This window comes from Benincasa hispida, chromosome 11, assembly GCF_027475165.1.
Source record: "Benincasa hispida cultivar pf3 chromosome 11, pf3_genome.v1.1, whole genome shotgun sequence".
Classification (NCBI taxonomy): domain Eukaryota; kingdom Viridiplantae; phylum Streptophyta; class Magnoliopsida; order Cucurbitales; family Cucurbitaceae; genus Benincasa; species Benincasa hispida.
Genome location: NC_143488.1, coordinates 51,241,105 through 51,313,193, shown reverse-complemented (window position 1 = coordinate 51,313,193; position 72,089 = coordinate 51,241,105). Strand labels below are relative to the sequence as shown.

Genomic DNA, 72,089 nt, shown 5'->3' with positions numbered 1-72,089 from the left:
TCTTTGGATAAACATGCTTATCTAGGAAACCTAGAGTTTGGGGTTTACACGGCACATGTGCTAGCGACTAATCCAAAGAAGTTGGAACCGCGTTCGAAGGTTTGCCTCTTTGTAGGCTACCCCTAAGGAAACGAGAGGTGGATATTTCTATGATTCGAGTGAGAACAAAGTGTTTGTTTCTACACATGCTATCTTCTTGGAAGAAGACCACATGAGGGATCATAAGCCACGAAGTAAGCTCGTTTTGTGTGAGATCTCTAGTGAGACTGAGACTGTTGAGGGTTCAACATGAGTTGTTGAACAGGCCGATAGATCAAAAAGAGTTGTTGAGGTCGGAACGTCTAGTCAACCAGCTCAAGAGTTGAGACTGTCTCGACGTAGTGAGAGGGTTATGAACCCGCTGGATCGCTACATGGGCTTGACTGAAGCCCAAAACGTCATTACGAATGATGGGGTCGAGGATCGTTGTCTTTTAAGAAAGCAATGAAGGATGTTGACAAAGATGAATGGGTTAAAGCCATGAACCAGGAATTGGAGTCTATGTACTTCAATAACGTTTAGGAGCTTGTTAATCCACCTGATGGGGTAAGACCTATTGAGTGTAAGTGGATCTATAAGCGAAAGAGAGGTCTAGATGGAAAGGTGCAAACCTTTAAGGCTCGACTCGTGGCAAAGGGTTATACTCAGGTTGAGGGAGTTGGCTGTGAGGAAACTTTCTCACCTGTTGTCATGCTCAAGTCTATCAGAATTCTCCTGTCCATAGCCACGTTTTATGATTATAAAATATGGAAAATGGACATCAAGACTTCCTTTCTTAATGGTAATCTTGAGGAGACCATCTATGTGACTCAACCAAAGGGGTTCATAGTTCCAGATCAAGAGCAAAGAGTTTGCAAGCTTAATAAGTCCATTTATAGGCTGAAATAAGCATCTAGATCATGGAACATTAGATTTGACACCGTTGTCAAGTCATTTGGCTTTGATCAGAACATTGATGAGCCTTGTGTTTACAAGAAGATCATCAACAACTCAGTAGCTTTCCTGGTACTGTATGTGGATGATATCCTACTCTTTGGGAATGATGTAGGGTATCTGACTGACATTAAGAAATGGCTAGGTGCCCAGTTCCAAATGAAAGATTTGGGTGAGGGCACAGTATATTCTAGGGATCTAGATCATTCGAGATCGTAAGAAAAAACGATTAGCCCTGTCTTAAGTATCCTACATTGATCAAATGTTGATCAGATACAGGATGCAGGGTTCCAAGATGGGTTTGTTACCTTTCAGGCATGGAATCGTTTTGTCTAAGGATCAATGTTCTAAGACACCTCAAGAGGTTGAGGAAATGAGACAGATTCCCTATGCTTTTGCTATAGAAAGCTTGATTTATGCAATGTTGTGTACCAGACCTGACATTTGCTATGTAGTAGGGATTGTCAGTCGATATCAGTCCAATCCAGGATTTGTTCACTGGACGACGGTCAAGACGATCCTAAGTATCTTTAGAGAACGAGGGACTACATGCTCGTGTATGAAGATAAGGATTTGATCCTTATAGGATACACAGACTCTAACTTTCAGACCGATAGAGATTCTCGAAAATCGACATCGGGGTCAGTTTTCACTTTGATAGTCACGAAGATCGCATCGGAGTACAACATTGTTGATCCCTTTACAAAGGCCCTCACGGCTAAAGTTTTTGAATGTCACCTGGAGAATTTGGGTCTGGGAGACATGCGACATCTTGTCTAGGGCAAGTGGGAGATGATACTGAGGTATGCCCTAGTTTATTGTATATTGTACATATTTTATATTGTATTGTACATTAGTCTCCCGAGTCATTAGGACAAGTGGGAGATTGTTGGGATTGGTGTTCTAATTCTCTCGGAATCTTGTTGTTTTTAATGATACACATTGTTTGATGAATAAAATAAATGTTATTTCATTCTCGCATTTACTCATATCCAATAAACAAAGTTCCTTGGTTATCTTATGTGAACTTAAGCATTTATATGTGATATACAAGTGGATCATGCCTTAAATGATAACCTAAATAAGTCTGTAGTATAAGAATTAAGGTTGAATACCCGATCCTGGTAACACTACAGATACGACCTGCTTTGTAGAGGTTTGCAAGTATTGTAAACTACTACAGATGGTAGATCCTGACCATTCATGTGGAGACTTGCGAGCGAGGGTGTCCTATACAAAGAGTTTGTATAAGACCGGACCACGAGATGACTAGACTCTATATATAACGTCGTTGATACTGGAGACTTACATCTCACTTAAACGACCATAAGTGTCACGACCTCAATCCTAAGTGTTTTGGGAACTCTTGCCTTTAAGGACGGTTCTTTAATTAGTATGGGTGAGAATGGCCAGATTGCCAACTCAACATGCCTACCTTTTTGGGGACTTGTGTTATCTGGGAGCTGGGAACTCAATCCAGAAGATGGAATTCACTCCTTTCCCGAAGTAGGGATAAGTAGAGAGATTGCTCCTTTAAGGGCTGATTTCAGGGCTTGAACATAGTGGCCACAACTTCTCTTTGGAAGAGAGGTCTTAGTCATAGTAGGACTATGACTTATGTTCATTAAAGGGATTAGTGGTACTAAAGAAGTTGGATGTAACTACAGGGGCATAATGGTTATTAGCCGAGCTGTACTTACAAGCAATTTGTGAAGGGTTGTCACACTGTTGGTTGGTTAAGATGGACACATAATATATCTGTGGTAAGAAGAGTTTAACTGTCGATCTTTAGTGGAGTGTCTGGCAATTAACGGATGGTGGATCCCATGACTAAAGAGTTTAGTCAGTTATTCACGTACCGTTGGAGCTTCGAGCTACAGGTCCATAAGGTCCCCTTGGTAGCTCAATGGATTCAGTTGAGGACCAGTTCTTGGCGCTGATTTGAAATGTTCAAATTGACAATAGGTAATTCGATTATATATGATATGATCCAGTATAATGTATAAGATATATCTAGTGGAGGATTAATGTAAATGAGATTTACATTAAGTACCATGGAATAGAAAAAGAGCTATGGTTTATATGTTTCATGAGATGAAATATTAAAATTATAGGTTATAAATATAGTATGATAAGTTGGTTATCATTTATATTTATAATAATATTAATTATTGGATAATTAAATATTTTTCTCTAATAACCAATTGAGTGGGACGTTATTGATGGTTTCATGGTAACCGTGAGATAAAAGGAAAATAGTTTTCCTAACTTTAGTAAGTTTTTACAAGGTTGAAAATTTTTGTTTTTGAGATTTTTCTCTCTCGGAAAATAATCTCACAGAAGTTAAGCGATGAGGTTCATTCTTCTCCCACTTGAAGCGAGCTAAACGATTGTGTAGTGTTTGTAGGCGACAGACACGCAACTAAACAATGAGCTAAACGATCGCTTAGCTTTTGCTAGACGATCGCTTAGCTTTTGCTAGACGATCGCTTAGCTTTTGCTAGACGATCGCTTAGCTTTTGCTAAACGATCAAGCATCGACCTATACGATAGGTTCAACCTTCTCCCATTTGCTCAATCGTTTACAAGATTGTTGATTACTTCGTCTTCTGCTTCAAACCAAGTTCACACAGAGCCCACCCTCTGGATTCTCACACCAAGAATACCAAGGTAGGTGTCATACTCAACTCGAAACCGTTGAGTTTCTGTTGAGGTCGTTCGTGCTGTTGGGGTGTTCGTGACCAAGACGATCGCTAAGTTCGAGTGCGCGGTGTTCGTGTAGTGTAGCGGTCGTGTTGGACGAACGTTCGAGGTTGCTGTATTCGAGCGTTCGTGATCAAGGAGCTTGACGATGAGTCTAGAAATGTGTGTAGAGTTTCTTCTTGATTATTTGTATTATCATGCTGTAATTTCTGTAATGAATGCATAACCGTATGTTTCTGTTTATGACTATAATTGTAAAGTTCATATATGATTGTAATTTGGAATGATCTTTTTGTTGCTCATGGAAATCCTTCTGCACGATTTCCTTCACTTTTATTTTTCCGTGCATTATGTCCATGGTTGACTAGCTCACTATTTTAACACCTATTTCCCTGTTCGAGTGGATGTCCGGGTTCCGAATATGGCCAACTTTTCTAGAAAAGGTGGCTCAATTTATTTTCGAGAATATGAAGCACGGGGACTAATCCACAAAGGTGCAAATATCCAATGGCACGTGAATTCTCAAAATCGGAGCAGACATGAACATTTGATTGCTGACAGAGATCTATCCTTTCACAAATCCTGCCAAATCTCTAGTTTGTAGTCATACTACCTATTATCTCGGCATGAGAATATTTTGATCATAAAATCATATAGTCCCTATCGGTTTGGTCGACAGTTCAGATTTTACCAAGATATTCCTAATGATATAAGGAAATTCCACCTACTCCACCTTTTACAACATGATATATCATTTTAGGGTCTACACCAGATGTCGATCACTGTATCAAGTGTTTATATGAACCTGCACGTTGGATCCGTGCAACCACATTACTCCCAAGAAATGGTAGTTGACAAAATATGGGAGTTATTTTAAGGATAACATACTGATAACGGGCACAAATACTCGTTATTACATTGCTAAGTTATTAAACAATGCTGGCTTGCGTTGATAAAATATGTTAGATTGCGACCAAAAAGCATTAAGTTTATAACATTACGGTCGAATGCGTTCATCGTATAGAAACAGTTGAATTTTGTATTTTTATGCAGAATATACGTTGACGCAAGGCGGAAAGAGCGATCACAAGAAATAAATGGTCAAGCGTAGCATTACCGCAAGGTTTTGCGGTGATTTGTGTTTGCAAACTTCTGCTCAAGAAGGATTGCCGCATAGAGCCGGCGCAACTTGGTGGGTGCAACTGAGTGAAAGGCATAATTAATCACGATGGGACAAAAAGCTGATGAACGTCGAATCCGAATTAAGTTGATAGCCGCTAACGATAACAAGTACATTCAGCTTTTCGATGACAAATATTCGGCGCATCAGTCAGAGAATTAAAGCCATCCCATCTATGCAATCATAAGAGGGAAGTTGCCTTTCACTTCAGAAGCTCTATAAATACCGAAGGCAGCCTTCAGAAAAGGAGTTCGAAGAGTTAGAGAATTTTTCCTTGGATAGTTTAGCCTTGTTCTTAGATTTTCTTTTATTTTAAGACGAAAGTGAGAGAAGACTTGGGTAGATGCGCCCACTTGGGCGGAAGTGAGAGAATTTTTCCTTGGATAGTTTATCCTTTTATTTTGTGCCGATAGATCGTTCTAGTGAGCTCGGGAGACTGTTGAAAGCTTCAAGACCAGAGAGAGGGCCAACTTCTGCGAAAGCAGGAATATCTTTTGAACCGAATAGAGTTGCTAGTGTAAAAGCCTTGGGCAGCAAGGGATTGTTACCAGGCTCTCTACCTTTATCTTCCATTGTTATTGTATATTCAAATGATTTTATAGAAATGAAATTTACTTCTCTATATCTGTTCACTCTCTGTTTATCACGCACGAGTAGCTAAATCTGTTGAATAGGTTGAGAAGCATTTAGCTAGGACAACTGGGGATCTTTATTCTATGCGATTATCTTGTATTATGTATGCTTCATTCGTCCATTAGAGATACTCGAGAGGGTAGTTTAAGTACAGGATCTAGGCTTGGAAAAGTTAGGTTAGAATCTAGGCTCGGGAGAGTCAGATTAGAACGCATAATTAAGAGATAGGAGCTTAGGAATAAGCACTATTTGCTATTAACGCATCACATGCATCATAGAGATAGGATATGATTGTGTGCGGTCACCTTGCCTTTGTGCATCTTGCATCATCGCATAGGAAAAAAAGTAGAGATTTAGGAATAAGCTCTATGGACACTTTTGCATTCAACACATGCATCCTAGACTTAGGAGCACCGCATTCGCATTGGAAAATGGCTTGTTGTGCATGGGTGTAGCATGATCGTATAGTCTGATGCATTCCCAAGTAACGCTAGCTAAAGACCTTCTCAACCCATTCATCCGCATACTCAATGCATCTATCACATTATCAAACTTTCCTCAAATCCATCGCATTTGTTTATTTTTCATTACCGCAATCAACAAAACCAAACAATTATTGAGTTACCGGTTATCGCAAAGTCTTCTGAGAAATTACCACTGCATATTGTTTTCCAAGTCCCTAAGTTCGACCCTGGACTTACCAGGAAACTTAGTGAGGTTTACACTTGGATTCCACTGAGAAAACTTGATTGCTCAACGCAATTCCATCACTACATTTCCTCCATAATTTCACATCATAAAATAACGCATCAAGTTTTTGGCGTCGTTGCCAGGGACTTCGACAAAATAGTGTGCTAACGGTAATTTTTTTGATTTCTTCTTTGGCGAATTACGACCTAGAGATTGAGAGAACATTTCGACGCAAACTAAAAGACAACCGCCAATAACAAGAGAGGACACCAAGAATGGCAGAACAACTGGAAGCAAGGGCCGCAAACGCGAACAATATAATGGCCATCCCCATCCTTATAGTCGCCCAACCTCTATGATTTCTTTCCAAGAATTATGAGACCAACATTAGATGGATCAAGGTTTGAAATGAAGCCAATAATGTTGCAGATGATCCAGGTTGATGGGCAGTTTGAAGGGAGGCGTGGCGAAGACCCCCACACCCACCTCCGGAGCTTCATAGAAATCTGTAACACTTTTGTGTTCCCGAATATCTCCACCGAGGAAGTTCGACTCAAGTTGTTCCCATTTTCCTTATGCGATCAGGCAAGGAAATAGGCATATTCTCTTAAACCGGGGGAGATAGCCTCTTGTGAACAAGTCATTGAAAAGTTTATGAACAAGAAGGATTGCAGCATAGAGCCAGCGCAACTTGGTGGGCGCATCTGGGTGAAAGGCATAATTAATCACGATGGGATAGAAAGCTGATGACGGCCGAATCCGAATTAAGTTGACAGCCGCTAACGATATCAAGTACACTCAGGTTTTTGGTGACAAATATTTGGTGCATCAATCAGAGAATTAAAGCCATCCCATCTGTGCAATCATAAGAGGGAAGCCGCCTTTCACCTCAAAAGCTCTATAAATACCGAAGGCAGCCTTTAGAAAAGGAGTTCGAAGAGTTAGAGAATTTTTCCTTGGATAGTTTAGCCTTGTTCTTAGATTTTCTTTTATTTTAAGGTGGAAGCAAGAGAAGGAATTTGTGTCGATAGATTGTTCCGGTGAGCTCGAGAGAGTGGCGGAAGCTTCAAAACTAGAGAGAGCCAACTCCTGCGGAAGTAGGAATATCTTTTGAACTGAATAGAATTGCCAATGTAAAAGCCTTGGGCAACAAGGGATTGCTATCAGGCTCTCTACCTTTATCTTCCATTGTTATTGTGTATTTAAACGCTTTTATAGAAATGGAATTTACTGCTCTATATCTGTTCACTCCCTGTTTTTCACGCATGAGTAGCTAAATCTGTTGAATGGGCTGAGAAGTATTTAGCTAGCACAACTGGGGATCTTCATTTTATGCGATTATCTTGTATTATGTATGCTTCATTCGTCCATTAGAGATACTCAGGAGGGTAGTCTAAGTACAAGATCTAGGCTTGGAAAAGTCAAGTTAGAATCTAGGCTCGGGAGAGTTAGATTAGAACGCATAATCAAGAGATAGAAGCTTAGGAATAAGCATTGTTTGCTATTAACACATCGCATGCATCCTAGAGATAGGATATGATTGTGTGCGGTCACCTTGCCTTTGTGCATCTTGCATCATTGCATAAGAAAAAAGTAGAGACTTAGGAATAAGCTCTATGGACACTTTTGCATTCAATACATATGTCCTAGACTTAGAAGCACCACATTTGCATTGGAAAATGGCTTGCTGTACATGGGTGTAACATGATTGCGTAGGCTGATGCATTCCCAAGTAACGCTACCTAAAGACCTTCTCAACCTGTTCATCCGCATACTCAGTACATCTATCACACAATCAAACTTTCCTCAATTCCGCTCCATTTGTTTATTTTTCATTACCGCAATAAAAAAAAACCAAACAACATATTGTTTTCCAAGTCCCTAAGTTCGACTCTAGATTTACTAGGAAACTCAGTGGGGTTTACACTTGGATTCCACTGAGAAAACTTGATTGCTCAACGCAATTCCATCACCGCATTTCTTCCATAATTTCACATAATAAAATAACGCATCACATACATCAGCTAGTGAGCTGCAGTATCCTACCCCCTCGCATCGTAAGCTACCCAATAATAAAGTAAGTAACCAAGGTGGCAAACAAGTCCATTTAATCGAAGAGGTAACTCTCACCCGTCAGAAAGATGTTTCTGCCCACGAGGAAGAAATTCATAGTAGCAACAACAACCATCACTGGAAAAGACCTTCAAAGAAGGCGAAGACGTTCGGTGATGATTTTTTGGAAGGAGTTCCAAGTGCCTCGACAATTTCCAGTGGCTCTATAATATTGGTACGTCTATTTTCCCTTTATGTTCTCTTCATTTGCCTCTTTAGAAACTAATTTTTTTTGTAGTCACCCTTGAGCACTCATTTTCAGGAACTTGTTGAGCAGAGAAGCGAAGAATCCTTAATAGGAGCTCATGCTTTGGATTCATCCATCGAGAAGGCTGTTACTTATAAATCGCCGCCAGTTGAAACAATCACACAACCATCTCAGCCCCTTAACATTTCTAAAGATATCGGCGTGGAAAATAGAAGGTAAACGTCGAGAATGCTGAAACTTTAAACTATTCTTTCGAAGAAGTTGGTTGTTCTGAAATACCTCAAATGAGAAAAACGATGCTTCCTCTTGGCCCTCTCAAGATTAAGTGGTTTCAAACTTCTATCGACAAGCAACCTTATCTATGTGGGAGGACATTCAAGACAAGATTGCATGCACTCCTTTTGAGTGCATACCCAGCCTTAAACCGAAAATAACAACAATATTCACTAGTATTTCGAAGATTTACTAAAACAATTTGGCTCCTCTTCAAGAGTTTGTGAATAGTTATCTTAAGAGGGTAGATAATTTTGACGTGGTACAATCTTCGTACTCCGTACTGTTAGCTTTTTGGCCCTTAATCTCAAATTAATTAATTTTAATTAATTAATTAATCAATGTTTTTGATGATAACAAACTCAAATTTTAATTACTGAAAATCTTAGTGTTTTAATATGTCCATAATGTAGAGCTCAGAATAACGATTCCAACACCTCTTGAATCACTCAAATCGGAGCTAAAACGAAGACGATATGACCGAAACAAGTCTATAGAGAAAATACCGTGGTGGATGACGTGGCATAACCAGACCATTTGCATGTAGACATGTGGCAGCATATTGGTCGAATGGTAGATCATTAAGAGATTAACATATGATGGACTTTTGATTTTTGGATTGATTTAAAATAAAAATAAAAATTGAAATTAAAAAGAAATTTAAAAGAAAAATAAATTTAATATTATTTTATGTTTGTGTCTAACGACTAGTTTTTTTTACACATGGTATGTTTTTTTTTTATTTTTGGATTGACTTTAAAGAGAATGAATTTAAAAAGAAAATGACTTAAAAGGAAAATGAATTTAATATTAGTTTATGTTTGTGTCTGGCTAGTTTTTGACACATGGTATGTTTTTTTTTTTTTGGATTAATTTTAAAAAGAAAATGAATTTCAAAAGAAAAGAAATTTAATATTATATTTTGTTTGTATCTAACGACTAGTTTAGTTTAAAATCTCCACCATTGATTTTTCTTTTCCAAAATCCAATGGTCCAAATTAATTGTGGTTTCTAAAAAATTTTCTATCTCTATATAAACCATCTTCCTCTCCAATTTTTAAACCAACAAAATTTTACATTTCATAATCCTCAAAAACTCAAACGTTCAATTATTGTGCTCTCTAAGTTCCCAATTTTTTTATTTTCATCTTATTCTTGAGAGAGTGTTATTGTATTGTGAGGATAAACTTGTTGAGTGCTTAAACTTGTAAATCCACTCTAGTGAGAGTTGTATTGTGTTCTTCAAAAATTTCAACATTTGTAATGGCTTGATCCTAAACCGTGGAAAGGATCGGGTTTACTCTTGAACCCATAAAAGGGGTGGTGGTGTAACGGTTGGGCTCTAATCCGTGAAAATAATCGGAAAGATTTTATTCAAATTCCCAAGAGGCGCTTGGGGAGTGGAATAGGTCGAGTTTGACCGAACCATTATAAAAATTTCGGTGTCTTCTTCTCTAACTCTTTCCTTTTTATTTTTGCAATTAATTTAAGCAATTTATTATATGTTTTAGTTTGTTCTTATTTATTTGCTAAAATTTGATAGAATTAAATTATCACATTTTTGTCATCTTATTTGTTGCATAAATTGAAATTTTCTTATTATTTATAAAAAGTATATTAATTAGTTTAATTGGGTTAATTTAGAAAAAAATGTTTAATTAAACCCCATTCACCCCCTCTTGGGTTGCTAATCAATCCAACAATTGGTATCAGAGCAGGTTGCTCTTCTTGAAATATTTATTTCTTGATAAACTTAATTGTTTTTGAGCTATGGCAACTTTAGGTTTTATCCCTTTTACCGATAGTCAATCTATTACAAAGCCTTCTTTCTTTAATGGTACTAATTATAGTTATTGGAAAAATAGAATGAGATTTTTCTTGCTTTCTATTGATTATGATTTATGAGATATTTTTGAGAAAGGTTATAAAATTCCAACAAAAGATGTTGATGGTGTTAGCACTATAAAACCTAAGGAAGAATGATCAATAAATGAAAATAAAGCATGCTCTATAAATGCCAAAGCTATTAATTGGTTATTTTGTGCTTTGAATGAAGTTGAGTATAATAGAGTGTCTATTTGCAAAACCGCTAAAGAGATATGGGATAAATTAGAAATTACTCATGAAGGAACTAGTCAAGTAAAAGAAACAAAGATTGACATGTTAGTTCATCAATATGAAATGTTTAAAATTGATGAAAATGAAGCTATTTCCGATATGTTTATTAGATTTACTAACATTGTCAATGCTTTAGAAGGACTTGGGAAAAAGTACTCAAATCTTGAGAAAATAAAGAAGCTATTATGGTCTTTGCCTAAACAATGGGAGCCTAAAGTCACCGTCATTCAAGAGGCAAATGATCTCAAATCTTTCGCCATTGATGAACTCGTGGGCTCATTGTTGACGCATGAGACAAAGATCAAGAAAAACATGGAGGATGAGAAGAAAAAGAAAGAAAAGAGTATAGTTTTAAAGACCTTGATGAAGATGATGTTGCCTATCTTTCATGTAAGTATAAGAACTTCATCAAGAGAAAGAAGCAATTCAAGAAGCATCTCTCCAACCAAAAAGAGTCAAAAGGTGAAAAGAGCAAAAAGGATGAGATAATATGCTATGAATGCAAGAAGCTGGGTCATATTAGAACCGATTGTCCTTTTCTCAAATCATCCAAGAAATCTAAGAATAAAGCAATGAAAGCTACTTGGGATGATAGCGATGAAAGCGAAAGTGAGAGTGATAATGAAGAAGTAGCCAATTTTTGCTTCATGGCTCATAGTGACAAAGAGGATGAAAAAAATGATGAGGTAACTCTAGAACCTCTTTCTTATAATGAATTGTTCGAAGCTTTTGAAAATATGCAAAATGATTTAGAAAAACTCAGTTCTAAGTATGTTGTGCTTAAAAAGAAATACAATGTTTTATCTAGTAAAAATAAGCCTTTACTTGAAGAAATTGCTTGCTTAAAAGAGAATGAGCATGATGCCATGCATATTGATGAAATGAATATCTCTTGTGACAAGCATGCTTTTGATTGTGATGAGAAAAATGCCTTGCTTGACAAAGTTAAATTTCTTGAGCATGATAGTTGTGAAAAGATAATTTGATTAAATTACTCAAAGAAAAGGAATTTAGTTCTTTGCAAGAACTTGATAAGGCTAAAGAATCTATTAAAAAGTTGACAATACGTGCTCAAAGATTAGACAAGATAATTGAAGTAGGCAAGCCTTCTGGTGATAAAAGAGGTTTAGGCTATATTAATGAATGTTCTACTCCTTCAAGTTCTAAAACTATCTTTGTTAAATCATCTCATAATATGCCTAAGCTTAATATGCCTAAGGTTGTGTCTAAGCATGTTAAATCTAACTTTGTACCTATATGTCATTATTGTGGTGTTGAAGGCCATATTAGACCTAAGTGTTTTAAATTGAAATATGCTCATACTACTTCTCCAAGAAGAAATTTTTCTCAAAGGGCACATGCTCCAAGGAATAATTTCTCCAAGAAAAGTAGAGTGCATAAATTTGTTGTAAGAGATAAATTTTTGCATAATGTTGTTTGTTTCTCATGTGGCAAGTTTGGACATACAACTTATTCTTGTTACTTGTCTAAATCCAATGCCTTAAATGTCTATGCAAAAATGAAATGGATTCCCAAGTTTGTCAATGCTAACCATCTAGGACCCAAACAAGTGTGGGTACCAAAGAATCAAACTTGAACATTTGTGTTTGTAGGTTTGTTTGAAAGCCTCTAAGAAAAACAAGTGGTACTTGGATAGTGGTTGCTCGAGGCACATGACGGGAGACCCATCCAAGTTTGTCTCTCTCTCCAAAAAGGATGAAGGTCTTGTAACCTTTAGTGACAACAAGAAAGGTAAAATAATTGGTAAAGGTAGTATAGGTAATGAATCTTCTATTTTAATTGAAAAATGTACCTTTGGTTGATGGTTTGAAGCATGATTTACTTAGTATTAGTTAATTATGTGATAAAGGCTTTAGAGTTGTGTTTGATAAAAAGAATTGCATTATTGAAAATGCTAGTGATAGAAAAGTTATATTTGTTGGAAATAGAGATGAAAATGTTTATACTATTGATTTGAATGATTGTCCTATTAATGATAAATGTTTATCGACTTTGCATAATGATTCTTGGTTATGGCATAGAAGACTAGGATATGCTAGCATGCACTTAATTTCAAATATTTCCAAGAATTCTTTGGTTAGAGGTCTTCCCAAATTTAAATTTGAAAAAGATAAAGTTTGTGATGCTTGTCAAATGGGTAAGCAAACTAAGTCCTCATTCAAATCTAAAAATGTAATCTCTACAACTAGACCCCTTCAACTATTGCACATGGACTTATTTGGCCCTTCTAGAATTGCTAGTTTTGGAGGGAACTACTATGCCTTTGTGATAGTTGATGATTTTTCAAAATTTACTTGGGTTTTGATGCTAAAACATACGGATGATGTGATAGTTGATGATTTTTCAAAATTTACTTGGGTTTTGATGCTAAAACATACGGATGATGCTTTGAAAAGCTTTTCTAGTTTTGCAAAAAGAGTTCAAAATGAAAAAGGTTTTTTGATTTCTAAAATTAGGAGTGATCATGGAGGAGAATTTGATAGCAATGCTTTTGAAACTTTTTGTGAAGAAAATGGTTTTTCTCATAATTTCTCCGCTCCAAGAACTCCTTAACAAAATGGTGTAGTTAAAAGGAAAAACCGTACTTTGCAAGAATTTGCTAGATCAATGTTGCATGAGTATGGTTTACCTACATACTTTTGGGCGGAAGCCATTAACACTACTTGTTATGTTTTAAATAGAGTTTTAATTAGACCCTTCTTTGGATAAAACTCGTTATGAACTTTGGCATAACAAAATTCCAAATATTGGGTATTTCAAAGTTTTTGGTTGCAAATGTTTTATTTTGAATAACAAAGAAAAATTTGGAAAATTTGATTTAAAGACGGATGTTGGTATTTTCCTTGGCTATTCCTCTACTAGTAAAGCTTTTAGAGTTTTCAATAAAAGAACTTTAATAATTGAGGAATCTATGCATGTAGTATTTGATGAATCTTGCAATGTTATTTCTAATGAGCCTATTTATAGTGATAATTTAGAAGGAAATTTTGGAGATTTACTTGTTAATGACAAAGGCAAGGAAATTGTTTCAAGTAAGCAAGAGGTGAGCTTAAACAAAAAGAACGAAGTTGGTTCTTCATCCATGCCTAAAGAGTGGAGGTATGCTCCTTCCCATCCCAAACAATTAATTCTTGGTAATCCCAAACAAGGTGTGAAAACTCGTTCCTCTCTTAGTATGTTCAATAATCTTGCTTTTGTTTCTCAAATTGAACCAAAAAGTTTTAAAGATGCCGAAAATGATGAATTTTGGATTTTAGCTATGCAAGAAGAATTAAATCAATTTGAAAGGAATAAAGTTTGGGAGTTAGTCCTTATGCCCTCTCGTGCTTCTATAATTGGAACTAAATGGGTCTTTAGAAATAAAATGGATGAAAATGGAAATATCATCAGAAATAAAGATAGACTTGTAGCTCAAGGTTATTGTCAAGAAGAAGGAATAGATTATGAAGAAACTTTTGCACCCGTTGCTAGATTAGAAGCTATTAGAATGATGCTTGCTTTTGCTTCTTATAAGAATTTCATTTTATATCAAACGGATGTGAAAAGTGCATTTTTAAATGGTTATATCATGGAGGAAGTTTATATAGAACAACCTCCGGGGTTTGAAAGTTTTGATTTTCCTAGTCATGTCTATAAGTTGAAAAAGGCTCTTTATGATTAAAACAAGCTCCAAGAGCTTGGTATGATAGACTTAGTAATTTCTTGCTTGAGAATGGATTTAAAATGGTTAAAATTGATACTACTCTTTTTATTAAGACTAAAGAAAATGATATGCTTTTAGTACAAATATATGTGGATGATATTATTTTTGGTTCTACTAATTCATCTTTGTGTGAAGAATTTTCTAAGTGCATGCATAGTGAATTTGAGATGAGTATGATGGGAGAACTTAGCTTCTTCCTTGGACTCCAAATCAAACAACTCAAGGATGGTATTTTCTTAAGTCAAGAAAAATACACAAGAGATTTGCTCAAAAGGTTCAAATTCAATGAAGGTAAAATTGCAAAAACTCCTATGAGCACATCCACTAAGCTTGAAAAGGATGAAAAAGGTAAGTGTGTGGATATAAAAACTTATAGAGGTATGATTGGATCTTTACTTTATTTAACCACTAGTAGACCCGATATTATGTTTAGTGTATGTCTTTGTGCGAGATTTCAATCTTGTCCCAAGGAATCACATTTACTGCCGTTAAAAGAATTTTTAAATATTTGCTTGGTACTATTGATTTAGGCCTATGGTATTCTAGAAATGTTGACTTTAATTTGGTAGGATATTCCGATGCGGATTTTGCGGGTAGTTTACTTGACCGTAAGAGTACTAGTGGGATTTGTCAATTTCTTGGTAGTTCCTTAGTTTCTTGGTTTAGTAAAAAGTAAAATTCGGTTGCCTTATCCACTATCGAAGCGGAATATATTGCAGTTGCTAGTTGTTGTGCTCAAATTCTTTGGATGAAACAAACTCTTTGTGATTTTGGATTATAGTTTGATAATGTGCCTATATTTTGTGATAATACTAGTGCTATTAATTTGACTAAAAATCCTATACATCATTCTAGGACTAAGCATATTGATATTAGGCATCACTTTATAGAGGGCAATTGCAAAATGATAATATTACTCTTGAATTTATAGGCTCTAATAATCAATTAGCGGATATTTTTACCAAGCCTTTGAATGAAGAAAACTTTTGCAAAAAATAGGCTTGAGCTCGGTATTATTCGTTGGGATGCCTCTTGATTTTATAATTTTACTTGTTAAATCTTTTAGAAGGCATTTTGATAGGGGGAGATATGGAAAGCATGTTAATATTCTTAGGGAGAGTTGTTCTAAATTTATGTTCATATTTTTAAGGGAAACATTTATGTAGTTCTAAATTTTTCTTAATTATTCTTTTTAATGATTCCAGAGGGGGAGAAGTTTAAGAAAAATATGCTATAAATTTGTTATGATTTTGATTGTATTAATTAGGCGGAGAATTTATTTTTTGAGTGAATTTCAAGAATGATCTTTATGGTGATATGTTGAATTTTAATTATGTGCTACATATGTCTACATATATTTCAAACTATTTTTCTTGAATGGTTTGTCATCATAAAAAAGGGGGAGATTGTTGACTTTTTGGCCCTTAATCTCAAATTAATTAATTTTAATTAATTAATTAATCAATGTTTTGATGATAACAAACTCAATTTTTAATAATTTAAAATCTTAGTGTTTTAATATGTTCATAGCGTAGAGCTCGGAACAACGATTCCAACACCTCTTGAATCACTCAAATTGGAGCTAAAACGAAGACGATATGACTGAAACAAGTCTATAGAGAAAATACTATGGTAGATGACATGGCATAACCAGACCATTTGCATGTAGACATGTGGCAGCATATTGGTTGAATGGTGGATCATTAAGAGATTAACATATGATGAACTTTTGATTTAAAAATAATAATAAAATTAAAAATAAATTTAAAGGAAAATAAATTTAATATTATTTTATGTTTATGTCTAACGGCTAGTTTTTTTTACACATGATATGTTTTTTAATTTTTGGATTGACTTTAAAGAGAATGAATTTAAAAAGAAAATGAATTAAAAGGAAAATGAATTTAATATTAGTTTATGTTTGTGTCTAACGGCTAGTTTTTGACACATGGTATATTTTTTTTATTTTTTGGATTAATTTTAAAAAGAAAATGAATTTCAAAAGAAAAGAAATTTAATATTATATTTTGTTTGTAGCTAATGACTAGTTTAGTTTAAACACCATTGATTTTTCTTTTCCAAAATCCAATGATCCAAATTAATTGTGGTTTCTAAAAATTTTTCCATCTCTATATAAACCTCTGCTAACCCATTTGCAACAGCGTTGTACATGGATGACTTATACTGCTCGAACTTGAATTTCATACAAGCTATCCATTAAGCCATTTAGGAATTGTCTCCCATTATCTGTCACAATTCGATGGGGGATACCGTACCAGTAGATGATGTGAGTATGGAAAAGTCCACCACATTTTCCTTTTTAGCTTCTCTTAAGGCAATGGCCTCAGCCTACTGATGCGTAGTTTTATGATGTGGAATTGTGGATGATATGCGATGATGAAATTGCATTGAGCATTCAAGTTTTCTCAGTGAAATCCAAGTGTAAACCCCACTGAGTTTCCTGGTAAGTCCAGGGTTGAACTCAGGGACTTGGGAAAATAGGTTGCGGTGGTAATTTTTAGGAAAACTCTGCGGTAACCAAATAAATCAATAGTTGTTGAGGTTGTTGTTTGCGGCAATGAAAAATAAACAAATGCGGCGAAGTTTGAAAAGAGTTGAATAAACGGAAGATGCAATGAGTATGTGGTGAACGGGTTGAGAAAAGTTTCGGCTAACACTTCCTAGGATGTGTTCATGCTATGTGATCATGCAACATGCATACAACAGTAAACCACCTCTCGGTGCGAATGCCACGACTTCTAAGGCTAAAACACACGCGATATATGCGATAAGTCTATAGGACCTACACATAAGCCTCTATTCTTATTTATGCGATGACAAAATGACACACACACAAATAAGGTGACAACATAATATCATTCCTATTTCTAGGATGCATGCGATGCAGGTTGGCAAACAGAGCTTATCTCTAAATCCCTATCTCTTGTTTATGCAGTTCTAATCTTGCTCTCTTGAGTCTAGATTCTAACCTAGCTCTCTCGAGTCTTAGGTTCTTTCTTTAGACTCTCTCTCGAGTAGCTCTAAAGGGGTGTTGGGCACAACATAACACAAGGTAATCGCAAGCAATGGACATCCTAGGTCATGTTAGCTTAGTTCTTCTCAACCCATTCGACAAGTTTAGCTACTCATTCGTGCTAAGAGAGTGAACAGATGTAGAATAAGAACTTCCATTGTATAAATGTAAAGATGAAGTACAAAATAACAATGCAAGGATAGAATAAAGAGCCTGGTAGCAATCTCTTGCTGCCCAGGCTTTTACACTGTTTTTCTACTCGTGTTCAAAAGATAATCTCGCTCTCGCGAGAGTCGGCCCGCTCTCTGCTTCTACGCCTCAAGGTTCTCTTTTGAGTTTCCTTGAGCAATCTCTGGCGTCTTTACTCTTCTCTTGCTCCACCTTAAAATAAAAAGGAAAAACTATGGACAAAGACGTGCTGAGCTAACTGATCCAAAATTATGAATTTTCGAACTCCTTTTCTGAAGGATGCCTTTGGTATTTATAGGGTTTCAGGGTAAAGACACTTCTCTCTTATGATTGCTCAGATGAGATGACTTTAATTCCTTGACTGATGCGCCGAATATTTATCACCGAAAAGCTGAATGTACTTATTATCGTTAGTGGCTGTCAGCTTAATTCAGATTCGACTGTCATCAGCTTTTTGTCCCATCACGATTAATTATGCCTTTCATCCAGATGTGCCCACCAAGTTGCGCCGACCAAGTTGCGGCAATCCTTCTTGAGCAAATGTTTACGAACACAATCATCGCAAAGCCTTGCGGTAATGCTGCACTCGACCAATGATTTCCTATGATCGCAATTTTCGTCTTGCTTCAACACATATTCTGCATAAAAATACAAAAATCAACTGTTCCTCTTCGATGAATGCATGCAACCGCAATGTAATAAACTTAATACTTTTTGGACGTAAAATAACACATTTTATCAATGCAAGCCAACGTTGTTTAAGAACTTAGCACTATGATAACGTGCATTTTTGCCCATTATCACCTACCATGGAAAGTAATCAGTGGTTGCAAGAATGTAAGAAAGTCCTACTGAAAACTTAGGTGTTACAAGACCAACAAGATCAAGTCCCATGCTTCGAAAGGCCATGAAGCTACAGTCGGATGGAGAGACTCGGGTGGTTGATGAATGAAGTGTGCATAGTATTGAAAAGCCTCACACTTCTTTGCATACTCCATTGAATCTTGGATCATCATTGGCCAGTAGTGACCCATCCTTTTCAGTTGGAAATGCAACTTAGGTTCAAATTGATACACACCGCAGACGCCTGAATGTGCTTCTTCCAAGGCCTTCATTGACTCCTCCTTTCCAAGGCATCGAAGAAAGAGCCCTTCAAGGGACTGGCGATATAGAACCCTTTTGTAATAAATGAAGTGAACAGCTCTTCTTTGAATCTTGGTTTTATGGCGGAGGTCGTCTGGAATCCTTCCATGCTCAAGGTAATCTATAATGGGTTGCCGCTAGTCTTCCGCATCAATTAAGTAGACAAATATCACTATTGGGTTGTATGTCCTAAAACTCGCAGTTTGTAGAGTTAAACATTTTCTATTGTCAATAAAGATGTTATTCAACATTTTTTCAATAAAGTTGTTATTGAATTTGTAAATTGCACTTGTAAAGACTAAATCCAATAAACTAAGTTCCATGGCTATTATATGAATACTTGAACTTTATGTGGAGATATAAAAGTGGATTAGGTTTGAGTAAATAGTCAAAATGATCTATAGTATACGAATAAGGTTGGGTGCCTTATTCTGGTAACATTATAAGATGCGACCCACTCTATAGTTGTTACAAGAAGTTGTAAAGTGCTACAGACGAAGTGATCCTAATTCGTTCATGTCATGACATGAAGAGTGTGAGCGTCCTGTACAATGAGTTTACGTAAGATCAGACCAAGAAATAAGTCACTATTACTTTATAACGTTGTTTACTGTTTAAGACTGACTATTTCACTTAGATGACCTAGGTAACTTGATCTTAATCCTAAGCTAACTATGAACTTTTATTTATTTGAGATTATCCTTAGATTTTCATAGGTGAGGGTTGGCTTAATAGCGCCGGCTCAATAAGCCTCCCATTTCAGGGATAAGACCGGGTAGATAGCTAGGGACATAGGGTGTAAGACGGAATTCATGCCTACCAGATTTAGGGATATGAGGAAGGTTATTCTCTTGAATACTGAATTCAGGTCTTGAACAAGGGGCCCCACCCTCTCATTGGCCCGAGAGGGATCCGGTTTAGTGATTGGATCACAAACCAATTGTTCATTAGAGGTTCAACAGAATTTAAGGAGCAAGACGTAATTTCAAGGGTAAAATAGCATTTAACCCACTTATTACGAACAACCTGTAAAGGATCAACTTACTAATTATGGTTAAATCAAATAGACACAAATATATCTACAGTGACAGGAGTGCAACTATCGAGCTATAGTGGTGTGGCTCGGTAGTTAACCAATATTGATTAATTCGATCTAAAGAGTTTAGCCAATTAATCTCAAATCGTTGGAGCTCATGATCTGTAGGTCCACAAGGTCCCTCTACTAGCTCGTAAAACATGAACACCTTGAATTAGTAAATTGAATGAATTTGGAATGAATCAATTTGAAATGTTCAAATTAAATTTAGGGTTTGAATTTGAATAGTTCAACTTTAAATTAAGGTTTGTATAATTATATATATAATTAATTAACGTTTAATTTATCGAAATTAAATGAAATTGGAGAGTTTATAATGTTTAAATATTGATTTAAATATTAATTACATGAATAAGATTCATATTTAAAATTAAGTGTGATTAATTTAATATTTGATATTAAATTGTTATTTAATTAATTAAGTATGTTTAATTAATTAAAATCAAATTAATTTTTCAAATTTAGTTCAATTTGAGAAATTGAATTCTAAAATTTTGATTTAAATTGCTTTTGAATTAATTGAAATTAAAATTCAATTTGTATTTGATATTTGGGATTTTAGTGGAAAATTCCAAAGTTTCACCAACTAGTAGATGGAACTCTACAATTTACACATCTATTGCACTCAATCTTCAAGTTTGAGATGTCTTTGATTGAATTCACTGATGCCTGTATGTAGTTGAAAAATAAAAACACTCCAATTTATGAGAATTTGAGAGGACGAGGATTGAAGAACTAGAGGAAAAAGTTCCTACTGAGTTATTCTCCTTCACCCGAAAACTCATCCCTTTCCCTTCACAAATTCAGTTTAATTGTGAGTTTCACCACTCAAATTCAAGATTGAGAAGAGTAGAGAAGATCTCTTGGTAGTTCACTGAAGATTTGGAGCTGAGAATTCGTGAGGACCAGCTTGGACCAGAGAGGAATTCTTCAAAGGTATGTGTTTTTTGAAACCATCTTATTACCCTTTGAACATGCTTATTTTAATGTCAAAATTAAGGTATTAGATTGCTTAATGATCCTAATTTCTTCCGCTGCTTGTTTCTATATTCCAACAATTGGTATCAGAGCATCATTTAAGCATTCAATTTGGTTTAATTTTGGTTTGGTGGGTGTTGTTCATAAGTTGTATGAAACTGATGAACTGATATGGTTTTTTCTGAGTTTTAGTATTGTTTTCTCTTCAATTATGTTGTAATTCTTATAGTTGACTCTTGATTGATGGGCCTTAATGTGTGATTAAGTGTCTGTAATTTGATTGGAGTCATTAGAGTTGCAATTAGGATGTAATTGAAGAAAGAAGTGAAGAAGGTCCAGCAGCAGGAACTGAATTTTCAGCCATTGCTCAATACTTGATGCACGATGCCATACTCGAGCAACTCGATAGCATTTTGTGAAATACTCGATGCATGATGCCATACTACTCAACGCTCATACTCGATGGTATTTTGTGAAATAATCGATGCACGATGCCATACTCGATGGTACTCAATGTCAAACTCGATGGTATTTTGTGAAATACTCAATGCACGATGCCATACTCAATGGTACTCGATGTCATACTTGATGGTATTTAGTGAATACTCGATGCATTTTTGCATACTCGATGCTTGAGAACATACTCTATGCTTGATGATACTCAATGGTTTTTACCCGATTCAGTGCAATTTTGAGCATCGGAGGTTCAAGTCTAGCTCAAGGTGGTTCGAGCAATCCAGAAGTGTTTTGGAGTCGATTTTTGCTGATTTTTGTAATAATTAGGCATTTGTTTGCTTGAAAATGCCAAAACTAAAACCATATCAGTTTGTGTTTAATTATTTATACATGCGATGTATGTTATAATTAAATAAATCTTAAAGCATGCCATGTAGATTTAAAATCCCACCATATGAAGCATGTTACATGCATTGAAAGTATGTTATAAAGTGTTATAATATATAGTATGCATGTATAGGGTTTCAAATGTTTTAATATAGATGTTGTATTAAGTGTTGAATGTCTTTGATGTATGTTATGGATGCTCAGCATGTCTAAAATTTTGTAAGTTGTTATAAAATTTGGTTAGATATTTAAAATCCATAATAAAGATAAGTTGCATGCTCACGTAGGTTAACCACCTGTTTTAATAGTTAAAATAGATCAACATTTTGTAAAATATGATTACAAACTCAACAGGTATATAATCTTGTCTAAGGCTGGAGGTTTTTAAATTGACGATCTACGGAACACCTCCTACCCAGATTATGGCCGAATAATTGAGTGTTGTTAACCAGTTTTATGAGTAATACGTGAGCGATGCGAGATTTTAAAACTGGTTTATCACCTAAACATCGTAGGTTAAATCCAAATATAAACGTTATACTTGGATAAACACCTAAACTTAGGTTTCTTAATTAGCCGGAACAAACCTAAATAAAGAATATACCCATACAAATGTTAGGACACTTTAGTGGGAGTTTAATAACATATATGATATGCTATTAGAACACTTTAGTGGGAATTTATTAGAATGCTTCAGTGAGAGATTAATAACGTATACGATAAGTTATTTTTAGCTCTCGCGTCCCTAAGAGTTCACATCGAGATTCATGCTTCGTTTCGTGCGATTATGAACCTCGACTGCTCCATTCGGAAAGTGTTGGCATGAATCAAGATCAGGTGAATATGGGAAGTTGTTCATAGTAAAATCAAAAGTGATGTTTTGAATTTAAATCTCACGTCCTAAGATGTTCACACCATGAGATTTATGCAACGCTTCGTGTTGATTATTAACCTCGACTGCTCCATTTAGAAAGTGTCATTTCAAATGTATACGATGTTATTTTTAAACATTAATTATATCGAATATAATTATCAAAATCCTAAATTGAATTTGAACATTTCAAATTCACTTAATATTCTAATCCAAGGTTTAATATTTTACGAGCTAGTAGAGGGTCCTTATGGACCTACAGATCATTAGCTTCAACAATCTTATGGTTGGCAAAATCCCCGCGGGACTCCACTCCAATCAGGGCGGGGAATCTCCGGTTTGACCAGGGATGGGGGTCAAACCGGGGATTCTAATTGCATCCCCGGTCGGGGAAAGGGAGGGTATCCCTGCCCCATCCCTGTCCCCAACCCCGTCCCCGATTAAACTTTTTATTTCCTTAATATATATATATATATATATATATATATAATTATATATAAATATATTTATTTAATATATATATATAAACAAGGATGGGCCATCGCGGGGACCCATTTCCCCAACCCCGTCCAATACCACCTCCATGCAACCAACTTCAAGCTTTGACAACCATCTCCGACTATAAACTCCAATAAATTTTATCTTCGATAATCAACTTCGACTACCACTTCCAACTATTATAAGACTGATGATTATTAAATTATGTTGTAGAGTTGTTGATTATGTAAATATTAGTATTTTGTCTACATTAAATGTGATATTTATACATAGAAATTTGTAAAATGTATTTTTATTTAATTGAATTCACATATCAAATGAGTGTTAAGAATGTTTGGAAAAATATGTATATAGTTGAAAAGTATGTAACATATAACAAAATATATATATAAAATGGGGATTTTTTCATGGAACATTTTCTAGTAAGAATTAGTGAGAAATGGAGATTTGTTCTGTAATGATCGAACTGAAAGTGAAATTGAAGAAGAAATGTGGTGCCGTTTCATTAACTGCAAGATGATGGGGGAGATTCAATTAAAAAAAAGTTCATGAAAAAGTAAAAATATATAGCAACAATTGGAAGAAGAATAAAGAGAAGAAAATGACGATAAAATTCATGGAGAAAAATTAGGAATCAAAAGTTTTAATTTTCCTTTCGTTTCTCAATTTATTTAACCGTATTTTTGTAAGAATTGTAGTGGGTCAATTGTTATTTATGACCCTAAAAAAAGAGAAAGAAATAAAGAAAGAAAAACTTTTAAAATTAAAGAAAAAGAATTGCGATCCCTATTTTTTCAAATAAAAATGGGTAGAATTATTGAATAAAAAGTTTAAAAAAATAGTAATAATAAAAGCGTATTATTCAGGGGCCTGTTTGGTAACCATTTTATCTTTTTATTTTTGTTTTTGAAAATTAAGTCTATGAACACTAGTTCCACCTCAAAATTTCTTCATTTGTTATTTATTTTTCACTAATAATTTAAAAAATCAAGCCAAATTTTGAAAACTAAAAAAAATATCTTTCAAAAGTTGTTTTTGTTTTTGAAATTTGGCTAAAAAATCAACAAATCCTCATAAGAAATGTGGATGAAATAGACTTAAATTTTTTTAAAAAAACAAAAACAAAAAACCAATTGATTACCAAACTGGATCTTAGACTTCAAAAAGCACAAGATACCTCAGACATAGAAACCAACTCTAAACCCCAAATACAGACATAAAACAAATAACTCTATATCTCAAACACATATTTGAACTTCACGATATAGAAATCTACAGACATGAACTCCAAATATTTTATCTCAATTTTGTGTCCCAAACAACCCTTAAGGATGTGTTTGGTATGTGATAAAAGTAGAGAGTTGAGTTGAGTTGAGTTGGTAATTATTATCTGGAGAGAGAAATTATTTGGGGAGTTAAATTGTCTGTGTTTGTTTGAGTTGGTAATTATTGTCTGTGTTTGTTGTGCAGAGTTGAGTTGGGGATCTGATACAATTTTTTGTGAATGAGATTAGTTCTATTTTTTTCTGTTTGTTTTTTATTTCATTCTTTTATTTTTTAATTTTCTTTGTTTGTCGAGTTATCAAGGTTCGATTAATATTCGACCTATTTATGTCGAAACTTCAACCTTCGACAACTCTAATATACATATTGTTTCCAAGTTTTCTTTTGTTTGTCGAGTTCTCAACGTTCGACCTCTACATTAATCGAATCCTCAACCCTCGACTTTTAGCCTCGAGTGGATAAAAAAAGGTTTTAATAACTATAAATTAACTTATAGGCTTAACAAACATAGATAATAAATATTCACCTAACTCAATAACTCATATTCATTTATCAAACACCTCCTAAGTATTTTAAAATCACGGTCAAACGAGCAATAAAAGAGTACCGCGTGCATAAGCAATAGAGGCTTTAAGCCTTTGGAAGTATTGAGGAAGCTTTATCCGAGTAGAACTTCACATCCTTTCTTGACAACGATATAGATATTGATTCTGAGGAAGACGTGAATGTTGATCTTTGCAATCCAACCTGGCCGCCGTGTCTGCTCCAATTTAAGTCAATTTCATTCTGCCCTTTCTTTCAACCAATAATTCAAACTCTGCACCATAGTCAAATTGGAAAGCTATTGAATCTGTCTTCGAGAAAAATGGGCCTCGACGATTGGGAACTCGTTGATTGCAATGAAGACGACGAGAAAATGCATCGCTGTGACGATCAGAAGATCGTTTTTGCTCCAAATCGAACTGATCAATCTGTTGTTTCTGTTTCACAAGTTTCCGGCGAGAAATTGATCGGCGACATGAAAAAGGAGTTGGGAACCGCCGCGGAATTAGATGTGGCGATGGAGAAGAGAAAACAATGGGGGAAAACGGCCATTTGTTCGTTTGGAATTGCTGTGGCGGCTTCAGTTTGCTCTGTGTTATTGGGAAGCCATAGCCACCACCGAGGCGGAGCTGCGCTTGTTAATAAGCGCCATTGTTGAAGGCTGAACGCTGAACGCTGAACTCAACACTCCATTACCTTACTACAGACCAAACTAGCAAAGCATGTATGATCTAAACACACCTTTTTTTTTTTTTTTTCTTTTTTTTTTTTGGTAAAATAGGTTAGTATTGTACTTTGAAATTAATTCGATTTTAATTTTTATACTTTTAATTTTCAATTTTAGTTTTTATTTTTTTTAATAAATCTTAAATTTAGTCCAATTACTAATTTATTGTTGATTTTTCTAAACATCTTTTTTTGTTATCAATAACATTTTTACTATAAATTTTTAAAAGATATTCACATATTTTATTTTATTTTTATTGCATGAAAATTATTATTACTATTTAATCCATTTTGGTAAAATATGATTGAATTTAATATTTAATGTAAGTACTAGGACTATAATTTGATAATTGAAAGTAGAGAGATTAAAATTGAACGGACTTCAAAATATGGAAACCAAAATGGTATTTTAGCATTTTTTTTACAACAACTGCAATGATGGTGAATTGAACCTCTAGTCTCAAGATAGATTGTCTCGAGGTGGATAGTGCAAGTGTATGCCAATTGAACTATATTCTTGTTGACAATTTTTTTTTTACTTGTTTGTAATTGTTCTATTCTCATCCCTTCTAATAGGGGTGATAGTCGTTTTGATTTTGTCGGTTTTTTAATTAACGAAGAACCAAATCGAACCAATCGATTCTATGAAGAAGAGATCCAAACCGAAGTAAAGAACAACCAATGGACTGGTTTTTATTTGGTTTGATTTATTATCCATTTGGTTCTCGGTTTTTGACATTTTTTTTTTCAATTTTTTTCCAATTGGTCAATATTGCTAATTTTAAATTAAAGTTGAGTCCATTTCTTTTCTTTTTTTATTTTATAGATTGAAAATGAGCATTTTTTAAAAAAATTTTCTAGGCACTTTCTAAATAAAAAATATATCTACTCCATAATAATTGGTATTTTTTTTTCTAAAACAATAAATATATATGCATCGTAATAATTAAAATACTAAAAGATACCTAATGTTAGAGTTTATTTTTAAAGGTATATATACTCTCAATTTGGTTAGGTTTTGATTGATTTTTCCAATCAAAACGGATCTGTACCAATACTTTTTTATTTTCTTAAAATATAAATCAATGTGTCCAATTTTATACTAAGAAACTAAATCAAACCAATAGATCGATTTGGATTGGTTCGATTCTTCTGTTTTTTGGTTTTTTTTTTTTTGTACTCCCTTGAGTATTCTATTTTTAAATTACTTCATCAAGCTACAAGTTGGTAGGAGAATTCTGACTTATAGCATTTAAAATAACTGTTGTCAACAATGTGCTAATCAACCGTCAATTTTTTTTAACAGTAACACAAAATGACACCTTGAGTCCTAAATGTAAATTCTTTCATCATCTGAATGTAAATTTCCATCTCCAAATCTTTTCAATATGACAAATTTAAACTCCTTATTCATGTGTGAGTTATCCACAAATAAAAGTTAATTTAACATCAGAGGTTTTACAATCATTAAAGGATTGTTGATTGAAAGTTTACGAGTTTGATTGTAACCAATCCCATAATTTAGGAATAGTCTGTGCAATTTTATCTTTAATTTTTTATATGTCGCTATTTAAAACATAAATCTTTACAAGTTTATTGAGAAATTTTATAGATAAAAAAAGGTCGAACTATTTACAGAAATAGTAAAAAAATAACGTTGATAGACACTGATTGACTTCTATCAACGTCTATCACATAGTATCAATAATAGACTTCTATCAGTTTCTATCACTTGATAGACACAGGTAGACTTCCACCAATCTCTATCAGCTTCTATACAAAAATATTAAATTTTGTTATTTTGTCTAAATAATTTTTTTTTTATTTTCTATTTTTGAAAATCTCCGAGTTATTTATAACTTTGAAGTACAAGTACAAATTATAATTTGTCGTAGATAGAAGGATATGATTGAAATTTTAAAGCAATTAGTTAGAGAATATGACAAAATTTTAATATTGCGAAACATGTAAAATAGGTGGATCCTCCCATAATTACTCCTGACACTTAAAAACAATTTGAAACGTACCCAAAACCATTTAGCACTTTAACAAGTAATTAATAGTATGTTTCAATGGAAAATATCGTACCAAATCGTTGATATTGTGTTGACAACAAACCTAATCCTATTCACTCAAAATTTTAGCGTTTTGATGAGACCATCATGGATAGCTCATAACAATGATTCACATGTAATTTGAATCACCCAAATTGGGGCTCAAATGAAGAAGATGTAATTGAAACAAATTTAACGGAAAAACCCAAATTGACGTAGTAGATTTTTTTTTTTTGTCAAAGTTGACCAATTGAAAAATGTCACTTGAAGAAATGGAGGAGTAACACATGGTGGACTTTTGATTTTTTAATTGGTTTTTAAAAAGAAATGAATTTAATATTATTTTATGTTTGTGTCTATCGCCTAGTTGGACACATGGTGGATATATAAACATATTAAGTTTGTTGCTAACAACTAGTTGAGTTTAGATATCCATTATTCAATTTTCTTTTACCAACATTCAATTGCTCAAGTTGAATTTGGTTTTCACCTACCTCATCTCTTTTTAAACTCAACATCTTCTCCAAATTATAATAACAATTTCACATTATTTTTACAATCCTCCATAATTCATTAAGCCCCCATTGTTGCTCTCTCAAAGCTTCAATTTTTTCTTCTTTTCATCTTATTCTTGAGAGAGAGATATTGTATTGTGAGGATTGATTTGTTGTGAACTCAAATGTGTAAATCTACTCTTTTAGAGAGTTTGTCAATTCTTGTTGGGTTTTATGTCCTAAAACTCGTGATTTTTAAACAATAAAACTTATTCTGAAAATTCAATAGGTTATTATTGAATATATGAATTGCTTATTTCGTTTTAGAAATAAATCAAATAAATTAAAAGATCTATGATTTTTACATTAGTACTTGAACTTTATGTGGAGACATAAAAGTGGGTCAGGTTCGAATAAATAGTCAAAATGATCTATAGTATATGAATAAGGTTGGGTGCCTTATTCTGGTAACACTATCGGATGTGGCTAACTCTGTAGTTGTTACAAAGAGTTGTAAAGTGCTACAGACGAAGTGATCCTAATTCGTATATGTCATGACATGAGAAGTGTGGGCGTCCTGTGCAATGGGTTTGTACAAGATCAGACCACGAAATAAGTCACTCTTACTTTATAATGTTGTTTACTGTTTAAGACGTGACTATTTCAAAGTGATGACCTAGATAACTTGACCTTAATCCTGAGCTAATTATGCACTCCTAATTATTTAGAATTATCCTTAGATTTGCATAGATGAGGGTTTGCTCAACAACGCCGGCTCAATAAACCTCAATTTCAGGGGGTAAGACCGGGTAGATAGCTGGGGACATAGGGTGCAAGGTGGAATTCACTCCTACCCATTTTCAGGGATAGTAGAGAGGTTGTTTCTTTAAGTGCTGACTCTGGGTCTTGAATAAGGGGCCCCACCCTTTCATTGACCCGAGAGGGACTCAGTTTGTTGATTGGATCACAAACCAATTGTTCATTAGAGGGTCAGTAGGACTTAAGAAAAAAGAGATAATCTTGGGGGTAAAACAGTTATTTGACCCAGCCGTTATTACAAACAACCTGTAAAGTGTGAACTTACTAGTCATGGTTATATCGAGTGAACATAATATATCAATAGTGAGGGGTGCAACTCTGGGCTTTAGTGGAGTGACCCAGTAGTTAACGAATGGGGGTTAATTCAATGTAAAGAGTTTAGCCAATTAATCTCGGATAGTTGGAGCCCATGATCTTGTAGGTCCACGAGGTCCCCCTACTAGCTCATAAATGGATTAGCCTTAGAGTAGAGTGATTTAATTTGAAACGTTCAAATTAGAATTAAGGAAATTAGTAATTATATGTGATATAATTACGTGTTTAATTTTCGAAATTAAATGAAATTGAAGAATCAATTAATATTTAAATATGATTTAAATACTAAATTCATGATGGTGGAATTAGTATTAAATTAATTTAATATTTGATATTGAATTAATTATGATTAATTAAATTGTTTGATTAATTAATTTTTATTAATTTTATTAGAAAATTAATAAAGATTTCAATTTTGGAAATCAATTTAGAAAATTCAAAGTTGAAAAAAGATGGAAATTGGAAAATCCCAAAAGTGGGATTTCTCCACTTTCAACCAAGTTGTTCACACATTTTCCACCATTTTCTTGAGTCAATCTTCCAAGCATGAGGTGCAATTCATACAGCAATCCTCTTTGTATGATAGTCTCGTAATAAATGGAGAAGATTGGGCTGAGAATCGAGCATGCATTTGTAATAGTTTTTGCTTAAAAACTTGAGGTTGAAGAAAGTCTTCTTCTATGGTGATGTAGTGACTTCTTCTCCAAATTTCCTTAATCCAAACTTATTTTGAGTTTAACAACTCAATCTAAGGCACCAAGAGGATCGTAGAGAAGGCCTTGAGGTGGTTCAAAAGCAGATTTGGAGAAGATTTGCAGATGGAATCGATATTCAAGTGTTTCTTCAAAGGTATGTTATGAAACTCTCTTATTAGTTTATGAGTATGCATTATTTAAAGCCAAATTAATGAATTAGAATACTTATTGATCTGTTTTATTTCCACTGTGTGTTTTTCTAACTCTAACAATTGGTATCAGAGTATCATTTAAGTATTCAATTTGGTTTAATTTTGGCTTGGTGGGTGTTTTTCATGAGATATATGAAAATGATGCACTGATATGGTTTTCTGAGATTTGGCATTTAAATTCTCATTGATTCCTTTGTTAAATTTGTAATTGGCACTTGTTTGATGAGCTTATATGTGTGTCCAACAGTCTGTAATGGAGTCATTAAAGTTGAAATTAAGTTGTAATTGAAGAAAGAAGTGAAGAAGGCCGAGTTGCAGAAATCTGAATCTGAGCTTTTGTCCAAGCATTGTTGCAACACTGCCCTTGAGCATTGCAACGCTGCTCATATTCTATCGGGGATCGAGTTTCAATCGAGTGTCGAGGAGTGAGTTTCAAACTGGTCAAGCAGCATGCATCGAGTTTGAACCGGTTTGACGAGTTTGAATCAGCCAACTATTTAGCAACGAGTTTTCAACCAAGGACCGAGCGAAGATGAGCGAGTTGAGCCGGTTTTTTACTGATTTTCTCCAGATCCTGTCCGGTTCGGCCTCAAATGGTTTTTGGCTGGTCTGGTTCAAGCTGCTCGAGTATGGTTTGGGGCGGTTCGAGTGGTCCAAAAGAGTTTTGAAACTATTTCTTGTTAATTTTTGTAATAATTAGGCATTTGGTTGCTTGAAAATACCAAAACTAAAACCATATCAGTATGTGTTAATTATTTATACATGTGATATATGTTATAATTAAATAAATCTTGTATGTGCATAAAGTATGCCATGTAGATTTAAAGTCCCACCATAGGAAGCATGTTATAAATGTTAATATATAGTATGCATGTTTAGGATTTCTTTTATTTAATATAAATGTTATATTAAATATTGAATGTCTTTGATGTATGTTATGGATGTTTAGCATGTCTAAAATTTTGTAAGTTGTTATAAAATTGGGCTAGACATTTAAAATCTATAATAAATAATAGTTGCACACTCACGTAGGTTAACCACTTGTTTTAATAGTTAAAATAGGTCGTTAAACTTACAAAACTAGGGTTACAAACTCAACTGGTATATAATCCTGTCTAAGGCTGGGGGTATTTAAGTTGACGATTTACGGAACACCTTCTACCTGGGGATTATGGTTGAATAATTGAGCGTTGTTAACTGACTTTATGAGCAATACGTGAGCAATGTGAGGTTTTAAAACTGGTTTATCACCTAGACATCGTAGGTTAAATCCAAATATAAACGTTATACTTGGATAAACACCTAGACTTAGGTTGTTTAATTAGTCGGAACAAGCCTAAGGAAATGTATACCCCGTTTAATGTTAGAACACTTCAGTGGGAGTTTAATAACATATATGATATGCTATTAGAACACTTCCGTGAAAATAAAAATAACGTATATGATATGTTAGAATGCTTCAGTGGGAGATTAATAAACATATATGATATGATTATTTTTAGCTCTCATGTCCTTAAGAGTTTATGATCGAAATTCATGTTTCACTTCGTGTCGATTATACCTCGACTACTCCATTTGGAAAGTATTTACATGAATCGAGATTTTGATGAATAGGGAAAGTTGTCCAACATAAAATCAAATGTGATATTTTTATTTTAATTTTCACGTCTCAAGCTGTTCACACTGTGAGGTTCATGCGGCACTTCGTGTCGATTATACCTTGACTGCTCCATTCGGAAAGAGTTTACGTGAACCAATATCAAGGTGAATGAGGGGAAGTTGTGAGCAAGGGTATTTTATACAAGGGAGTTTGTATAAGATTGGACCACAAAATGACTAGTCTCCTCTTATAACGGCATTCATAATTGAGACTTACATTTTACCAGGATGACCATATGTGACATTACCTGAATCCTGAGTGGGTTGTAAACTTATGCCTATGAAGGCGGTTCTTTGATTTGTATGGGTAAGAGTGGCCAGATCGTCGACTCAATAACCCTACCATTTTGGGGATTTGTCTGATTGAGGAGCTGGGAACATAGCTACACAGACGGAATTCACTCTTTCCCCGAAGTCGGGGTAAGTAGATAAATTGCTCCCTTAAGAGATGTTCTGAGGCTTGAACAATGTGGCGCCACACTATCTCTTGACCCAAGAGGGGTTTGGTCATAGTTGGACTATAACTTATTGTTCATTTGTAGAATACGACTCGCTACAAACCCCGCTTTGTAGAATGATCAGGACCAGATCATTTGTAACACTTTCAACAATAGTAAAATCTACAAAACGGGTTGTATTCGTAGTGTCACCAGGATAAAGTATACAACCTTATCCATCTACTACAGACCGATTAGGTTATTACTTAAACATGATCCACCCGTATGTCTCTACATGCATATTTAAGCTACAAATGATAACCTTGGATGTTAATGGTTTGTGGGTTTAATGCTACTAAATGTCAAATAAAACATCGAATATTTTATTAAATAAATAAAATGTTTGTACAGTACAATTACAAACTATAGGAATGATGCTTATATTATGGAGTGGTAATGTGGATGATATGCGTTGATGGAATTGCGTTGTACACTCAAGTTTCCCCAGTGGAATTCAAGTGTAAATTCCTCTGAGTTTCCTGGTAAGTCCAGGGTCGAACACAGGGACTTGTGAAAACAAATTGCGTTGGTAATTTTTATAAAGACTTTGCAGTAACTGGATAAATAAATAAAGTGTTGGGTTTGTTGTTTGCGTTGACGAGAAGTAAATAAATGCGGTGGAGTTCAAAAAGAGTTGGTAAACGGGAGATGCGATGAATATGCAGTGAACAGGTTGAGAAGGGTTTCGGCTAACACTCCCTAGAATGCGTTCTTGCTATGCGATCATGCAACATGCATACAACAGTAAACCACCTCTTGGTGCGAATACCACAACTTCTAAGGATAGAACACATGCGATATATGTGATAAGTCTACGGGTCTACACATAAACCTTTATTTCTATTTATGCAATGACAATATGACATCCACACAAATATGCAACCACATAATATCATTCCCATCTCTAGGATGCATGCGATACATGTTGACAAACAGAGCTTATCTCTAAGTCCCTATCTTTTGTTTATGCAGTTCTAATCTTGTTCTCGAGTCCAGATTATAACCTAGCTCTCTCGATACATTAGGTTCTTTCTTTAGACTCTCTCTCTCGAGTAACTCTAAAGGGTATTTTGCACAACATAAAACAAGACAAGTGCAAGCAAAGAACTTCCTAGGTCATGTTAGCTTAGTTCTTCTCAACCCATTCAACTAGTTTAGCTACTCATGCATATAAAGAGAGTGAATAGATGTAGAAATAGAACTTCCATTGTATAAGTATGAAGATGAAGCACAAAATAACAATGCAAGTATAGAACAAAGAGCCTGGTAGCAATCTCTTGCTGCTGGGCGTTTACATTGTTTCTACTCGTGCTCAAAATATAATCTCGCTCTCGCGAGAGTCGGCCCGCTCTCTACCCTTACGTCCCAAGGTTCTCTCTCGAGTTTCCCTAAGCGATCTTCGACGCCACCACTTTTCTCTTGCTCCACCTTAAAAATGGAAAGGAAACTATGAATAGAAGCGTGAACTAATCAACTGGTTAACCCCCTTTCTGAATAATGCCCTTGGTAATTATAGAGCATCCATGGTGAAAGACGGCTTCTCTCTCCTGGTTGTATAGATGGGACAACTTTAATTCCTGACTGATGCGCCGAATAATTATCACCGATAAAGCTGAATGTACTTTGTGACCGTTATCCGCTGTCAACTTAATTTGGATTTGACTGTCATCAGCTTTCTGTCCCATCGCTCTTAATTGGCCTTTAACCCAGATGCGTCCACCATGTTGCACTGACCAAGTTGCGGCGATCCTTCTTGGGTGAATGTTTGTGAGCACGATCAATGCAAAGCCTTGCGGTGAAGTTGCGCTCGACCAATGAATTCCTATGATTGCAATCTTTGCATTGCGTTAACACATATTCTGCACAAAAATACAAAAATGAATTGTTCTAATGCACTGAACGTATGCGACCGCAATATCATGAAAATGATTCTTAATGGATGCAAGTTAACATATTTCATCAATGTAATCTAACACTGTTTAAGAACTTAGCACTATGATAACGTGCATTTCTGCCCGTTATCAAGGAACCTACGAGAATTCCCAACACTTCAATCAACACATCATGTTTGAGAAATTGAAAGTAAATAATTGTGAAAAACTCTCAAAATCGTTCCTAATTGTGACTCTAATTCCTTCTCCTTCACGATCGTAAAGTTGCCAAGAGCGTTGCAATGCCCTTGTCGAAGCAGAGACCAAGTGTTGGGGAAGAGGCATGGCACTGGCACAATGCTATGTTGCACGCACGCGAAGGCTGCATGTCCATTAGAAGTCGTAGCATTACGATGCCCTGGCTAGCATTGCAACATTGTCCTGTATCTGATGTTTCTATCTTATAGCATCATGTTGGAGCATTACAACGTGCGTGCCTGTCCCAAAAGTGGTGCTTGCTGCCTTTCAGCGTCACACAAGGGTCAAGGGAATGTTACAACGTTGCCCTTGATGGCAGACTTGTAATTTTTCTGACTTCTTTCAACATAATGCATCCAACTCCCACTAAATGAATCTTTACTCCTCGGGATCGACTTACCTACAAAATAGACATATTATGCATAAGAAATATTCGATAATAGCAAAATTAAGGATAGAATATTAGCTTTTTTCGAGAGCTAACAAATACCCCCAACCTAGCTTCTGATCATCCTGAGTAAGGTCACAACATACAATCATGCACTAAACAAGTTATTGCTCACTCTATTAAACGATTTCGAACTCAAGTCTTAATAGTCTTTAGAGTTATGCAAGTAATCACCTTAATAAATTGAATTCAAGCACTCAATTGAAATTCATTGTAAAAGATTCTTTTGCAATCAAGATCATGTATGATTTAAATCTAAGGCCTTGGAATTTTTAAAATCAAAGAAAGCATAGAAAAGTTTTATCTAACTCCCATTTCATCTTCCCTCTTCTCTGGCTCGGTTATCGACTTAAGACATACCAATCTTGTAAAATAGAGAGCAACACCTAACCAAGAGTGCTTAAAACTCACACAAACAAAACTTAGAAGGCATTGATTTTACCTAGAGGGCTAGCTTTCACACTCGACCGTCGGAAACCTAACCAGTCTTTTCTCGCGAGACCCAAACTAGACACGATGGAGGTAGCTCTATTCACCTCTATCCATGCACACACACACTATTTTTTTTTTTTGTACGCAAGTAATACTTTCGCCTCATTTCTTTCTTCTAGTAATTTTTTTTTTCAATCACACACTAGACCCAATTTTTTTCTCATTGTCTAGCTTTTGCTCTAAGGCACTAAAGATTACTCCTAAGCTAAAGGTGGGTCTTCAAGGTGACAACGAAAATCTGAGAAGGATAACCTATTTCTAAGTTTCTTAAGATTTTGAAAAAAAATTCAGCCTAGTTTCATTATGCATGGGCTAATGAAAGAACTTCCATTTTTTTAAGGCATAAAACTCTTTGAGTGCATCATCGACTTTCATTGAAAGGAAACAAAAAACAAAGCGAACAGATCATGCGTAAAACACCAAACAATCAGACATTCATTCATTTAGAAATCATTATCCCTATTCACAGTAACTAATAATTTATAACCATAAAACCCGAGCTCAGATGCTCAAGGGCTATTCAAAGATCACAAGAATAAAAGAATCAATGAATCTCATTATAAAAAAGAAAAAGAAAAAGAATATAGCAATTTAATCTCAATCGATACCAAGTATTTAGCAACATACCAAAAAAAAATTTGGAGCATTTATGTACAAGACAAAAAAACATGCTTCGCTCCAACCCCAACTTTGAAAACATATATTGTCCTCAATGTATTTCAAAGCTAAAAATCATGCATAAGGACATAGAGATGGAGAGGAACAGAGAACTCCCTTGGATTTGAACGCAAGCATAGATTGACATGCTGATCACTAAACATAGAGCCAAAATTGTCTTGTAAAGAGAAAAAGAACAGTCAAATTTTTTTTTTCAGTTATTGCTTCTTTTTTTAGTGTATATATATATATGAAAGAAAGGGCAAAAATAAGAAAAAGGAAAAACAAAACTAAAAATTAAAGAAAAAGGAAAAGAAAGTAGGTAAATTTGTCACATGAGTGCCTCCAGGAAGCGCAAATTTTTATTGTTGGTTGCTCAACGTTGGGTGAGGATGGGCTCAAGTGTACGAGGTTAAAGTCAAAACCAGGCCCAAGTGAGCAAGGTTCACTTCCCCTTCATTAAAGATTTTGAGACGGTGCCTATTCACCTTGAATTCTTTTCCTATGTCCAAGCTTCTAATCTCCACTGCACCATAGGGAAAAACATTAACAACTTCAAATGGTCTAAGCCCCTTGGATTTAAGCTTACCTAGCATGAGTTGGAGGCATGAATTGAAAAGAAATTTTTTTTGACCAACCCTAAAGTCTTTCCTTACGAGACCGTCATGAACTAGTTTGGCTTTCTCCTTGTAGGTTCTAGAGTTCTTGTAGGCTTCACGTCTCAACTTTTCCAATTCTTGAAGTTCAAGGAGCCTTTCTTCATCAGCTTGGGCTAAATTCATATTACACTGTTTGACCATCTTGTAAACCTCGTACTCCATTTTTCCTACAAAAGTGAGTAACAAGCGTGTTAAGTAAAATTATGAAAGGAGGTAAATAAAGTAGGAAGATGGAGGAAGAAAATTTAAAGTGTTAAAAACACTTAGTCAAGGGTAAGTTTTAGATAATATAACAAGTGAAAATTGGCTACGTATGGAAGCAAAGTGTAGGCATGCATTGATGGAGAAGTGTGGACACATGAGGTTGCGTGTGTAGCAACCAAGGCTTGTAAAGGCTAAGTGTTAAAGACCAGGATAAGCTATGCATTGGTACTAAGGATGAACGCATGAGTTGAAAGACATGATGCGTTGATAAGGCTTACGGCAGCCAAGGGGCTTGTAGGGTATTTAGGCGCTGGGCGTTGGAGATGCGTGCGCTGGACGGTCGTGTAGTAAATAAGTGGCACTACACGATGAGGTATGCAATCGTCTAGCAAACGACTGGCGCTACATGATAAGGTATGCGATTTTCTAGCAAAAACTGACACTACGCGATGAGGTAAGAGATTGTGTAGCAAATGCGCGGATTAAGCGATGCGATAGGCAATCGTGTGGTAAATTGCGGTGCTAGATGATACGAAGGGTCACGCTAAGCGATAACGCTATGCGTTGGACGATAGCATTAAGCGACGAGGCGTTGGCACTGCACAATCGGTATCAGTGTTAGACGATGAGCTGCACGATAAGCGCTATATGATAGACATTAGGCGCTGGAAGCTAGATGATAGGCGCTGGGCACTAGACGATGGAGTATGCGATGTGTGCAAGACGTTGAAACTCGATGCACGCTAAAGTTATGCTATGAAATAAGAGGCCTGATGCTTGCTTGATATGATAATACTAAGCTATGTGTGGGCTAGGAAATGTGTTGGCTTAGGAGTATGCGACCAAAGGGGGGGGGGACGTAATAACCTCTAAGTGAGCTATGCGTTAGCCAGATTGGGCAATGCATTGTGGAGAAAGCATGCGGCCATATGATTGCAAGCGTTGGCTTGAGAGCTGACCCTTGCGTCGATAACCAAGAGGAAAGGATCATCTTAGTGATTGATCAGCTAAGCCAGCTGTCATACTCAGGTTTGATATTATCCTTTAAGGATGAGGTGGCAGCTTGATGTTAAAAGGAGAACATACAGCTGCTAGTTTAAAAAGGAAGCTCGAATTCAAAGAGAGGGTTGGAGAAATTCGCTCGTGAAAATGGAGTAATTCTAAAGCCATTCAAACCCTGAGTATGTCTAGTTGTTGAGGTTGAAATGCCGAAAGGAGATTCTTGTGGAATCAAGCTGGAGAATGAAGAATCCGACTGAAGGTCGAATTTTTGGGTAAGTTGGGACAGTCTTAATGATATAAGAATTTCGGCTCAACCACAAGGAATTCTGAGCTGAAATTTTAAGTTAAGCTTGCTAAGACATTTTAGAGAATGTTTGTAGAAGGAAATTTCTTAATAAAAGGCCTAGAAAATTAGTTATTAAAATTTAAATTTAAATCTGGAATCTTGATCAAGAAGGTAGCTGCTTGGGTTGAATAAGCAAGCAGCTTTAAGAACTTGACGATGATGTTGAGCACATGCATTGGAGGCTGAATTGGCACAAGGACACGCTGGGAAGCATTAGATCATGCAATGCATATTGAAGCCGTAAGCGTAAGTGTTATGTGGGCGTTGGATCCTGCGGGCAGGCGCACAAGGTATTAGGGCAAGGTTGCGTTGGAGTTTATGGGCTCAACCAGATGAACGCATGGAGCATACGTTGATGTGCCATAAGACGGACGCATGAGCTAAACGATGGGCGCAATGGTTTCTATGCGATTCTCCATGGGCACGACCAGATGAATGCATGGGGCATGCATTGATGTGCCACAAGATAAGCGCATGAGCTAAATGATGGCACAAAGGTTACTATGCGATGGGCCATGCGATGGGTAGTAGCCGTAGGCTGAAAGCATGGTCGCATAGGAGGCTTGAACGCCTAAAGCAAGGCATGGACGCAAGCCATGGATGCATGGTAATGAAGTTGCTGCCTAGTCAAGTTAAGGCCTAAGAATTTGGCTAAGTGTTCAACACGCAGTGAGCATATACATGAAGAGGATTGCTAAAGACCGTGAGTGATTCTAAATACTTTAAATGTTTTAAGTAAATTGCTAATGCTTATAAATGTCTAACAATGCATGTTTACTGAAAGCTATTTATGACAACTATTCTTAAATAGTTACCAAGCAATGCATCTCACATTAATGTTATGCTTATGCTATGCTTTTCAATGAACATGAGGATGCGTTAGTATAGAATGCTTTTGGGGTAACTAAGTCATTAAGAGATAAGAATATGCAAGTTCAGTATGAGTAGCTCAGTACTGAAGTACTAGATGAGAAGGTACTGAAGCTCAGTCTTAGAATTTGAATAGCTTAATATTGAAGGAATAGAATTTGAATAGCTCAGTATTGAAGGACTAGATGAGAAGGTACTGAAGGATATGGAGAAGGTATCCAAGTAGCTCGATACTGAAGGATATGGAGAAGGTATCTGAGCAGTAGTACCTAAGGTATGACGGTACTTCAACTAGAATCACACGAATGTAAGAAAAGTTGTTATTGGCAGTGTTGAGATCACTCCACATTAGCTATAGATTGACGTTGAGGAATTAAGTAAAGGTTCTCTCTCAACTAAGGATGCAAATTATGTTTTAGGAAGTGAACAAAAGAGTTCCTTCCCAGTTAAGTAAAAATGCAGTAAGGAATGATAAAGAGTGAGCAAAAGGGCCACTCTAGACTAATAGACTAAGGCATAGTCCAACAAAGCATGAAAAGTTCTACGTGATGTTAATGATGACATGAATAATAGTTGCCAAGTTTATGTTTTCAGTTAAAGCTTTCAGTTTTAATATCAAATTTATGTATGAAAGTTATGCTTCAAATATTAGTAACTCACTGGGCTTTTAGCTCATGTTTTCAAATGTTTTCCTTTCAGGTAACGGTCAATTCCCAAAAGACTTCTCTGTTGCTGCTCTGCCACTCAAAGAGTAAGGTTGAAGGAAGCTTAATTGAAGACCTGTATTAATTAGTACACATATGTCTGTCATATAGGGACTGGTATGCTAGATGGGGCTCACTAAATTGTAATATTCATGTAAGAACAATGCTATGAAACCCTGTAATGTAAATGTGTTATGTTTTGAGTTATTTTGTTTAGTATTTTATTGAAATGTACGTATTTAGGGTTTGAGCAAATTTAACAGGTTAGATAGGCAGTAAGTGCCAGCAAAAGGGTTGGTAACTGCTGCAGTCACCACTCCATCTAGGTTAAGAGGGTAATCTGGAGCGGGGTGTGACAGATCCAGTATCCCTTGTGCGAGATCTCGACCGAAAGGTGGCACACCTTGCCATAGACAGCATAAAGAACATCGTCCTGATAAGGGTTTTGTAAGCTATCTTATATACCCATAAAGCATCATCAAGGCGCGTGCTCCAATCCTTCCTTTTGGGGTTGACCGTCTTTTCCAAAATACTCTCTACCTCTCTGTTGGATATCTCAGCTTGACCATTCGTCTGAGGATGGTAAGGAGTGGCCACTCGATGATGAACTCCATACTTTCTCAAAAGTGCCTCAATGGTCCGATTACAAAAATGGGTACCTTGGAAATTGATAATAGACCTAAAATATGTTAGCCTTGAGAAAACTTGAAACAACAACAGAGTTGTTAGTCCTAGTGGGGATAGCCTCAACCTAATTTGATACATAATCGACTGCCACTATCAAAATTTTCCTAGTCGTTCTATTGGGACTAAAATGGCCATCACATGCTAGTTCATGAAAAAATGGTAACACGAACTCAAATTCTTCATCTAGAACACATCTTCTTACTATTTGGTCAGAACAAATCTTCCAAAGGTAAGAAGGGTCCTAAAGAAAGTATTTAGAGTCACTATATAGTTTAGCTCTCCTAGAAGAAGACGTGATGAGGGAACTTACCATTCATTAGGAAGTTTTCCATGTCAACAGACCATGGTATCGAAATGGTTACCTGGACAAGTGCTCGTCAGGGAAGTCCTCTCTCATCGGTGTTTCGTTTTCTTCTTGCATTATCCTGCTCAGATGATCTGCTACTAAATTATATGCTCCATTTATATCTTTGATTGACAAGTTGAATTCTCGAAGGAGAAGGACCACCAAACAAGTCGAGGTTTGGACTTCTTCTTGGTCATAAGGTACCTAAGAGAAGAGTAACCAGTATAGATTGTAACAGGAAAACCAAGAATGTAAGAATGAAATTTATCCAATGTAAAGACAATAGCAAGAAACTTATTTTCAGTTGTGGTGTAGTCGGCTTGAGAGTTCTTGATATGAAATAGTTGACCTGATTCTTTTTATCAACCCTCTACCCCAAAACTGCTGCAACTACTAGGTTGCTAGCATAGCAAATGATTTCAGACAGAATGTCTCATCGTGGAGGTTGTAGAATTAGGGTGGTAGTCAACTTCTCCTTCAAAGTATCAAAAGCTTTCTGGCATTTCTTGTCAAACTCAAATTGGACATCTTTTTGTAGCAAGGTGGATAGAAAGAGAGCAATCTTCGAAAAGCCTTGATAAAGTGGCTGTAAAAACCTACACTTCCAAGAAAAGAACGAAATTCCCTAATGCATGTAGGGTAGAGAAGGTTAGTAATCACATCTATCTTAGCTTTATCAACTTCAATGCCCTTGGATGAAACAAGATGACCTAACACAACACATGAGAAGCCATAAAACGACACTTTTCTTAATTGTGAACTAGGTTCGTTTCAATGCAATGTTCCATGATCAGACTAAGGTTGTGCAAACAATCCTCAAAAGAATCTTCACAAACGGTAAAATCATCCATAAAGACCTCTATACACTTTTCAATAAAATTTGAAAAAATACTCATCATACACCTTTGAAGCGTACCTGGGACATTATAAAGCCCAAATGGCATCCTCCTAAAGGCGTAGATCTCGTGCAAGTGAAGGTCGTCTTTTCTTGATCCTCTTGAGCAATCAAAATTTGGTAGAAACTTGAAGATCCATCTAGAAAGCAAAAGAATGGTTTCCCAGCTAGCCATTCCACCATCTATTCAAGAAAAGGAATTGGAAAATGATACTTTTTTGTTATCTCATTGAGTTTTCAAAAATCGATGCACATCCTTCAACCGTTCTAAACTCGCAGTGGCACCATCTCTCCCTTGTTGTTCTCAACTATTTTCATGTTGGTCTTCTTAGGCACCATATGAATTGGACTTACCCACTTACTGTCAAAACTGGGTAAATAATGCTAGCTTCATTAAGCTTGATGATTTCCTTGAAACTACCTTCTTCATTGTGGGATCGAGCCTCCTTTGAGGTTGTATTGTGACTTTGGCTTCATCCTCCAAAGTGATCCTATGCATACAAAAGGAAGGACTTATTCCCTTGATGTCGTAAAGGGTCCACCGAATAGCTTTCTCGAATGTTCTCAACATCTCCACAAGAGAACCTTATTGGGTAGGTGTCAGTTCTCTTGAGATTATTACAGGAAAGGTGTTCCCCTCGCCTAGGTACACGTACTTTAGATGATTAGGGAGAGCCTTTAGCTCAATCCCTTGTACTTACGAATTACAAAGAACAATGTTAGAAGAAGAATTATCATTTTTTCCAATATCAATAGAACAAAGAGATAGAGCATGTGAAGAAACATTTGAATCCAAGTCAATATATGGGGCCATCAACTCATCAAAACTATCATCATTAGACAAAACAATCTCATTCATAAAATCATGAGTTTCAATCATGCATAAAGACAAATATTCTTCCGAGAACTTTATGGCATCATACATGTTAAACTATCATGGCATCATCTTGGCAACTTAAAATGTAGTTCAAATAAGTTACATTATGTTTAGAAAAAACAAGCACCTGAATTTTTTTCAATCAGTACACTTAAGAATGCTGACAAAAGAGCATAGGAGGACTTCAGAGTACCCCTAATAAAATTCAAAGCAATCTTATAGCCTCTTCAAGTCTTATTGTAACTTACATTCACACTGTTTTCATATAGTTAACAACATCATGTGGACGACATGGAACCTTGTCATTCATTCTAAAAAAGACTGTGCTCACTTAGCAATAATCCAGGACATTACTTGCTTATAATCATCTTTAACAAGGCCGGTAGCACATTGGTGGATATTTGTGAACTTATGGACCATCCATACCCCACTTTTCTTATACACCAATGCACGTAGATACCAACCACAGGACAAATCCTTCCACCGAATATAAAATGATGTACGATTTAACCTGATTGCAGTAAGTTCAAAATTATTATTAAAAGCAATAAAAAAATAACTTTTTTCAATATAGATTTGCTCCTAAAAAGTGAACCTTCTTTTATAGAAATTTCAAATTGAGAGGATTCAAAAGCTTCAAAATCAATTATTTTGGTATTCCGATCTAACTGTTGGACAGAATACTCTATTCTAGCTAACGCACTATTCAAATACACTGTATTTCTAGAAGTACCAGACGATACGGTGTCAACTATTCAAATACACTGTAGTTCTAAAAGTACCAGATGATACGGTGTCAAGTTACACATAAATCATTATGTGGGAATTTTGATAAAACTAACATAAGCCACAAAACATCCTTATCTTCAATAATTCGAATAAGATTTGAATTATTGGAATCATCCCAATAAATTGTCAAACGAGACATGAAGAGATTGGAAGACCAAAAAAGCTTACCTTGAATGCAATCAACAAATTGTTGGAACAAAGAATCTAATGGTATATAAACCTCAACAACATGATAATAGTGATATTGTAAACTTTCATTCCATGTACCATAAAAATAATCCTCACTCATTGTAGAGTCATAGTAAAAAAAGAAAGATTAAAACAGTAGATAATTACTTGTATATATAAATACAGATTTTTATTGAGATGTTGATAAAATGAAGAGTATATCCAGAATAATAAAATAATATAATAATGTAATAAGATGATAGTGAATATAAGATGATTAAAAAAAATACAAAAAATGATAAGTAAAATCCTAATCATAATAAAAAAATTTTAATTCGAATATTAAACAACAAAAAAAAAAACAAATAAGTTAATGAAAAATCTAAATATATATTATAAATTAAAATCAAAATGGTAATAAATAAATTAAAGATTGATTAATTATGAATATTTTGAAAAAGTGATTAAATTAAATCAAATATGATATGAAACCACCAATTCAAATTTCAAAATGGGAGAAAATCTGACACCTTTATCTCCTAAATTCGTTAGGTTAAAATTCCATAACTGACGATTCTAATAGGGGTGTTCAAATAACCCGACAACCAAAACAATCCAGACTACCCAACCCAAAATGTAAAGGTTAGGTTGGGTTAGTTTCGTTTTTGGATTAGGTTGGGTTAAACTTTTTCTATTTTTGTGGGGTTGAGTTGGGTCATGGGTTGACTAAAAAGAAATTTGGGTTGATCCAATCCAACCCGAAATTTATATATGTGAATAAAATACATACATACATACATACATACATATTATAAGTATATATATATATATATATATATATATATATACATAAACATATATATCTTTGTTTAAAGTTTGATTACTTTGTGTTGATTAATGTGTGGATTTTTAATATTTTTTCTTTTAAAATTGTTATGATATTTGTCTTTGTCTAAAGTTTGCAATAAATATCATAAATATTTGGTATTTAGCATTTGAATTTTATGAGATTTTAGTTATTAGTCATTTGTTGTATATAAATTTACATATTTATAATTGAAAAGAAAAATAAATTATATCCGACAACCCAACCCAACCCAAATTTTAAGGGATGGGTTTGGTTGGGTTGGAGATTTTTTTTTGGGTCTTTTGGGTTGCCAACTCAACCAACCCAAATTTTTAGGTTAGTCCAAAAAATACACTAACCCAACCCAATCCAACCCATGTACACCCCTAGATTCTAATTACACTGTATTTTTTATTGAGAACTGATACACGGTTTCATAACTGATAATTTCATTTACATAGTATTTCTATTGTGAATTGATATATGGTATAGTAATTACACAGTAATTTTAAAAGTTGTTATTCGACAGTACCAATGGCAATTTGGGGATTAAAAAAGTAAATGTCATGTATGTGGCATGCTTTTGTAAAAAAAAAAAATTATTATTTTCGTTTTTTGACAAAAATCATGATGACCCCTTTGGTTTTGCTATTTCCTCCAATTTCTCTATTTATTAAAATGGTCATAGGATTTTTACATACAAAATCATCTTTGAGTCATATATTTCATAAATGTCTTTAAATTTGAATTTTTTCAAAGATGTCTTTTAGTGTTAAATTCGGACAGTTTTATTCTTTTCCATTTATTTATATTCATTTTTTTCATATATATTTTCCTATTTTCAAAGTTTCCTTAATAATGGAGAGAGAAACACATTTATTATGGAGAGAGAAAATGCATTTAATATTATTTTCATTTTCACTTGGAGAGAGAAAATGACGTTTAACACAATTATTATGGAGAGAGAAAATGAGTCTTGTGTTTACAAGAAAATCATCAATAGCTCAGTAGCTTTCTTGGTACTGTATGTGGATAGTATCCTACTCATTGGGAATGTTGTAGGTTTTCTGACTGACATTAAGAAGTGACTAGCCGTCCAATTCCAAATGAAATATTTGGGAGAGGCGCAGTATGTTCTAGGGATCTAGATCATTCGAGATCGTAAGAACAAGAGGTTGGTCTTGTCTCAGGCATCGTACATTGACCAAATGTTGATCAGGTACAAGATGCAGAATTCCAAGAGGGGTTTATTACCCTTCAGGCATGGAATTCTTTTGTCTAAGGAGCAATGTCCTAAGACACGTCAAGAGGTTGAGAAGATGAGACGGGTTCCCTATGCTTCGGCTGTTGGAAGCCTCATGTGTGCAATGTTATATACTAGATCTGACATTTTCTATACAGTAGGGATTGTCAGTCGATATCGGTCTAATCCAGGATTAGATCACTGGACAGCGGTCAAAACGATTCTCAAGTATCTTTGGAGAATGAGAGACTATATGCTCGTGTATGGAGATGAGGTTTTGATCCTTACAGAATACACAGACTCTGACTTTCAAACTGATGGAGATTCTCGAAAATCAACATCAGGGTCAGTGTTCACTCTGAATGTAGGGGTTGTAGTTTGGCGAAGCATTAAGTAAGGATGCATCACGGATTCCACTATGGAAGCTGAATACGTAGCTACTTGTGAAGCTGCTAAAGAGGTTGTTTGACTTAGGAAGTTCCTTACAGATTTGGAAGTTGTTCCAAATATGTCTTTGTCACTGATGACGGGCAAAAATGCACGTCATTATAGGCTTTTTATTTAGAATTATAAGGGGTATTAAGTAGAATATGCAGTGATTATATTTGGAATTCATGAGAAAATGAGTTTGCATCGATCGACATTAAGAAACTCGACTAACCCACTATTATTCATTATTATGTGTTCAATTGTTTGTTTTCATAACAACCGCAGAAAGCGATCGCATACGTGGAAGCTAGGCTATCGCAAAGATGATAGCATGCGAAGAATCTCTCCATCGCAGAGGCGAGTGCATACGTTCGACGCATAGATGTTGCGGCCATTAACCGCATTAAGCAATGAGAGGTATGGGCTAAGCACTTCTCTTACTCCTAAGTAACAGATTAAGCGGTGGAAGTATAAATGAGAGGTAGAGACACGACAACTGTTGACGTGTAGTAAAATGCACGAAAAAATAGATAAAATGGTGAGGATGTCTTCATCGCAACCCTAAGCTTGACCGCAAGGGTAACCTCAACCAACGCAAACTTATGTGATCATGCTATACACACTTGACGAAGACGCACGCGATGTGTAATAGCAAACGTAGCTTATTCCTAAGTCTCCATTCTTGCTTATGCGATCTTAATCTAGCTCTCTCAAGCTTAGATTCTAACCTAGTTCTCTCAAGTCTTAGGTTCTTTCTTTAGACTCTCTCTCGAGTAGCTCTAAAGGGGTGATGGTCTTATACATAAGACAAGGTAATCACATAAATATGGATGACATAAGATTATTCCTATCTCTAGTGAACACTTGCTTACATTGCTTAATGCGATTAACTATTTACCCTATCAGGTAATTGGTTGCTGCTGATTCTACTGATTGGTGTCCTAACAATAGTATTAAGCTGATTCTACTGATTGCTGTCCTAATTATCCCGGTGGTCTCGTAGTTTGTAAACTTTCTATAAACACATTGTTATTAATAAAATAAGTGTTATTTTATTTGTATTTACTCAAATCCAATAAACTAAGATCCGTGGTTATATCATGTATACTTAAGCATATATGTGAGACATACAAGTGGATCATGCCTTAAGTAATAACCTAAATGGTCTGTAGTATAATGATAAAGAAGGGATACCTTATCCTGGTGACACTATGGATACGACCCACTTTGTAGATATTTACAAGTGTTGTAAAGTGCTACAAAAGTCTGATCCTGACCATTCATGTGGAGACATCCGAGCGGGGGTGTCCTATACAAAAATTTTGTATAAGATCAGACCACGAGATGATTAGTCTCTTTATATAACGCCGTTGATAATTGAGACTTAAATTTCACTAAAACGATCATAGGTGACATGACCTTAATCCTGAATGTTTTGGGAACTCCTACCTATGAGGGCGGTCATTTGTTTAGTATGGGTGAGAGTTGCCAGATTTTCAACTCAACAAGCCTACCTTTTTGAGGATTCGTCTGACTAGGGAGCTGGGAACTTAGTTACACAAGATGGAATTCACTCCTTCCCTGAAGCAGGGTTAAGTAGATAAATTGCTCTCTTAAGGGCTGATTCCGGGTCTTGAACATAGTGGCCACACCCTCTATTTGGAAGAGAGGACTCAGGCATAGTAGGATTATGATTTATTGTTCATTAGAGAAATTAGTGGTACTTAAGGAGTTAGATGTAACTACCAGGGGTGTACATTGTCTAGGTTGGAAAATTTTTGTGGACCACCAACCCAAAAATTCGGGTTGGCTAATAATGAACCCTATTAATTCTTTTTTGGAGGGTCAAGTCAAACCAACCCAAACCAAAATTTTCGGGTTGGGTCACCAGTTTTTTTTAAAAAAAATTTTAATTTGACTTTTTTTTAACTTATATATATATTCGGGTCGGGTCGGGTTGACCCGAATCTGAAATAGGGTAACCCGAGACCCAACTCGAATTTAATATTTTTTTAACATTTTTAACCCAACCCAACCCAAAATAAAATCTAACCCAACCCAACCCGTCCGGGTTAGTCGGGTTACCGGATTTTTTGAACACCCCTAGTAACTACGGGACAAAACGGTAAATTAGCCTAACTGTACTTACAAGAGATTTGTGAAAGGTTATTGTACTGTTGATTGGTCATATGGACACACAGAGAAGAGTGCAGCTGTCGGTCTTTAGTAGAGTGCCCGATAGTTAACGGATGGTAGATCTTGTGACAAAAGAGTTCAGTCAGTTATTCACGTACCGTTGTAGCTTCAAGCTACATGTCCATAAGGTCCCCTTGATAGCTCAATGGGTTCAAGTTGAGAATCAGATTTTGGGTTAATTTGAAATGTTCAAATTAACAAGAGGAAATTCAATTACATGTGATATAATTGGTGTGATGTATGAGATACATCAATTGAAGGAATTAATATAAATGTGATTTATATTAGGTACCATAAAATAGAAAAAGAACTATGGTTTATATTTTTTATATTATGAAATATTAAAACTATAGGTTATAAATATAATATAATAAGTTGGTTATCATATTTATTTATAATATATTAACTATATGATGATTAATTCTTTTTCTCTAATAACCGATTGAGTGGGAGGTCATTGGAAGTTTTATGGTAACCATGAGATAAAAAGAAAATTGTTTTCCAAATTTAGGAGTTGATCCATTCGGATAATTCTCACGGAAAAAGGCTCAAGTAAAAATTGTTTTTACTAAGCGATAGTCGTTGAGATTCTAAACGATTGTTTAAGCGTTGACTATACGATAGTTACTCAACTAATCGTTGTTACATGATCGAGTAGTGAGGTCTATGCGATAGGCTTCCATTTACTAAACGATCGAGTACATTGTCCATGCGATAGACAGTGTTCTTATCTCCAACTTGATATTATGTAATATATTCAATTAGTTATTCGGAAATATTCTAATAAATAAATGAAATATACTGGTAAATATATTTTATATGTACTAAAAAACAACTGGTAACTTGTTGATTTTTCTGATGGATTCATGGTTATTTTTAAATATACCTTAGACATTGAATTAGATGCTTGCAAATATTCTAACCAATATATGAAATATAAATGTACTAAAAAAGATTGTTATACCATTAGAAAGTTTTGATAAAACCGTATCCATATGGTAGTGTTGGGGTTGATGTCCTAAATCATAAACATATTATTTATCTAATAAAATAAATTATATTTTTTATTGACATGTAGTTGCATTAACTCAAAGCCAAGAAACTAAGATCCAAGGTTATAAAATGTAACTTAAACATGTATGTGGAGACATACAAGTGGATCATGTTTAAGTAATAACCTGAACTGTCTGTAGTAGATGGAAAAGTTTGGGTACATTATCCTGGTGATGCTACGGATATGGCTCATTTTATAGTTGTTACAATTGTTGTAAAGTGCTTAAAATTATCTAATCTTGATCACTCATGTGGAGACATGTGTATGAGAGTATCCTATACAATAAGTTTCTATAAGATCGAACTACGAAATGAATAGTCTCACTTTATAACACCGTTGCTATAAAAGAATTACATTTTGGCAGGATGACCATAGGTGATTGACCTTAATCCTAAGTGAGTTGTGAACTCCTCCATATAAGGGTGATCCTTTGATCTGCATGGGTGAGAGTGACCAGATTTTCCGACTTAATATGCCTACCATTTTCGGGATTCCTTTGATTGGGGAGTTGGGAACACAACTACACAAAAAGGAATTCACTTCTTCCCCATTGTTAAAATAAGTAGATAAATTACTCCTTTAAGGACTGATTCTAGGTCTTAAGTATTGTGGTGCCACACCCTCTCTTGGCCGAAGAGGGGTTCGGTTATAGTTGGACTATAACTAGGTGTCCATTAGAGGAATTAGTGGTACTTAAAGAGTTATATGTAACTACAGAGGTGTAATAATAATTTTGACCCAGTTGTACTTACAAGCAATTTATGAAGGGTCAACGAACTGTTGATTGGTTATATCCAACAGACACAAAAATATATCTATAGTGCGAAGAGTGCAACTATCGGTCTTTAGTGGAGTGATCGATAGTTAATGAAGGTTGATTAATTTAATTAATTAAACAATTAAAGAGTTTAATTAATTAATCAAGTATCATTGGAGCTTCAGTCTATAGATCCATAAGGCTTTCTTGTTAGCTCAATAAGGATTAATGAGAATCAAATTAATTTTAGATTAATTTGACTTGTTTAAATTAATTAAAGTTAATCAATTATATAAGATATAATTAATATAATGTATATGATACATTATAATATAAAGTTTTAATGAGAGGAATATATTTGAATATGATTCAAATATTAATTATATGAATGTAATTCATATAAAAATTATAGGTTAAAATTAACATGAACATGATTCATATTAATACTATAGTTTATTTGAGAGAATAATAAATTATAGATTATTGATGATATGCAGAAATGCATGACATCTTGGGCCTTTTACTTAGAATTATGAAGGTTGTTAAGCAGAATAAGTGTCGATCATGATAAGAATATGAGCTTGCGCCAATCAGTATGTCGAATCCCAGTTAACCCATTATTTTGCGTTAATTATGCATTCAATGTTCTATTTTTGTAGCCAATGCAAGAAATGAACACAAACGTGAAAACCGGACCATCGCATAGACGACTACATGTGGAGAAACACTCCATCGCAAGGCAAACACATCGATCAATGCATGGATGTTGTGGTAATTAGCCGTATGCATCCATCGCATGGGAGTTGCACTAGTCAAGCGATTACGGTCATCATGTAGAGTTGCAGTGTTAGGCGAATGCGGCCAGTGAGTGATTGCAGCTACGCGATAACGCATTCTAATGGGATCAACGCAAGGTAGGTGGAATGAATGCATCAACGCATCTACCTCGAGAAAATCCAAAGCCGATGTTGACATTTCACCTACCACGCCGTTAGTGGTAGAGGTTTAGAAAAGGACTAACGTGCCGAACATCAGACTCAGAGCAGTCTAATTAATGTTGTCGGCATCCCAAGCTCTATAAATAGAGGCCGAAGAGCTGAAATTCGATCATCCAGAGATTATCCCTCAATTGGGGATTTTCCCCATGATCCAAACAAACGCATGAGAAGATGGCGAGAGTTCTTCACCTCCTTCATCCATTCCGAGTGACGATCGGAGCCTTCGACCGGAGTTAGATCTCGAGAGAGTCAGCTCCTCCGCCCATCTATGGCACCACCGGCAGCCTTGATGCATATCCATTGGAAGCAAAGTTTTGCTTTCAGTTGGTCATTTCTTTTTCCTTTCTTTTCCTATATTGTATTGTATGACATTTTGACTTAAGAAATTAATACAATCTGTTTTCAATGCATTTCTCTTCGACTCCATCTCCATCTTCTTGCTTAACATTTTTACTTTCATTGTAACACTTAGTGGGAGTGCTTGGGTATTGCATACTTAGTCATGTGGATTAGGGATATGAAGCATGTAGCAACCCACCGAGAGGTGTGCGTTGTGTGAGTATGTGAGTAATCTTATTTGCTTAGTGTGAAGCTGTTGCAACGCCTGTCTATAGGCTAACACATTGCTTGTCTATGAGTGAAGTCAGCAACAATCACTAACTGCCTGGGAGGGTAAGTGGTTGGACGCATTAAGCAAGGTATGCGTTGTTCACTAGGGATAGTAGCAATCTTGCGTCAACCAAGTTCATGCGTTTGTCTTGTCTTATGTTGTGCGTTTGTCTTGTCTTAAACACCCATTTAGAGCTACTCGAGAGAGAGTCTAAAGAAAGAACCTAATGACTCGGGAGAGCTAGGTTAGAATCTAGACTCGAGAGAGCGAGATTAGATCGGCATAAGCAAGAGATAGGGACTTAGAGATAAGTCTTGTTTGTCAACACTACATCACATGCATCCTAGGAATAGGAATGATGATATGTGGTCGCCTTGTTTGTGTATCATCGCATAGACAAGAATTAGAGGCTTATGAGTAGACCCTATAGACACCTCTGCACATACATTGCATGTGTTATATAATTAGAAGCCGTAGCATTCGTACCGAGAGGTTGTTTACTATTGTATGAGTGTTATGTGATCGCATTAGTTTGTGTTGACTAGGGTTGCCCTTACGATCACTCTTAAGTTTTGCAATGAAAATATCTCCGCATTTTATCTATTTTCCCACACATTTATGTCATGTCAAGATTTGTCGCATCTCTACTTTTCATGCATATTCTCATTGTGTTGTCTGTTAGATAGGAGTAGGAGTAGGATTAACGTAGAAATATCCCCTCCATTCTTTTATTCAACCGCCACATGCACAATCACTGCAAACATATAGCTACAAGTCCCTGTGTTCGATCTCGGATTACCTGAGAAACTTGCGTTCATGTTATACTTGGTGTGAACGCAAGAAAACTTGTGGCAGGACACATGGTCATCGCATACACTCGTTAACGCATTTTTCATTCCAACGCATGACCATCGACGCATGATTGTCAACACATATCTTAGGAATATGCATCGCATAACGCGTCCAAGGGAAGTTGGTTGTCAAGTAAAATTGACTTCCAATTTCCCGTCAGTAGTTATATTATATGTGATATAATATAAACTATAAGTTATATATTATATGCAATATAATATATAGTTTAGTATGTGTATATATATATATTGTTGGGGTTGATACCCTAAATATTGTAGGGTCCTATAGTTTGTAAATGTTTTGAACAAACTCATAGTTTATTTAATGAAATATATGATATTTTATTCCATATTTTAGTTGCATTAACCACAAACCAATAAACTAAATCCAAGGTTATCTTGTAGCTTAAACATGTATGTAGAGACATACGGGTGGATCATGTTTAAGTGATAACCTAAATGGTATGTAGTATATGGATAAAGAAGGGTACCTGATCCTGTTGACACTACGAGTATACTTGCTTTGTAGGTGTTACAATTGTTGTAAAGTGTTCAAATGATCTGATCCTGATCATTCATGTATAGACATGTGAGCGGGGATATTCTATGCAAAGGAATTTGTATAAGACCAGACCATGAAATGTTTAGTCTCATTATATAACGTTGTTCATAATAGAGACTTACATTTCACCAAGATGACCATAGGTAACATGACTTGAATCTTGAGTGAGTTGTGAACTCTTGCCTATAAGAGCGGTCCTTTAATTTGTATGGGTGAGAGTGGCCAAATCACGACTCAATAAGCCTACCATTTTGGAGATTTGTCTGATTGGGGAGTTGGAAACACAGCTACACAAGAAGAAACTCACTTCTTCCCCGAGATCGGGGTAAGTAGATAAATTTCTCCCTTAAGGGCTGATTCCGGGGCTTGAACAATATGGCGCCACACCATCTCCTGGTCAGAGAGGGGTTTAGTCATAGTTGGACTATTATCTATTGTTCAGTAGAGGGATTAGTGGTACTTAAGGAGTTAGATGTAACTATAGGGGCAAAACAATATTTTTAGCCCAACTGTACTTACGAGCAATTTGGTGAAGGGTCATCGTATTGTTTATTGGTTATATCCAATGGACACAAAAATATATCTGTAGTGCAAAAAGTACAACAGTTGTCTTTAGTGGAATGCTCGACAGTTAACGGATGGTGAATAATTTAATTAAAAAGTTTGATTAATTGTTCATGTACTGTTGGAGCTTCAAGCTACAGGTCCAAGAGATTTCCTTGGCAGCTTAATAGGATTAAATGAGAATCAATTTTTGGATTAATTTGAATTGTTCAAATTAATTGAGGGATTTAATAATATATGATATAATTAAATTATTGTAATTATATGCGATATGATTATTTTAATGTATTTGATACATTATAGTATTTATGAGAGGAAATAAGTATTTGAATAAGATATAAATATTAATTATATGAATTGAATTCATAATTTTTAAATTTAATATAAATGTGATTTATATTAAATGCCAAGTAAAAGAGAAAATAAACTATAGGTTATATTGTATATGATACAATATTTAAACTATAGGATATAAGTTATATTTGATATAACTTTTAGTTTAATATATATATTATGATAAGTTGGTTATCATATTTATTTTATATAAATTATTTTATTTGAATTAGGGAGGGAGTAACAACTCCTTCTCCTTTATTTTCTCTCCACCCACGTAAGTAGGTGGTTCTTGATATATTTGGCATTTTTTCAAAAGATTTTTTCTTCTGCTTCATGAGAGAAAAAGTAGGACAGAAACGTTCTGTGAGAGTGGTTGTTCTTAGAAATCAAGCACAATTCCTTATTCATCTTTCGACTCTAAATCTTTTCCTCATTTCCAAAATAGTCAGAGCCCACCATTCATGGATTCTCTACCTGAAAATACCAAGGCCACCTTTGTGGTAGTGTTCATTTCTTGATTGAGGGATTCTTGAAGAAATTCTTGAAAGGTAAAGGTTTCTGAAACCCTAAGTTTCCTTTTAATTAAGCATATTGTAGTTTATGTAAATTCATAATTTTTTCTTTCTTTTCTATAATAATTACATTCTATGAGAAATGGGAATTGGGACGATCCTGCTTCCGCTTAAGGTCCTTTTCATTGAGATCCTACGATTGGTATCAGAGGCAGGTTTGCTGGTTGACTGATCCCAAATTCCATTTCTTATTGAATCAATTTTTAGGTAATGGTGGGTTTTAATATTCTATATTTTGTTTATGATTCATGCGATGAATGATTTAGTAATGAATGTGGTTTCGGTGATGGATGTTTCGGGATAGGATACTTAGTTTTAAGGCTTTATTTTCTTACAAATTTGGTTTGAAAAGGCCTCTATTTTGGGCATAATTATGCTATAGAGTTTGTATTTAATGTTTTGAGTCGTTCATGTTGTTCTCAGTGAGCTTCAAAAAGGAAATTCAGAGCACCGCTTTGATGAGGAAGAATGCATTTCTGCAGGATCGTGTAGTTTTTACTACATGATCGTGTAGCTTTTGCTAAAGGATCGTGTAGCTTATGCTACAAGATCGTGTGGTTTTTGCTACACGGTCGTGTAGCTTTTGCTACAAGATTGTGCACAATCTTTCTAGAGCGAAAATACCATATCATCAGAAAGATTGTGCATCGAGCGGATGTGATTGTCACGAAGATAACTTCAGGGCACAATGTTGTTGATCCATTTACGAAGGCTCTCACGGCTATAGTGTTTGAAGGTCATCTATAGAGCATAGGTCTACAGGACCGATCGCGGCTGGACCAGGGCAAATGAGAGTATGATTGTACTGGGCCTTTGTGCCCTAGTTTATTTTTTTGTACTTGTAATTATCTTGTACACCCACTAGCTTTAAGACAAGTGGGAGATTGTTAGGTTTGATGCCCTAAATCTCGTACAGTCCTGTAGTTTGTAAACACATATATGAACAAACATTTGTGATGTAATAATATGGGATATTTTATTCACCACTGTCTATAAAATATGAGATATTTTAGTTGCATTAACCACAAATCAATAAACTAAGATTCCTGGTTGTCGTTATAACTTAAGCATGTATGTGGAGACATACAAGTGGATCATACTTTAAGTGATAACCTAAATGGTCTGTAGTATATGGATAAAGGAGGAAAACCTTATCCTGGTGACACTACGACTATGACCTGCTTTATAGATGTTACAACTGTTGTAAAGTGCTACAAATGGTCTGATCCTAACCATTCATGTATTAGACATGGAGCGAAGATGCTCTATACAAAAGAGTTTGTATAAGACTAGACCACGAAATGTTTAGTCTCGTTATATAACATCGTTCATGACAGAGACTTTCATTTCACTATGATTACCATAGGTAACATGACCTTAATCTTGAGTGAGTTGTGAACTTCTGCCTATGAGGGCGGTCCTTTGATTTGCATAGGTACAAGTGGTCAGATTGTCGACTCAAACCTACTACTTTGGGGATTCGTCTAATTGGAGAGCTGGGAACTCAGCTACATAAGACGGAATACACTTCTTCCCTGAAGTAGAGGTAAGTAGATAAATTGTTCCCTTAAGGGCTGATTCTGGGACTTGAACAATGTGGCACACACCTTCTCTCGGCCCGAGAAGTGCTTACTCATAATAAGACTGTGATATATTGTTCATTAGAGGAATCAGTGGTACTTAAGGAGTTAGATGTAACTATAGGGGCAAAACGGTAAATTGGTCTAGTTGTACTTATGAGCGATTTGTGAAGGGTCATCATACTATAGATTGGTTATATCCGATGGACACAGAAATATATCTATAGTGTGAATAGTACAGCTGTCACTCTTTAGTGGAGTGTCCGGCAGTTAACGGATGGTGGATATCGTGATTAAATAGTTTAGTCAGTTATTCACGTACCGTTGGAGCTTCAAGCTATAGGTCCATAAGGTTCATTTGGTAACTCAATGGATTCATGTTAAGAATCAATTTTTGGGTTACTTAACAAGAGGGAATTTGATTATATATGATACAATTAAATTGGTTCAATTATATGTGATATAATTGATTTAATGTATTAGATGCATTATTTGGAGGAATTAATATAAATATGATTTATATTAAATGCCATATAGGAGATAAAGATCTATGGTTTATATATATTGCATGAGATGTGATATTAAAACTATAGGTTATAAATATAATATTTATTTATAATTAAATCAATTATGAGATAATTGGTTTAAGCTTTTTCTCCTAATAACCAACTTAGTAGGAAGTTGTAATCAGTTATGGTAACTAATGAATAAAATAAAAATTGTTTTCATTTTTTCATAATGGAACGCGCATTAAACAAAAAGCTATACGATAGCCTTGAGAAAGTAAACGATCATGCATCGCATTTTTCTATACGATAGTCACTCGCTACTAAATAATCAAGTACCCAAGTCTACACGATAGACTCTTTTCTTCTCTCACTTACTCAATCGTCTACACGATCATTCAATTCCTCCTTCCCTCTACCAAATCCATACAGAGCCCACAACTCTTGGATTCTCACCCTGAGAATACCAAGCTAGCCTCGTGGTAGTGTCTACTTGTTGTTTAAGGGTCGAAGATTGAGTGTTACTCGATTGTGTTCGAGGTTGTTCTAGAGGCATTGCGTTCGTGCTGTTGAATAGAAGAAGTATGAGAAGAAAAGGTTATTCAAGGGTATGTTCACTCGATCTCTTGTATTTTCTTCTTGAAGTATGCTATAATTTAAAGATTATACATAACTATTGTTGTTTGATTGTGAATGTTTATATTCTTTCACAATGGGATTTGGAACGATGGCTTCCACTCATTGATTCTCTTTATTTAAGAGTTCCTTCAACCGGAACACCTTTGGAATTATGGAATAGTTGTAAAGTTAGTTTACGCTATTTCAGAATTTGGGGTTGCCCAATGTTGGGGAAGAAATAATTTGTTTTTGCTTTAATGGATATGCGTTGATGGTCATGCGATGATCATGCATTGGTTTGAAGAATATGCAGTATGTATTAATCGTGTATGTGATAATCATGCGTTCTTGTCACAAGTTTTCTTGCTCTCTCGCTAAGTATAACGAGATCATAAGTTTCTCAGGATGATTTGAGGTCGAACACAGGGACTTGCAATTAAAAGATGATTAGAAAGTAATGTGTTTGAGATGAGAATAAAAAGAAAGAAGCTGATTAGCTATGCGCTACTCCTACTCCTAGCTAAATAGACTGAATAATTGAAGTTTGACTATGAGAATCGGTAGAGATGCGTCTGATGATGGGAAATTAAACGTCAAATATTTGACAACTAAAATCCCTTGGACACAATATGCGATACATGTTCTTAAGCTGTGCATTGATAGTCACGCGTCGATGGTTATGCGTTGGAATGACTATGCGTTAATGAATGTATGCGATGACCATGCGTCCTGTCACAAGTTTTCTTGCACTAACGCCAAGTATAACGTGAATGTAAGTTTCTCGGGTGATTCGAGGTTGAACACGGGGACTTGTAGCTGGTTAAATGCGGTAATGTGCATACGGCGCACTAACACTACTCCTACTCCTAGCTAACAGACAACGCAATAAGAATATGCATGAGAGGTAGAGACACGACAACTCTTGACATGAAACAAATGATTGGGAAAATAGATAAAATGCGGAGATGTTTTCATTGCAACCCTTAAGAGTGACCGCAAGGGCAAGCTTAGACAATGCAAGCCATGCAATCATGCTACATACACTTGAGCCTAACTCTAGGACATATGCGGTGTTTCTGCGATATTGCCGGGAAGCCTATGCCTGCCTAAACCTCCATAACCCGCTCACGAGCTCTCGCCGCATGAGCGTGATAGCTGCATAACACCTTATCCTACTTCCTGGATGCATGCAATATCCTATCCGTAGGGTGTATACGCTGTGTGATAGCAAATGGAGCTTATCTCTAAGTTCCCCATTCTTGCCTATGCGTTCCAATCCGCTCTTTCGAGTCTTAGATTTAGGTTTTAGAATACTCTCTCAAGTATGCCTAAATAATGAATGATGCGCCCATAGATAAGGTAATTGCATGAACTTTGCTGACATAAGATTATTCCTATCTCTAGTGAGCAATACATACATTGCTTAATGCGACCAACCACTTACCCTTCCGGACAGTTGGTTGTTGCTGACTTTACTCATAGACAAGCATTGTGTTAGCCTATAGATAGGCATTGCTACAGCTTCACACGAAGAAAATAAGGTTTACTCACACACTCACGCAATGCACACCTCTCGGTGGTTTGCTACATGCTTCATATCCCTAATCCACATGACTAAATATGCGATACTCAAGCAATCTCACTAAGTGATGCAATGAAATTAAAGATGCTAAGCAAAGAAGATGGAGATGGGGTCGAAGAAAATAGAGAAATGCATTGAAAACAAATTGTATTAATTCCTTAATCACAAAATGTATACAATACATGTAAGAAAAGAGAGGCAAATGAAATGACCGACTGGAAGCAAAGACTTGCTTCTAGCGGATGCACGTCAAGGCTACCGGTAGTGCCATGGATGGGCAGAGGAGCTGACTCTCTCGAGATCTAGCTTCGGTCGAAGGCTCCAGTCGTCACTCGGAATGGATGAAGGAGCTGAAGAACTCTCAAACATCTTCTCACGCATTTGTCTTGGTCGCAGGGAAAACCCTAGGTTACAAGGATAATCCCCAAACAACTTGAATTTCTACTCATCGGCTTCTTTATATAAAGCCTGGATCACCGAAAACATTAATGGATTGCTCTGATTCTGACATTCGGCGCGTTTAGTCCTTTCTGAACCTCCGCTGCCAACGGCGTGGTAGGTGAAATGTCAATATCATCTTTTGATTTTTTCGAGGTAGATGCGTTGATGCGTTCATTCCACCAATCTTGCATTGATCCCATTAGTATGCGTTATCGCGTAGCCGCAATCATTTAGTGTCCGCATTCGCTTAATACCGAAACTCTTCACGATGACTGCAATCGCTTGACGAGCGCAACTCCCATGTGATGGACGCATGTGGCTGATTACCGTAACATCCATGCGTTGATCGAACGCGTTCGCCTTTGCGATGGAGAGTTTCTCTGCATGCGGTCGTCTATGCGATAATCCAGTTTCCGTGTTTGCATCCACTTCTTGCGTTAGCTACAAAAATAGAACATTGAACGCATAATATCGCATAATAATGGGTTAGCCGAGATTCATCATGTTGAACGACGCAAGCTCATTTTCTCTTGAATTCCTAGCATGATTCCCGCATATTCTGCTTAACAATCTTCATAATTCTAAGTAAAAGACCTAAGATGACATGCATTTTTGCATGTCATCAGAGACAACTGTTAATGCATAATAAGATGCATGGAGAAGTAGAGCTGTAGAGGAGATATCACCAAGTCCTTAAGTTTGGTCGCAAGGGTAATCCCAGCTCACCACACTAATGCATCGCATACCTCTCGGTGGTCAATCACATACTTTATATCTCTATAACGCATGGTTGCGTTGAGCATAAGGTTATTCCTATCTCTAGGAACACTACTTTACTTTGCTTAGTAAGTTCCACTACTTACCCTCTCGGGCAGTTGGTTATAGCTACTCCACTCATAGACAAGCATTGTGATAGCCTCGCACTAATCAAACAGAACTGACTCACTATACTCGCGCAATACACACCTCTTGGTGGTTTGCTACATGCATCATATCTCTATGCTGCATGATTGAGTGTACGATAACTCTAGCAATCTGTACTTAACTCATGATGGTGAAAGTAAAATATGATGGAGTAGAAGAATATGATGAAAATGATATTAAAGGAACTAAAGAGATGCATTGTTACAAAATATATTAATGTCTTAAGCCAAAATGTAATACAATACAGATGTGAGAAGAGAGATTGATAGCTAGATATAGGCAATCACTTGCTTCCATCAGATGTGTTTCAAGGTTGTCGGTGGTGCAATGGATGGGCGGTGGAGTAGTCCCTCTCGAGATCTATCTCCGGTGAAGCTTTGCTCATCAATTGGAGGAAGTTGTGGAAGTGAATAACTCTCAAAAAATTTCTTGCTCGTGTTTTCATCTGTGATAACAAGAATCTATTCAAGGCAGAAGTCCCAGATGCTTGATCTTGGACTACAAGGCTCTATTTATAGAGCCAAATGCTAACAACTTTGATAATCCCTCTCTGAATCACCGCCATTACTGATGTGGTAGGAGAGAATGTCAGCGTTGCATCATGGTCTGACTACTTTTCAGAAGGTCTACTGAGTAGCTCAGACATCTTGAGGTATGCGTTCACATTCACTTCTTCATGAAGGATCAACATATTCCACCCACTCTTTGTGATCATACTCCTATCATGGTTATCACTGTAGTTGCAACATTTCATGTGACCAGCTTTTCTTTATTGAGATTAACGCATGTGATCAACTTTGCGATGGTTTGGGATCAATGCATGTGATCGACTCCTGCGACGACTACAAAATAGACATTTTGACACAAGATAACGCATGATATAGGGTTAGTGGAAATTTTTAGTGCTGATCAACGCAATATCTTGTATTTCTTAACACATGAATCCTTAGCAATATCGATGCATCATGTTCTGCTCATCAACTCTCATAATTCTAAGCAAAAAGCTGCAATAGCTTGTATTTCTACCAACTATCACCTAGCACACGTGCTTGAGGCTAATCCTAAGACATTGGAACCACGTTCAAAATTGTGCCTATTTGTATGCTATACTAAAGGAACGAGAGGTGGTTACTTCTTCCATCCTAAAAAAAACAAAGTGTTTGTATCGACACTTTTCTTGAAGAAGACCAAATAAAGGAGCACAGGTCTTGAAGTAAGATTATGTTGAATGAAATTTCCAAAGAAACTATTGAATCTTCAACAAGAGTTATTGAAGAATCTAGTACCTCAACAACTAGTAAGTAAAATCCACCTCAGGTGTTGAGGGAACCTCGACATAGTGCGAGGGTTGCGAACCCACTTGTTCACTATATGGGTTTAACAGAAATCCTGGCTATGGTAGCTGATGGAGAAATTGAGGATCTATTGTCTTACAAGAAGGCAACGAAGGATATTAACAAAGATGAATGGATTAAAGTGATGGATCTCGAAATGAAGTCTATATACTTCAATTCCGTATGGGATCTTGTAGATCAATCTGATAGGGTTAAACCTATAGGTTGTAAATGGATCTACAAGAGGAAATGAGGTGCTGATGGGAAGGTACAAACCTTCAAGGCTAGATTAATGGCAAAGGGTTATACCCAGGTTGAGGGAGTTGACTATGAGGAGACTTTTTCACCTGTTACCATGCTTAAATCTATCAGAATACTCCTATCCATTGCCTCATATTATGACTACGAGATTTGGCAGATGGACGTCAAGACTGCCTTTCTGAATGGCAATCTTGAGAAGACCATTTACATGGAGCAACCCGAGGGATTCATAACCCAAGGTCAAGAGAAGAAAAGCTTGCAAGCTTAATCGATCCATTTATGGACTGAAGCAAGCTTCTCGATCTTGGAACATAAGATTTAATACTGCGATCAAAACTTATGGTTGTGATCAAAATGTTGATGAGCCTTGTGTATACAAGAATATCATCAATAGTTCAGTAGTTTTTCTAGTATTATATGTAGATGATATCCTACTCATTGGGAATGATATAGGTCTACTGACTAAGGTTAAGAACTGGCTAAAGACCCAATTTCAAATGAAAGATTTGGGAGAGGCTCAATTTGTTATGGGTATTCAGATCTTTAGATATCGAAAGAACAAAATGCTAGCTTTGTCTCAAGCGTTATATATTGACAAGATGCTTGTCAAATATTCGATGCAGAACTCTAAGAGAGGTTTATTGCCTTTCAAGCATGGAGTTACATTGTTTAAGGAACATTGTCCTAAGACACCTTAAGAGGTTGAGGAAATAAGACGGATCCCCTATGCTTCGACTGTGGGCAGCCTGATGTATGCGATGTTATGTACTAGACTTGATATCTACTATGCAGTGGGGATATTTAGTAGATATCAATCTAATCCAGGATTAGATCACTGGATCGCCGTTAAAAACATCCTCAAGTATCTACAGAGAACAAGGGATTACATGCTTGTATATGGTTCTAAGGATTTGATCCTTACGGGATACATGAACTCTGATTTTCAGACTGATAAGGATTCTAAGAAATCCACATCAGGATCAATGTTCACTCTTAATGAACGGGCAGTAGTATGGAGAAGCACCATACAAGGGTGCATCGCTGACTTCACCATAGAGGTTGAGTATGTAGCAACTTGAAGTTGCTAAGGAAGCTGTTTGGCTCAGAAAATTCTTGATTGATCTGGAAGTCGTTCCAGACATATCAAAGCCCTTCACACTTTATTGTGATAATAGTGGTGCAGTGGCTAATTCCTAAGAGCCTAGGAGTCACATATGTGGGAAGCATATAAAGCGGAAGTATCATATCATTCGAAAGATTGTGCATCAAGGGGACGTGATTGTCACACAGATAGCTTCGGAGTACAACGTTGCTGATCCGTTTACAAAGGCCCTTACGGCTAAGGTGTTTGAGGGTCATCTGCAGAGTATGGATCTATGGGACAGACCACGTCTAGACTAGGGCAAGTGAGAGATTTGTACTGGACGCATGTTATGCCCTAGTTTATTATTTGTGTGCTTTGTATTTTGACTATATTGTACACTCCACTGGTTTTAAGTCAAGTGAGAGATTGTTGGAGTTGATACCCTAAATCTTATAAGGTCCTAGAGTTTGTAAATATTTTGAATAAACTCATAGTTTATTTAATGAAATATATGATATTTTATTCCATATTTGAGTTGCATTAACCACAAACCAATAAACTAACATCCAAGGTTATCTTGTAGCTTAAATGTATATGTAGAGACATACCGATGGATCATGTTTAAGTGATAACCTAAATGGTCTGTAGTAGATGGATAAGGTTGGGTACCTGATTCTGTTGACACTACAAGTATAGTTCGCTTTGTAGGTGTTACAATTATTGTAAAGTGCTACAAATGATCTGATCATGATCATTCATGTATAGATATGTGAGTGGGAATATTCTATACAAAGGAATTTGTATAAGACCAGACCATAAAATATTTAGTCTCATTATATAACATTCTTCATAATAGAGACTTACATTTCATTAGGATGACCATAGATGACACCTGAATCTTAGGTGAGTTGTGAACTTCTGCCTATGAGGGGGTCCTTTGATTTGTATGGGTGAGAATGGCCAGATCGCCGACTCAATAAACCTACCATTTTGGGGATTTGTCTGATTGGGGAGCTAGGAACATAGTTATACAAGAAGGAATTCACTCCTTCCCTGAGATCGGGTAAGTAGATAAATTGCTCCCTTAAGAGTTGATTTCGAGGCTTGAACAATGTAGCGTCACACTTTCTTGGCCAGAGAGGGATTTAGTCATAGTTGGACTATGATCTATTGTCCATTAAAGGGATCAGTGGTACTTAAGGAGTTAGATGTAACTATATGAGCAAGACGGTATTTTTGACCCAACTGTACTTACGAGCAATTTATGAAGGGTCATCATACTGTTGATTGGTTATATCCAATGGACACAAAAATATATATGTAGTGTGAAGAGTGCAGCAGTCGACTTTAGTGGAATGCTCAACAGTTAACGGATGGTGAATAATTTAATTAAAGAGTTTGATTAATTATTCATGTACCATTGGAGTTTCAAGCTACAGGTCTAAGAGATCCCCTTGGAAGCTCAATAGGATTAAATAAAAATCAATTTTTGGATTAATTTAAAATTTTCAAATTAATTGAGTGATTTAATAATATATGATATAATTAAGTTATTGTAATTATTTGTGATATGATTATTATAATGTATTTGATACATTATAGCATTTGTGAGAGGAAATAAATATTTGAATAAGATGTAAATATTAATTATATGAATTGGATTCATAATTGTTAAGTTTAATATAAATGTGATTTATTTTAAATGTCAAGTAAGAGAGAAAAGAAACTATAGGTTATATTGTATATGATACAATATTTAAACTATAAGATATAAGTTTATTTTATATAACTTGTAGTTTAATATATATATTATGATAAGTTTGTTATCATATTTATATATATTAAATATTTATTTTATATAAATTATTTTATTTGAATTAGGGAGAGAGTTACAACTTCTTCTCCTTTTTTTTCTCTCCACCCACGTAAGTGGGTGGTTCTTGATATATTTGGCATTTTTTGAAAGGATTTTTTTCTTCTGCTTCACGAGAGAAAAAGTAAGACAGAAACGTTCTGTGAGAGTGGTTGTTCTTAGAAATCAATCACAATTCTTTATTCTCCTTTCGACTTCAATTTTTCCCTCATTTCCAAAATAGTTCGAGTCCACTACTCTTGGATTCTCTACCTGAGAATACCAAGGTCACCTTCGTGGTAGTGTCTGTTTCTTGATCGAAGGATTCTTGAAAAAAATCTTCAAAGGTAAGGGTTTCTGAAACCCTAAGTTTTCTTTTAATTAAGCATATTGTAATTTATGTAAATGCATAATTTGTTCTTTCTTTTCTGTAATAATTACATTATATGAGAAATGGGAATTGGGACGATCCTATTTCTACTCAAGGTCTTCTTCATTGAGATTCTTTATATATATATATATATACACTGTATCATTAAATTTCAAATTAATTATTTTTTGAAAACTAGAAAATTAAAAGGGGTGGGATTTATTTTGATAACCCCCCTCAACCCTTTTTTCTCTCAAACATGAAACACAAAGGGGGTTTTATTTAGTGTTCAGTTTTTCATCATTTAGACAACTTCATCTTCTTCATCCTCATCCATTTCTTTGTGAAATTTTTTCTCAACAAAAGTATTCATCCCTTTGCCAAAATTAACACTTAGAAGCCCACACCTCTCTTGTAATTCTCATCCTTGAGAATAATTGGACTCTCTTGTGTTGGTGTTCGTTTTGGATTGATGTCTTGCTGTGAAATTTCATTCATGTTTGGGAAAAGAAGTTATGTTCGTGATACTTGATTGTGGAGAGGAAACGTGAAGAGTGTTGGTTCTTCAAAGGTGAGTTTTTAGTTTCACTTTCTTCTCTATAAAAATCTTAGTTGAAGAAGCATGCTTAGTTAATTTATGGTTTATCTTTAGTTTCTGTCACTCTGAATTATAATGTTCTGTAAAACGAAAATGAGACACAATTGTATTTGTTTGCTTCCACTTCGGATATTCCAAATCCTTCAGACAATATAATATATATCATAGTATATATCATAAATTTCATTTATATCAGAGTATTATCATAAATTCAAAGTAGTCGAAAAAAAATTATATCTACTACAGTATATAAATCACAGATAGACTTAATGTTCATCACAAAACATATGTAAAAGTATATATATCATAAGACAAGAAATCTAAATATAAAAATCATCATCGTTTATATAAAATAAACTATTATATAATCACAGTATATATATATACATTTATTCCTTGGTTTGTATGTCCAAGAACCTTCCCCATCTTCATCTCATCCAGAACTCACGTTGTCGACCGTATCTGCTCGCCCTGCGCTGTCGACCAGATATATAGTAGAATATTGCATACTAACTATATTTAAACAACAATATATATTAAAACAACAATGGTAGACAATGTTGCAGCCGTGTTTATATATATTTGTAACTGAAATTGAAAACAAAATCTAAAAATACACTTAAATTCGTTGTTCATCCATTCTTAACCTCATAGTAGATTGACCATATATATATATATATATCAATTATTTGAAATAAACCTGGATATATATATGAATTATTTGAAATATACTCGACTTGCCCAGCCTTAGATCTATGCCCAACTACACTATTGACCTACCAAATCTGCATGTGTCGTTGACCAGATTTGCCCACCGTAACACTATTGTTCACCGTTGGCAACCTCCATCAACGTCGACCATCGCACCACCATCGTTCATCTCTCGCCATCCATTGTGTCACCATCAATTCCTCTCTCACCAATGTAACCGACTATTCATCGTGCCATCATTATTGACCTGAATCGACCATCGTGTCATTGTCGCCATCCACTTGCTCATGCTGTTGGGAAGTAGAAAAAGAGAGGAGGAAGAAAGGAGAAAGAAGAAGAACGACCAAAAAAAGAAAGAGAGAGAAGAGGGAGAAAGGAAGAAGAAAGGAGAAAGAAGGAGAAAAATATGGTGGATCCAACATTTTTTTTTCATAAAAATTAATATCAATTGGCACATGGCTACGAAATTCTAGGCTATGCATGTGGGAGATACACAAAAACCTAGGTTTATCCATTTACTTTTTTTAATATATATATGTATAACACATGTGAGAGCTAAATTGTAAATAAGGTGAAATAGGGAGGCCAAATATTTTTTTTCCTTTAAAAATGAAATGTTCAAAACGTAATATGAGCCCAGTGGTCATTTATTTGCCCTTTATCTAGTTGCAGCCCATATGATTTCCGAGGGCCTAAGCCCAAAATGAGAAGCATTTGGCCCATTGAGCTCATGATCGTACAACTGCTCACGGAACAAAATGGGAATTTGATTTTTGTTTTTTCCTCAACCTTTATAATATCACTGGTGAGGCGATGTGCAGCATAAAAACGAGATTGAAGACGAAGACGAAGACGAAGACGAAGGAGAAGAGAAGAGAAGAGAGAGAGAGAAAACCAGAAACAGCAACAACGAAGAAGACGACCGCCATAGCCATAGCTCAGTCTTCAATAAGCTCTGCAGCTCTAAACTCACTCGACCACACCTTCTCTCTTGTAATGCCGAGAATTTCCACACCCGAAACCCGATTATCCCAAGAATTTTTCAGGTCATCGAGTCTCCAAATTGATTGACACGATCGGAGCTCCAATTTCCTCTGGAGATCTGGGTTTCTTTCATCGGATTATCCTTCTTCCGTCGTCGATAAGAATCTTCATCTTCTCATTGTGAGTACTTTTCTTCTTCTTCGTTTTTTCCCCTCTTCCCCTTCTTCATCTTCGCTTTCTGCTTCCATGCGCTCTGACAGTCTTCGATTTGGCGAGGGCCTGTTTTTCACCAGATCTTGCGATTACGGATCGTTTCTTCCACTCCTGCTATCTCATATGTGTTTTCCCTTTCTCTGTCCGGAGTTCTTCGAGAACTTGAGGAAGGGAGACGCCTCTTAGTTCTCTAACATTATCGGATTCATTATGTTTCCACAGTTGTCTGTATTGGGAATTTCCAAAAGGATTTACGAATTTCTCGTTGTTTTCCCTCTTCGCAGATATGGAGACGGAGGTGAGGAATCAGAATCAGAGAGGGTGTAAACCTCTGGAACCGGAGGTTTTCTTACAGTGGGGAAAGCGGAAGCGACTGCGATGCCCTAGAAACAAAGACCCAGAGATCTCCGAGCGATTGTGCGGCAGTCTACGGAAGAAAATCGGATCTCGAAGCGATCGCTGTGTGATTTCTTCTTCGGAGAAAGAAAGGATCCCACTCCAACCAAATCGTCTAACTAGGTCAGAAACCGACGCCCAATTCCTTTTATTTCCACTCTCTTTCTCAAAAGGACGACTATGAACGAAATTTCTTGATCTATTACTTCAATTTATGTTATTATAAGCTATATATTGGTGTTGTGTTGTGTTCTTGCGTCTTCTTCTCCTCCCCCAGCTAGAAAAAGAGCGCAATTCAAGAGAAGATGTTTCTCCAGAAATAATAAGGTAAAACAATCTTGTGTTGTTGTTGGATCTGTTTGGTGACAGGAATTCTGAGGGCGTTACTACGCTGCGTAACGGTGGTGCAGGCACATCGCCATCGCCAGAAAAGGAAGACCGTTACTACGCCACCAGAGGATCCACGGCGGCGGTAGTTGACGAGAACGGCCACGAGGAAAGAGGAGGCAGCTTTGTTTTACCAAAGCTGTTGATTGCTCTGTCAAGCAAAGAAAAGGAAGAAGACTTCATGGCCATGAAAGGCTGCAAGCTCCCACAAAGGCCCAAAAAGAGAGCCAAGATGATTCAGAGAAGCTTACTTGTAAGCATAACCACCACCATCCCATCTGAAGTTTTTGTACAGATGACCTATTTTATAGCACTATTGCTTTAGGGATGTCTCTTCCATTGGGTCATTCCCCGTTAAAGTTGCTGGTATTGGGTCATTGGTACAAAAATCTCACCAGATTTCTTCTTTTTCTTCCCTTTTTTCTTTGGCTTAGTTATTGGAATTTTGTGTTCAGCTGGTGAGCCCTGGTGCATGGCTGACTGAAATGAGCCAAGAAAGATATGAAGTTAGGGAAAAGAAGACAACAAAGAAGGTAACACAACAAACTTGTCTTTTGTTTCTTCTTTAATCTTCTTCTGCTAAATTGGGTTATGGCTGGCTTGATGTTGAAAAGGCTTCTTCTTCTTCTTCTTCTTCTTCTTTTGTTTTGTGGGTTTTGAATTTGTAGAGGCCAACAGGGCTGAAAGCCATGGGAAGTACGGAAACTGATTCAGAATGAGGATAAAGATGTGAAGAAATTGAGACTGAACTGACCCTTTTGATTATTTTTTGGAATGGTGAATTTGAATGAAGAAGAGTAGAAGGGAAAGAGAGAGTGTGAATCTCATCATCCTCAGCCTCTGCTCTGCAGTCCTTTGGAATTATGACTCAAAGTCACAATTTGGCTTTGGATTTGATGCTAAAGAAGTCCACTTTTGGTGCTGTGTTAGGCAGAGCCGCGAAAGCGATGGATTGTTTACAAATTATTAAAAAAAGAAAAGAAAAAGAAAAAGAAAAAGAAATTGTCCCTTTTTTGTGTATAATATGTAATGTAAAAAAAATGACTCTTGCATCTGGATCATCATCCATCAAATGAAATGGAAATTTATCGTTCTTAATTTGAAATTAATCACAACTAAGTGAAGATATTTCAATTGATCAGGAAAAATATTTATGTAATTGAAACTAAGAAAATATATTTTAAGTTAAATTACAAATTTAATTTACGGTTTAGAAAAAGTTTAGTTTGGCCCATTGAGAGGAGTAACATAAGTCGGAGTTAATAAGACCGTGAGATTGAGTTCTTCGTTAATTGTAGATGGAAATGTGGAAATGTAAAAAGTAGAGATAAAATGGAAGATTAAGTTTTTTTACTAAAGGTGAAAAGTATATAAAAAAGAATTACATAATAAATGTGTAAGTAAGCATGTACTTTCAAGTTGGGTTGTTTACACTAATTTAATAAGTTTTGAAATTTAGTTCATATAGTTTATAATTGAAATTTAGTTCATTTGATAAAATTTTCATAAGTAGTCCCATGATGATTAAATATAGAGACTAAATCATTAAATGAGGATAGGACCATTTATGAAGTTTTATTAAACCATAAGTATTAAATTCTTACTTTTAAAAAAATCAAATGATTAAATTTTAATTTTCTGTAAAGTATAGGATCAATTTTATAATTTAACTAATATTTTATTTATTTAAAATTGGTTGTGATTTGAAATTAGGGAGAATAAGAAGTTTAGCGGATCGAATTTGTGTATGGAAATTAGTATATTTTAGATGTGAGAATATGACATTAATCATCTAGAAGTTATGGATTGTTTTATTTGTTGTATATTTCTGTAAGCTAAATTTGTCTTGTTTATTTCAATTCTTATTGTATACAAGTTTTATTGCTTGTGTGTATTCCATTCCCATGGAAATAATGTTTTAGGCTTTATTTGGAAAACTCATTTTCTCTCTTTTACACAATGGGTTTGTCAAAATTAAGGTTATTGTATAATTGAAATAATTATTCACAAACTATTCAATTATTGTAAAATTTAAAAGCTCTTTTAGTAAAAGTAAACTAAAAAAGAACACAATAAAAACCATTCTAAAAAAGAAGCATCCAAATTTGGTGCATGTAGATAGTACATCTAATAAAGTGTACACACACAGACATATATATAACCAGCTCCATGGTCTTAATTTGTACAAGTCTACAAGATTCTACTAATTGGAGTACATTTGATTATAAATGACCTTTTTGGGGTTGTATCAAAAAGAAAATGCACTAACTATGATTTAAAAATTGGAAGTTGACTTTCTTTGAATGATGTATCTAATAAAAGAGGTTCAATTATAAGTTTTGTTTTTAAAATTTAGGTTTGTTATATTTAGTTTTGAACTTTGGAAGGTAAATAGGTTCATGAATTGTCAATTTTATATCTAATCGATCTTATAATTTTTTTTTAAAAAAAGTTAAATGATCTATTTGATATAAATAGACTCTAACCTTTCGATTTTGTGCTATTAGATTCTTGAATTTTTTATAAATTTAAAGTTTAAGATCTAAATTTATAAATTAACTAAAAACTAAAAAATGTACTACCCATAGACTATCAAGAACTACCAAAGTATATTGAATAGAATGCATCGAAGAAGCGTGGGAGGCTTTGGCACATAACAGTGAGGAGGTGACGTTCCCTATCGACGACGTCAAGGCTTTGGCACAAAACCGTGGGAAAGTCTCCTTCACTCACACCCGTCATCGCAATAACATCTTGGTACATTCCTTTGTTAAAAAAAAGCTACGGTGGAGAGTGGTTTAAATCTTCTCCATATTCTTTACCTTGAATAGTTTGTTTACATGGTGTCGAATGACATGATTTTGTAATTATTTCTTCTTCTATTCCCTGAAAAAAATGCATGGAAGAAAGTTACCCTACATGGGAGAATAGGGGTGGCTTCTTGTATAGACTATGAGTGCTTAGAGCTGAAAATGTGGAAATGGGCATAAATAATTGATGCTTGGTGGACTTTTAAACTTTTCTAATTTATTTAATCAAATATTTAATTATACACGACTTTACCATAATTGACTATTGGAACCCACAATTTCACTCATGAATTTAGGTGTTTTTTTTCCCTCTCTCTCTAAATTCATATTATTGTGGTTTTGCGGTGTAAAGTTTTCTCTATTTTATATTTCGTCTTTTTTCTCCATTTCATATTGATAAATGCAAGAATTTTTTTATGCTAATAAATTCAAGTAATTTAATTAGTAATGAGCAGTGTAGCTAGCAATAAGATGAGCTTTTGATATATTATTTTGAGTGTTTTTTATATGTATTATTTGAGTGTTATATATATATATATATATATATATATATATATATATATAAATATTATTGTGAGTGTTT

At 35.4% G+C, this 72,089-nt stretch overlaps 1 protein-coding gene and 1 long non-coding RNA gene across 5 annotated transcripts; both read left to right on the top strand.

The window, feature by feature from the left end:
- The first annotated feature begins 25,438 nt into the window (after positions 1-25,438).
- Positions 25,439-31,225, top strand: LOC120089992 (uncharacterized). The gene is made up of 2 exons (XR_005485365.2): positions 25,439-30,349; positions 30,655-31,225. It is a non-coding gene; the product is annotated as an uncharacterized LOC120089992 (long non-coding RNA).
- Positions 31,226-67,477: 36,252 nt separating this feature from the next.
- LOC120091318 (uncharacterized) lies at positions 67,478-69,801 on the top strand. 4 transcript variants are annotated; one of them, XM_039049303.2, is made up of 5 exons: positions 67,478-67,880; positions 68,198-68,432; positions 68,679-68,949; positions 69,152-69,229; positions 69,365-69,801. In XM_039049303.2, the coding sequence occupies exons 2-5, from the start codon at positions 68,200-68,202 to the stop codon at positions 69,413-69,415; spliced, it is 633 nt and encodes a 210-aa protein (XP_038905231.1). In that variant the 5' UTR covers positions 67,478-67,880; positions 68,198-68,199; the 3' UTR covers positions 69,416-69,801. The 4 variants fall into 4 exon arrangements, with proteins under 4 accessions (XP_038905231.1, XP_038905228.1, XP_090163280.1 ...); XM_039049300.2 differs by having other exon boundaries at positions 67,500-67,880; positions 69,131-69,229; XM_090307154.1 differs by having other exon boundaries at positions 67,539-67,880; positions 67,994-68,432.
- The last annotated feature ends 2,288 nt before the right edge of the window (positions 69,802-72,089 follow it).

Coding starts and splice junctions, on each gene's coding strand:
- LOC120091318 (XM_039049300.2), top strand. CDS start 68,200: ATGGAGACGGAGGTGAGGAATCAGAATCAGAGAGGGTGTAAACCTCTG. Junction 68,950..69,130: donor TGATTCAGAGAAGCTTACTT/GTAAGCATAACC, acceptor TCTTTGGCTTAG/TTATTGGAATTTTGTGTTCA. Junction 69,230..69,364: donor AAAAGAAGACAACAAAGAAG/GTAACACAACAA, acceptor TTGAATTTGTAG/AGGCCAACAGGGCTGAAAGC.